The sequence below is a fragment of the Lutra lutra genome, chromosome 5, assembly GCF_902655055.1.
Source record: "Lutra lutra chromosome 5, mLutLut1.2, whole genome shotgun sequence".
In the NCBI taxonomy this organism is placed as follows: domain Eukaryota; kingdom Metazoa; phylum Chordata; class Mammalia; order Carnivora; family Mustelidae; genus Lutra; species Lutra lutra.
In genome coordinates this window covers 706222-773101 of record NC_062282.1, presented here as the reverse complement: position 1 = coordinate 773101, position 66880 = coordinate 706222, and the positions used below count along the sequence as shown (strand labels likewise).

The following is a 66880-nucleotide window of genomic DNA, read 5'->3' as shown; positions in this document are numbered from 1 at the left end:
GCCCTTTCTGTCTGGCCGGCAGAGCGGCCCTCTGCTTGGGGAGCCCTGGCGCGTCCCGCCGCGCTGCTTGAGCCGCTTCTGGGCAGCGCCGCGCACGTGGCCCTGGGGCGGAGCACTGGCCTTGCCCGCGGCACCTGAGCTCGGGGCGCGTCCCTGCGGCAGGGGTGTCGCTGACCTCACGCACCAACTTGCTCAGCCCGCGTCGCGTTCCCTCTTCCCTCAGGATTTTCGGAGAAAGACGCGGATGAAGTCAAGGGCATTTTCGTCGACACCAACTTGTACTTCCTAGCTCTGACCTTCTTCGTCGCAGCGTTTCATGTGAGCGGTCACGGGGCTAGTGGCTCTGCGGGCGCCGTCGGCCTCAGGCCAGGCTCTGTGCGGCCTGCGGGCCCGAGAGGTGGAGGCTGCCCTGCCCTCAAACCCCACCCCAGGGGGCGGGTGTCTGGACCTGGGTCCCTGACCCCTTGAAGGACTTGGGTTTTGTCTGCTGGTCTTGGAGCCATTTTGGGAAGAAAGGAACCCAAAGTCTGTGAGGTTCGCGGAGGACTCCACGATACGAATGCTCTGTTACGTCGTCTTGGCGCCGTGATTTTAACGTCCGAGGACTAATCCTTGCACAGAATCCCTCTTCACGCAAGGAGCCTCCCAGCTGGTAGAGGGGAGCTGACCCCCATGCGCCGGCAGTGCTGGACCGGAGAGCAGGCAGGGCGGGGGTGGGCGAGGCCAGAGCCGGCCGGCATGGGAGCCCTACTGCAGCCGGTCCCAACGGCCAGGCTGCAGCTTTGCAGAACTGAGCTGGGGAGCCGTGGTCTGTCTAAGGTCAGGGTCTGTGAGCGCTCGTGTGCTTCCGAGGCGGGCAGTGCCCACCCCTGCGCTCCGGGTCAGAGCCACGGGACCCAGCGAGGGCAGTAGGGAGACGTCCCCGCGGGCGTGCAGCTCATGATTGCAGTCATACACCCCACAGTTCTGGCGGGCTGGATGGGACACAGGTCCGCGGGCTTCTGTGGCGCCTGGCATGCATCTGGCTGTGTCCTTGGGACCCGGGTCGGGTCGTACCCGTAGTCCCTGGGTGGAGGGCAGCCTGGGAGCAGGGTGAGGTGTGCATTGCCGTGCTCCTTTCTTTGCAGCTTCTGTTTGATTTCCTGGCGTTTAAAAACGACATCAGCTTCTGGAAGAAAAAGAAGAGCATGATAGGAATGTCCACCAAAGCAGGTGGGTGCTCTCGGGCTTCCGGCCGCTGCCGGGGCCCGTCCTGCGGTTGGTAAAGACGGGCGTTGAAGGCTCGTCTTGGAACGAGGTGGGGTGTGGGGTTGTCTCTGACAGCCACCAGCTGGGGACCCTGCGCCCTAGCAGTGCTGGGGGAGGGACATGTCCGGATCACACAGCGCGTCTGGTAGGCCTGTGACCTTGGGGGGCGATGGAGGCTGCACGCCGGGGCCCGCCTCAGCTGTGACAGACGCTGGGTCTCAGAGTGCGCTGGTGTGCGGCCGCGGGGCACGGACCTCAAACAGGAGACAGCTCGTTTCTCTGGCAGCAACGGCATGGCCAGGACGGGGCTCTGCTGCTGGGGGGACCCCGTGTCGTCCGTGTCTCAGATCCTTCTGTTCTCTGGTGTCCTCCGAGTGGACGGGGGCCCCCACTGAGTCCTCCTGCCCCTCTGGCCCTTCCTGGGGAGCAGAGGGCAGACAGCAGGTGCTGTGGGACCCCAGGTCCCCAGGTCATGCCCGCATCCCCCCGGTGGCGCCCCAGCGGGCGTGGCTCTGCTGCTTCAGTGAGCAGCACTGAGGAAGCAGCAGGGTGTTGTCAGTGAACACTTGACGGGGTGTGGGGTGCGTGGGGCTGACGTGGGGACTGCGGGAACCCGGGAGGCAGGGTGTGAATGGGGCAGGGCCAGCCCCTCAGCACGGCCCCCACCCCCTGCCCCCAGTGCTCTGGCGCTGCTTCAGCACGGTGGTCATCTTCCTGTTCCTGCTGGACGAGCAGACGAGCCTGCTGGTGCTGGTCCCCGCGGGCATCGGCGCTGCCATCGAGGTGAGTTGTGGGGCAGTGCTTGGTCCTGCTCTCGGCTCCGTGCTGAGCGGACACCCAGGGGTGTGGGAGGGGACTGCCCTCCAGCAGCGGGGCAGGGCGGAGCGGCCTCTGTGGGCCCCAAAAAGCACCCGCCTATGACAGCCGTCTGCCGGGTGTGTTTGACGCGTTGGGTGCAGAGCCACCAGCTTGCGCTGTGCTGGCTAGTGGAGGAGCCAAGTGTGGGACGAGGCGTCCAGGAGCGCGGTGCCCTGCGGCAGCCCTGGTGGTGTGGGGCTCAGGAGAGGGGTCCTGTGGGGTGGGCGGCTTGGGGCCAGGCCGTGAGGACGGTGATGGGGCTGGGACATGGGGTCAGCGGAGGAGGTGGTAGGCCCGTGCCGCTTCCCAGACGGCGCACGGGAGAAGAACGAGGCAGGGACTCGGCCGCTGCAGGGGAGCAGGGGTGGCAGGAGGGAAGACCGGCGCCCCGACGGGTCCTCGGTCTCGTGTCTGTCGGAAGTAGGGGACCGCCAGCCGAGAAGCCGGAGTAGGTTACGCGCTGACCACGAGTCTTGTAGATGCCTGGGTGGAGGGACCAGTGTGTGTGGAGCCGGAGTGCGTGACCTGTAGTGAGCCCGAACGGGACTGCGTGCCTTCCTGCAGGGCTCTGGCGGGAAGGGGAGGTGGCGGAGAAACGGAGTGGCGGTGTCCGCCCTCAGCCGGCGCGGCTTCAAGGACGCGCATCGTCCCTCCCCCAGAGGCCTGTTGCTAGCGCGTTTTTCTTAAGGCTCCGTGTAAGCCTGCTTGCCGGCGGGTGAGGGTCTTCACGGCTTGTGTTGTGAGCAGTGCCTGGTCCTGAGGGACGGTTACAGGCCAGGACGTTCTCCTCTGGTCTCCAGTGCCGCCCTGTCCCCGCTGTGCTCCTGTGCCCCTGCCCGCGGGCGCTGGCCCACGTGGTGGTCAGGTCAGAGATGGCGCTTGGTCCGCCCATCAGGGAGCGAGGGTGGGGACCCTCCCGTGGCCACCCGTCACCGTGTGGAGCCCAGCTCAGGAGCAGCTGTGCTGCGCTGGTCGCCCCTCAGTGGGGTGGTGAGACAGGGTGGGTCCCCCAGAGGCCGGAAATGGCAGGACTTGGGGCAGAGGCTTGGGGCCTCCAAGGGCTAACCAGGAGGAAGGTGCCGGGCAAGCAGGGGGCAGGCAGGGTGGGCGGGGATGGGGGCTCGGCCGCAGGAGGATGGCCGTGCAGAGGAGGTGGGGGTGTCTGCGTGGGCAGACGGACCTGATGGCTGGGCGTGCGGGCTGTGAGGTCCGTCGGGCTGGGCTGGAGGGGCCAAGCAGGCAGTCACGATGGCCCCTCAGCTTCCCGCGGCATATTCTGGGGACTCCTTGGTCCCAGAGCCTGAATGTCTGCTCCTCTTCTCCGTCAGCTGTGGAAGGTGAAGAAGGCCTTGAAGATGACCGTGCTCTGGCGAGGCCTGAGACCCAGATTCCAGGTGGGGCTTCTACCTTTGAGACCGCGCCGCCCCCCTCCCGCCACACACCAGTCAGCCCGCTCGCCTGGCCTAGAGCGCCTCCCACGCATCTCCTGGCGGCACTCGGGTTAGATGCCCCCCTCCGGCCAGGGATCCTTTGGGCGCGTGGCTCCAGGTAGCCCCCAGCAGATGAGTGCGTGGGAGCAGCTGGTGGAGGCCAGGGCTGCTGCAGCGTGTGGTTCCCTGGGCAGGGCTGGACCCAGGTGGACGTCCCTCCTGGGGACGGAGCGTGGACAGCACTGACAGCCTGACGGGCCTGACGGGGGCTGGGGGTTGCGGTCGGTCTGAGGGTCTTTCACGCACTTTGCTTTTGCTTCCGTGACGGACCCGTTCAGGAGAACTTGGGGTTCACAGCTCCTCAGCTCTCTGAGTCGTGAACCATCAAGGACGGGGAATTAGGCGGGAGCACGAGGTCCGTCCTGTTCCCTTGGTGAGGGGCATGCTAGTGGGCGTGCTCCTGCCACACACAGCACTCACTATGGCCCTTGGGGACCTCTTTGGGTCCTGGGTGGCTCTGGGGCACAGGGGATGGGACCAGAGCCTGGAGACATTCGGCTGGAGGTCACCACCGGGGTGCACCTGCCCATCCGTATGCGGCTGTCCCTGTGTGGCTCGGGCTTGCCTGGAGTCAGGTGACTGACGGGACCGTGTTGGGTTTTGTGACAGTTTGGCACTTACAGTGAGTCGGAGAGGAAGACGGAGGAGTATGACACTCAGGTAGGCAGCGAGGGTGGGGCTGGGGCCCACTGGAGCCCGAGGGGGACACACCTGCGGCTTAGGCTTTCTGACCTGGGGAGGGAGGCTTGGGGCTTCGCGTCCCGGGCCTGGCAGGGAACCTGTGCCGAGGTGTCCCCAGTGGTTCGTGCGGGGGCTGTGATCCCACGTTGTGTCGCTGAGAGTCTGGCGAGCCCCGCACGTGGGGATCCCTGTCCTGAGGCGGGCGGCCCCCGCACTGCTGTGGCTGTGCTTCCTGCGTGGGGACCATGGCCCGCTCTGCTTCCTTGGTGCCGTTTTGCCCTCGGCCCTGCCGGGATCCCAGTGTCGCTCCAGACTCGCAGCAGGACGAGCCCCGGGATGCGCCGCACGCAGCTCGCAGGGGGTCTCTGCATCTTCGTCTCCGGCAGCTGTTCCTTTGGCCTCTGGGGGCTGGTGGGCTGCCTTCTGCCCGCGCCCCGTCCGGCCTCGCTCCCGGTGGTGTGTTCCCGGCACCCGCCGTCCCAGCACCATGCGCGCTCGCTGCCTGAAGCCGGGGTCGCTCGCTCTTCGTGCTTGTCTTTTCCCGTCACGCGGGGGAAGCTCACGGAGGTGGCCTGTTCCCGGCAGGCCATGAAGTACTTGTCTTACCTGCTCTACCCTCTGTGCGTCGGGGGCGCCGTCTACTCCCTGCTCAACGTCAAGTACAAGAGGTAGGACGGTGCCCAGCCCCGCGCTGCTGCATGTCTGCCTGGGGGCAGCCCTCGGCTTCTGGCCCAACCCGGCCCGCCTCTGTGCCCCGCGCCCCCTGCAGTGTGGACAGGGGCAGGGCCTTGCCCAGGGGACCTTAGTCTGCAGTGAGGGCACCGAGGCCATCGTGCAGGGCCCTGGGTGTCCGTGGCCCTGGTGTCTGGGACAAGGGTGGATGCGTCCGGACAAGGGGAAGCCGGGTCAGGCAGCGTGGCCCCCGAGCGCAGACACAGCCCTGACGGCTGGACCCCAGGTGTGGTCTTTGTGCTGCTGGGAGCTCTGACGGAGAACCCCGCCAGTGTGGGTCTCTGGCCGCCACCCGGCACTTGTGTTCCAGGGGTGCCTGGAGCGGCACCGTTTCGCGCCGGGGGTTTGTGACGCGGTTTCCACAGCTGTGCTGCCGGCCGGCGGGACGGGCACGGCGGGAAGGGGCGGGGCGCGGGCTGACGGCGGGGCGCGGGCTGACGGCGCTCTTCCCCTTCCAGCTGGTACTCTTGGCTCATCAACAGCTTCGTTAACGGTGAGTCACGGGCCTCGGCCCCGCCCGTGGTGTTGAGCAGCTCCTCTTGGCTCTGCACGCGCCCATGCAGTTTGAGGTCGTGCGGGCAGGACCTTTGCTGCTGCCCGGACTCCATTTGGGGGCCCCCAGATGCCGGATATGTTTGTGGGAGCCCCACTCAGGCCACTCCAGCCGCAGAGCCCCAAGCCGTGCGTTTCCTCCGCGTGAGAACAGCTCCGGGCCACGGGGAACGGCCCTGTGTGCACCCGTTTCCCAAGGGCAGGCCCCAGAGCACAGTACACCGCCTGGCCCTTGAGCCCTGTGCCCCGGCTGGGTCCACATCTTGGGACGGGAGGGTGGGCCGGCCCTACCCGGCCCGGGCTCTCTGTGGGCAGCGGAGGGCCGGAGCCCGTCTGGCGCAGTCCCTGTGGTGGGCTCCTGCTGTGTGGGCAGGGCCTGCGGAGGGCAGCAGGAGGGGCTGCCGTTGCACACCCCGTGGCTAGGACTGTGGTTGGGCCACGGGGCATCAGCTCTCCTGCCCGGACGCCGCGCCGTTGCAGCCCACGTCTGTCTCGCAGGGGTGTACGCATTCGGCTTCCTGTTCATGCTGCCTCAGCTGTTCGTGAACTACAAGGTAAGCCTCGGCCCACGAGCGCCCCGCGCCTCCTGTGCGGCCGGCTGCTGACCTGCCGCGTCTTTCCTGTCCCCAGATGAAGTCAGTGGCGCACCTGCCCTGGAAGGCCTTCACCTACAAGGTCAGTGTCCTGCTGGGTGGCACTTCACGGTGGAGGGGGGGTCCTTTGAGCCGTGTGGGCCATGGTGGTGACTCGAGGACAGTGGTTCTCTGACCGTCCTCCCAGCCGAAGCCGTTTTCTTTAATCAAAGCCACGTTTCTTTTGGCAATACGCACCAGAGTGCAGACCCCACCTGCCCCCAGGGGCCCCATCCTCAGACGCATCCAGCTGCCGTGGGGTCGTCCTGGCAAGATGCATCCCACGCGGTGGCGCTTGGGCCATGTGGCCTCCCGAGCGTGTCGTGCAGTTTTCAGGGGAGGTGGGCTCCAGCTCTGTGGCTCCAGATGCCGGAGGACCAAAACCAGTTGTGAGGAGCAGGCACTCTGCCACGTGCCCAGCCCATGTTTGCGGGGCAGCCCTCGCAGGCCTTGCCGTCCTGCTGTCTGGGGAGACCTGGGCACCCCAGGCCACAGGGTTGGCTTCCCTGGCGTCCAGTGTCCTCCTGCACTTGCCCGTTCTCTGCCTTTGTGCTGTGGCTGGGACACCCGCAGTCTCACGTGGTGTCTGCCGAGCGGCGCTCTGCCGTCTTTGACGGGGGTGGACGGGGCCGTGCATGGGGCGGGGGTCTTCAGGAGTGACTGACGGCCGCGCTCCTTCCTTCCCCATCCGGCGTACAGGCCTTCAACACCTTCATCGACGACGTCTTTGCCTTCATCATCACCATGCCCACGTCCCACCGGCTGGCGTGCTTCAGGGACGACGTGGTGTTCCTCGTGTACCTTTACCAGCGATGGTGAGTGCGGGGGCGCCCGTGCTGCTGCCCCCCGGGGCAGGAGACCGTGTGCGCGGGGAGACCACCCTTACTTCCGGGCTGAGACGAGCTGGTCTACGTACCACCGTGTGGGTCCGGCCGGCCGTGTGTCCCATGGTATAACAGCACCTCTCCTGGACACCTGCCGCACGCGGCTGAGCACAGAGGGGGACGCCACCCTGGGCTGTGTGCCTGGCCAGGCAGGGCTGGGGCCCCTGAGGACAGTGACCCCAGCTGTCTCTGCTTCAGCTCAGCTGCCCTGGGCCCCCAATGGTCCTCGAGCACAGAGCTCCATCCTGATTGTAAAAACGCACATACGACAACAGGTGGGCACGAGGGAACCCCTGAATCTTTCTCCTGTGGCAGCGGGGCTCACTGGGTCCTCCTTGCCGGGGTCGAGCGCCTCCAGATGGCAGAGCCCAAGGGCATCTTGTCCTTGTAGGCTTTATCCCGTGGATAAGAGCAGGGTGAACGAGTTCGGGGAGTCATATGAGGAGAAGCCGTCGCGGAAGGCCCACGCCGAATGAGTCACCTCCCAGGCCATGTGGGGTCGGCCTCCGCGCGGCAGAGCTGGGTTGTCGGCTGAGTATTTGGATGCTTCTGGTGAAATTCCCGGATGTTCCATCTTCTGCATTGCCAAAACACGAACGTTTCCCGTCACCTCCCAAGTCGTTTCATGTTGTCATGGAGAGGGGCCCCGGCGGGGACACCCGCCCTGCACCAGGCTCTGACCGTGGGCAGCACAGCGCCGGGGCCGGGGGCAGCGCGTGGGGCCTGCGAGCACTCCAGTGGCTCTTCAGATCCACTCCTTAGAGACTGGGATCAAATGGCTTTTTTTCTTTTGGTTTAAAATTGACTATTTTAAAAGCTTAATGTACGTATGTTTCTATTTTAAAATAAATTTCTCTGGCTGTAACGTTTTCTGGGCCTGGGATGATGGGGTGGGGGGCATCTAAGTGGCTTCACTCCTGTTCTCGGAAACGTGCGTGCGGTGGGGGTTCACGTGGCAAATTTAAAGGCTTCCTCTTGAGCTCTCACATCACAAACCTTTCTACGTACCTGGTGTTGAATTTGTCACATGGCCACCACTGGCCTGACAGATGGCGTTTTTTAAGGAATGCCCCAGGTCAGGGCGGATGAGCGGAGTGGCGTGACAGGGCAGGAAGCGAAGGCAGGCGCGTGCTCTGTGCGGTTACCCTTGAGGCTCTGCCCTCGCAACGGGTACACACGGCTACTGTTACCGTTTGGGGCTGTGCCCAGCATCTGCCGTGGGGCTGGCTTCGAATTCCAACTTTCGCTGTGGACTCGGGTCCTGCTGTGTCCACACCGGCGATGCTGAGCTCCTCCCAGGGCAGAAGGTGGAGCTGAATGCTGTCTGCAGGAGGCCCAGGCTCGGGAGCACACGGGCCTCCCACCTGTCCCCACTCACACTGACTGCGCTGTCGCCGCAGTCCGTTCACAGTGGAAACCGCAGTGTGTGCCTCTCGGGAGTCTGCAGCTCCTAGCCGGGTGTGTGAGCTGAGCAGGACGGGCTGTTCAAGTGACCCTCATTCATTTCCAGCCTGGGAGGGGCCCCTGCAGGTCCCGGGACGGCACCACTGACTGGCTTCCCGTACAGACACATCTCGTCCTCCGCCAGTCTCCAGCTTCCCTGTGGGCAGGTGGGTCCCACCAGATGCTCCCGGCCAGAGCCCCCACCTCTCCCAGCCTCTGGGGGGCCAGCAGCCTGGGCCTGGGGCCCCTCCCTGCATAACTGCTTCTCACTCTGCATTCTGGCCTCCTGCTGTCTGTTGGGGGCACCTTGGGGCGGGGGGGTCTGGTTCAGCCACACGGCAATGCAGAGTCGTGCCCCCAACTCGAGGCCTTCCCATAGTCACAGCTGCCAGGCCCAGGGCCCAGGGTACCTCCGTGGCTCCCCAGCCTTCTCATTCACCTTTTCTCGTCCTATGGTCCAGATGGGCTTCTGTGCCAGTGTAGACACAGCCCGACCCCTGCATGGGGAGCACCCCCATGTGAATTTTCACACAGCCCCGTGGGAGCGGAGTGGGCAGCTCCCAGCGACGGGTTCCCGCACCCCCCCGCCTCCTGGCTGGCTGCCTGCAGAGACCACCCGGCAGCCCCCAGCCTGTCCCTCCCTGCCCAGAGCCCCACACCGGACTCGTCTGGCTTCCATGGCTCGGAATTCTCTCTCCGCCCGTGGCCCTCCCTTGCCCTGCTGTGTGGCACCCCACTGTGGAAACAGCCACACCTCGGGGACTATGGGCAGATGTCAGGGTTTTGTCCAGTTTGGGGCATAAAGTCACCCAGAGCGCACGTGTGTCTTCAGTGGGCGCAGCGGTCCGCTCTCTGGGGCCCCGCTCAGGCGGAGCGCATGCGTGCCGGCGTCAGGGGAGCCGATGTCCCTGGGCTTGTTCCAGCGTCATCCCGGGTCCCCCACGTCACACCTGCCCCGACCCCCCAGGGCCCTCTGGCGTCACACCCGCCCCCCCCCCAGGGCCCCGGTGTCACACCCGCCCCCCCAGGGCCCTCTGGCGTCACACCCGCCCCCCCAGGGCCCTCTGGCGTCACACCCGCCCCCCCAGGGCCCTCTGGCGTCACACCCGCCCCCCCAGGGCCCCGGTGTCACACCCGCCCCATGCTTGTGTTGCGGTCCAGTGGGCACGCAGGGGACCTTCCTGAGGCCTGGATTTGCCCCCGACGTCTAACGGGGCTGGATATCTTCTATTCTCCCTGCCCATTTGGGCCTCCTCTGTGGATAACAGACCTGTTTTTCTCTATTTCCCCTGTAGTCCTGTCTCTAGTAGCAGCTGTGTTGGGCTCCCTGGCTGAGGGGACGGACCACGCCGGTGGGCGGGGAGCCTGTCCTGTGTGCTGTTCTTGAGAACATTCCCGACGTGGCCTCGGGCGCAGCTGGGCCCCAGCATCGTTGCCGGGACTTTCACTTCTGCTGCCAGAATTCCTGTCGCTATCGTGGAGCTACTCGAAGTTCCATTGTTTCGCTTAAAGAACTGGTGCATTCGGCTTAAACCTCCCCCTAGCATCCTCTGGTTCTCAGGGCCTCTTGGCCGCATCCCCAGGGCGGCCCGTGGGCGCGCCTGCAGCCTCTAGGCAGAAGTGCGACCTGCCAAGGCGGCTTCTGGAAATCAGCGTTTGTTCCGTCCCAGAGGCCAGAGGCTCAGGGTGAGGGTGCCAGGGCCTGGCTCCTACCGAGGCTGAGGCGGCCACTGCTGTCCTCACGTGACCTCCTCCCTGAGCTCGCATCCCCAGATCCCCCGTTGACAAGGATACAGTCTTGTTGGCTCCAGACCCACCATAAAGACCTCACCTGGGCTCGGCCCTCCGCAGAGACATCGTTTCCAAAAAGCCCCCACCCGCCAGCCCTGGAGGTCCGGGGAAAATGCTTCTAGTGCCTAACAACTGCTTAAATAGTTACTTGTAATTCCTTTCTTCTTTTTTTTAATAAAAAGATTTTATTTCTTTATTTGTCAGAGAGAGCGTGTGCGCCCAGGCAGAGGGAGAGTGGGCTCCTCACTGAGCAGGGAGCCTGATGCGGGACTCGATCCCAGGACCCCAGGATCATGACTGGAGCTGGAGGCAGGCAGTTCTCCAACTGAGCCGCCCAGGGGCCCCTGTAATTCCTTTTCTTCTTGCTCCATCGGCGTTTGTCAGCTTCAGCATCTTTGGTCTTTTCAGAAACTGCTCAGCTCTGCTCATTCTCTATGTGTTGTTTTCTCCTTCACTGACTTCCGCTCAGGTCTGTCATTCCTTGTTTTTTTTACACACAGTGCATCTATTTTGATATCCTCTTTCCTACTTTGGAGGCGGTTACGTGGCTCGTTAACTTTTTAACCTCTCTTGTTTTTCAAACAAGACTTTAAAGTTCTGTTTTAGGAGTTTCTCCTTCTGGACGAGGAGATGCAGCAGGGTTTACTCTCTGGTCCAAAAGGATGACAACTGGACACAATGTGTGAAATGACCATCGTGAAGATGCTGAGGACCAGGCACGGAGGGAGGCGCACGCTGGACCCCGGGTGTCCCAGCGACGGGATGGGGCTGGGCCTCTGGGGAGCAGAGGGGCCGGCTCCTGAGAGGAGGGAGCTGGGCAGGGAGAAGCCTGGAGAGCAGCACCAGGTCCCCAGTATCCCACTGGTTGCCGATCAGTGCCTGTGCGTCAGGAGGCAATACCCATTCAAGTGGGAGCCACCAGAAAGGATCTGAAGGGACAACCCTGCACGCGAAGAGTGGTCATACCCGTTGTAGTCAGCCAGAGAGGAAGCCCCACTGTTCCGGGGCCAGCTCAACAGTTGGGGAAAAACTCAGTCACAGACCAAGCACTGTTGGTCCCCCCAACAAAGCTTAAAGACAAGATTCGAAAGGAGCAAGTTTCCAAGACTTCTGTTCCCCGGTGAGCAGCTAAGATCCCCTTCACCCAAGAAGGTGAAAATTCACAGCGTCTGCATCCGATTACAGATCTACAAGGGAGCAAGAAAACACAGTCCTCAACGGAGACACTGGCGAGCTGGGGCCTAGCCCGTGGGAAACAGGACAAGGATGCAGAAGCAGTTGTCAACGCAACTCCAGGTCCTAGCAGCTGGAGGGGAGGCTACAATGTGGGGGTGGGGGGAGCACTGGGAGATCTGATCTTGCAGAATAAGAGAGTAACAGTAACAAGTGTAAGACAGCGGTGTATGAATGAAACTGTGTATGAATGTGTATGAATGAAACTGAGGGAAACAAGGAAACATTCAGGACCCGCAGGGGCCCAGGATGGGGGGGGTGCAGGGCCGGGGAGGCCTTTGAAGAAATGTCTGGTGACTTGTCAGGTTTGCTTAAAATAGATATAAAACCACAGATTTGAGGACTACTTCAGGTAGCGGGAGATCAGCTAGATAGCTTATCTAAAGATTGCAAACACCTACAAATCCAACGGGAGATCGAAGAGAAGAAGAACAGCAACTCTAGAAACAGAAAATCAACCACTTTCTGAAAGGTAGGACGGGCAGAGAAGTGAATCCAAAGCGACGGGAAGATAGACCGCGGGGGGAGGGGCCGGCTCCCGGCAAGCAGCGGAGCAACGGAGCACGAAATCGGGACTTTTAAAAGTCTGTTCCGCTGAGGGACATCGCTCCAGAGGCTTAACTGGGGTGAAGCCCAGGCGGGGTCAGCGCGGCCTCAGGTCCCGCAGGGTCGCAGAAGGATCGGGGGTGTCTCAGTGTCGCAGAGCTTACCGGTATTAGAACGGGGAAGCCGGCTGCAGAGACAGAGCCGAGGAGTGACTCTCAGCTCGGGGTTGCCTTGAACCGGTCGCAGGCTCGGTCAGCTCGGAGCGCGGCTGGAGGCCAGGGTGACGGGAGTCGTTGGGCGCTGTTCTCTGAGGGCGCACTGAGGAGAGGGGCCCCGGGCTCTCGGCTCCTCCGGGCCGGAGACCGGGAGGCCACCATCTTCATTCCCGTCCTCCGGACTCTACGGAAAGCGCTCAGGGAACAAAAGCTCCCGAAAGCAAACCCGAGCGGATGACTCAGCGCGGCCCCAGGTAAGGGCGGTGCAACTCCGCCTGGGGCAAAGACGCTTGAGAATGACTACAACAGGCCCCTCCCCCAGAAGATCAACGGGAAACCCAGCCAGGACCAAGTTCACCTACCAAGGAGTGCAGTTTCAATACCAAGGAGAGCGGCGGAATTCCAGAGGAGAAGAAAGCAAAGCACGGAACTCGTGGCTTTCTCCCCATGATTCCTTAGCCTTGCAGTTAATTTAATTTTTTTTTCTCTTTTTCAATTTTTTTTCTCTTCTTCTGCCAAAATTTTTTAAACTTTTACACTTTTCTTTTTTAACGTTTTTTAACTAGTTTATCTAATATATATATATATTTTCCTTTTTATATTTTTTTCTTTATTGGTTTTCTTTTTTAAATTGTTTCTCTTCTTTTTTTTTTCTTCTGAACCCCTTTTTATCCCCTTTCTCCCCCCTCACGATTTGGGATCTCTTCTGATTTGGCTAAAGCATATTTTTCTGGGGTTGTTGCCACCCTTTTAGTATTTTACTTGCTCCTTCATAAACTCTTATCTGGACAAAATGACAAGGCGGAAAAATTCACCACAAAAAAAAAGAACAAGAGGCAGTACCAAAGGCCAGGAACCCAATCAATACAGACATTGGTAATATGTCAGATCTAGAGTTCAGAATGATGATTCTCAAGGTTCTAGCTGGGCTCAAAAAAGGCATGGAAGATATTACAGAAACCCTCTTGGGAGATATAAAAGCCCTTTCTGGAGAAATAAAAGAACTAAAATCTAACCAAGTTGAAATCAAAAAAGCTATTAATGAGGTGCAATCAAAAATGGAGGCTCTCACTGCTAGGATAAATGAGGCAGAAGAAAGAATTAGCGATATAGAAGACCAAATGACAGAGAATAAAGAAGCTGAGCAAAAGAGGGACAAACAGCTACTGGACCACGAGGGGAGAATTCGAGAGATAAGTGACACCATAAGACGAAACAACATTAGAATAATTGGGATTCCAGAAGACAAGGAAACAGGGGAGCAGAAGGTATATTGGAGAGAATTATTGGAGAGAATTTCCCCAATATGGCAGAGGGAACAAGCATCAAAATCCAGGAGGTTCAGAGAAACCCCCTCAAAATCACCTAATAGTCACCTAATAGTAAAATGTACAAGTCTTAGTGACAAAATTCTGAAAGCAGCCCGGGAAAAGAAGTCTGTAACGTACAATGGTAAAAATATTAGATTGGCAGCAGACTTATCCACAGAGACCTGGCAGGCCAGAAAGAGCTGGCATGATATATTCAGAGTACTAAATGAGAAAAACATGCAGCCAAGAATACTGTATCCAGCTAGGCTATCATTGAAAATAGAAGGAGAGATTAAAAGCTTCCAGGACAAACAAAAACTGAAAGAATTTGCAAATACCAAACCAGCTCTACAGGAAATATTGAAAGGGGTCCTCTCAGCAAAGAGAGACCCTCAAAGTAGTAGATCAGAAAGAAACAGAGACAATATACAATAACAGTCACCTTACAGGCAATACAATGGCACGAAATTCATATCTCTCAATACTTACCCTGAATGTTAATGGGCTAAATGCCCCAATCAAAAGACACAGGGTATCAGAATGGATAAAAAAACAAAACCCATCTATATGTTGCCTACAAGAAACTCATCTTAAACCTGAAGACACCTCCAGATTTAAAGTGAGGGGGTGGAAAAGAATTTACCATGCTAATGGGCATCAGAAGAAAGCAGGACTGGCATTCCTTATATCAGATCAATTAGATTTTAAGCCAAAGACTATAATAAGAGATGAGGAAGGACACTATATCATACTCAAAGGATCTGTCCAACAAGAAGATCTAACAATTTTAAATATCTATGCCCCTCACGTGGGAGCAGCCAACTATATAAACCAATTAATAACAAAATCAAAGAAACACATTGACAATAATACAATAATAGTAGGGGATTTTAACACTCCCCTCACTGAAATGGACAGATCATCCAAGCAAAAGATCAACAAGGAAATAAAGGCCTTAAATGACACACTGGACCAGATGGACATCACAGATCTATTCAGAACATTTCATCCCAAAGCAACAGAATACACATTCTTCTCTAGTGCACATGGAACATTCTCCAGAATAGATCACATTCTTGGTCCTAAATCAGGTCTCAACCGTTATCAAAAGATTGGAATCATTCCCTGCATATTTTCAGACCACAATGCTCTGAAGCTAGAACTCAATCACAAGAGGAAATTTGGAAAGAACCCAAATACATGGAGACTAAACAGCATCCTTCTAAAGAATGAATGGGTCAACCAGGAAATTAAAGAAGAATTGAAAAAATTCATGGAAACAAATGATAATGAAAACACAACAGCTCAAAATCCGTGGGACACAACAAAGGCAGTCCTGAGAGGAAAATATATAGCGGTATAAGCCTTTCTCAAGAAACAAGAAAGGTCTCAGGTACACAATCTAACCCTACACCTAAAAGAGCTGGAGAAAGAACAAGAAAGAAACCCTAAACCCAGCAGGAGAAGAGAAATCATAAAGATCAGAGCAGAAATCAATGAAATAGAAACCAAAAAAACAATAGAACAAATCAACGAAACGAAGAGCTGGTTCTTTGAAAGAATTAATAAGATTGATAAACCCCTGGCCAGACTTATCAAAAAGAAAAGAGAAAGGACCCAAATAAATAAAATCATGAATGAAAGAGGAGAGATCACAACGAACACCAAAGAAATACAGACAATTATAAGAACATACTATGAGCAACTCTACGCCAACAAATTTGACAATCTGGAAGAAATGGATGCATTCCTAGAGACATATAAACTACCACAACTGAACCAGGAAGAAATGGAAAGCCTGAACAGACCCATAACCAGTAAGGAGATTGAAACAGTCATCAAGAATTTCCAAACAAACAAAAGCCCAGGGCCAGATGGCTTCCCGGGGGAATTCTACCAAACATTTAAAGAAGAACTAATTCCTATTCTCCTGAAACTGTTCCAAAAAATAGAAATGGAAGGAAAACTTCCAAACTCATTTTATGAGGCCAGCATCACCTTGATCCCAAAACCAGACAAGGATCCCAACAAAAAAGAGAACTACAGACCAATATCCTTGATGAACACAGATGCAAAAATTCTCGCCAAAATACTAGCCAATAGGATTCAACAGTACATTAAAAGGATTATTCACCACGAGCAAGTGGGATTTATTCCAGGGCTGCAAGGTTGGTTCAACATCCGCAAATCAATCAATGTGATACAACACATTAATAAAAGAAAGAACAAGAATCATATGATACTCTCCATAGATGCTGAAATAGCATTTGACAAAGTACAGCATCCCTTCCTTATCAAAACTCTTCAAAGTGTAGGGATAGACGGCACATACCTCAATATTATCAAAGCCATCTATGAAAAACCCACCGCAAATATCATTCTCAATGGAGAAAAACTGAAAGCTTTTCCGCTAAGGTCAGGAACACGGCAGGGATGTCCGTTATCACCACTGCTATTCAACATAGTACTAGAAGTCCTAGCCTCAGCAATCAGACAACAAAAGGAAATTAAAGGCATCCAAATTGGCAAAGAAGAAGTCAAACTATCACTCTTTGCAGATGATATGATACTATATGTGGAAAACCCAAAAGACTCCACTGCAAAACTGCTAGAACTTGTACAGGAATTCAGTAAAGTGTCAGGATATAAAATCAATGCACAGAAATCAGTTGCATTTCTCTACACCAACAACAAGACAGAAGAAAGAGAAATTAAGGAGTCCATCCCATTTACAATTGCACCCAAAACTATAAGATACCTAGGAATAAACCTAACCAAAGAGACTAAGAATCTATACACAGAAAACTATAAAGTACTCATGAAAGAAATTGAGGAAGACACAAAGAAATGGAAAAATGTTCCATGCTCCTGGATTGGAAGAATAAATATTATGAAAATGTCTATGCTACCTAAAGCAATCTACACATTTAATGCAATTCCTATCAAAGTACCATCCATTTTTTTCAAAGAAATGGAACAAATAATCCTAAAATTTATATGGAACCAGAAAAGACCTCGAATAGCCAAAGGAATATTGAAAAAGAAAGCCAAAGTTGGTGGCATCACAATTCCAGACTTCAAGCTCTATTACAAAGCTGTCATCATCAAGACAGCATGGTACTGGCACAAAAACAGACCCATAGATCAATGGCACAGAATAGAGAGCCCAGAAATGGACCCTCAACTCTATGGTCAACTCATCTTCGACAAAGCAGGAAAGAATGTCCAATGGAACAAAGACAGCCTCCTCAATAAATGGTGTTGGGAAAATTGGACAGCCACATGCAGAAAAATGAAACTGGATCATCTCCTTACACCACACACGAAAATAGACTCAAAATGGATGAAGGACCTCAATGTGAGAAAGGAATCCATCAAAATCCTCGAGGAGAACACAGGCAGCAACCTCTTTGACCTCAGCTGCAGCAACATCTTCCTAGGAACATCGCCAAAGGCAAGGGAAGCAAGGGCAAAAATGAACTCTTGGGATTTTATCAAGATCAAAAGCTTTTGCACAGCAAAGGAAACAGTTAACAAAACCAAAAGACAACTGACAGAATGGGAGAAGATATTTGCAAATGACATATCAGATAAAGGGCTAGTGTCCAAAATCTATAAAGAACTTAGCAAACTCAACAACCAAGGAACAATAATCCGATCAAGAAATGGGCAGAGGACATGAACAGATATTTCTGCAAAGAAGACATCCAGATGGCCAACAGACACATGAAAAAGTGCTCCATATCACTCGGCATTAGGGAAATACAAATCAAAACCACCATGAGATATCACCTCACACCAGTCAGAATGGCTAAAATTAACAAGTCAGGAAATGACAGATGCTGGCGAGGATGCGGAGAAAGGGGAACCCTCCTACACTGTTGGTGGGAATGCAAGCTGGTGCAACCACTCTGGAAAACAGCATGGAGGTTCCTCAAAATGTTGAAAATAGAACTACCCTATGACCCTGCAATTGCACTGCTGGGTATTTACCCTAAAGATACGAACATAGTGATCCGAAGGGGCACGTGCACCCGAATGTTTATAGCAGCAATGTCTACAATAGCCAAACTATGGAAAGAACCTAGATGTCCATCAACAGACGAATGGATAAAGAAGATGTGGTATATATACACAATGGAATGCTATGCAGCCATCAAAAGAAATGAAATCTTGCCATTTGCGACGACGTGGATGGAACTAGAGGGTATCATGCTTAGCGAAATAAGTCAATCAGAGAAAGACAACTATCATAGGATCTCCCTGATATGAGGGAGAGGAGATGCAACATGGGGGGTTAAGGGGGTAGGAGAAGAATAAATGTAACAAGATGGGATTGGGAGGGAGACAAACCATAAGTGACTCTTAATCTCACAAAACAAACTGAGGGTTGATGGGGGGAGGGTGGTTGGGAGGGGGGGTGGGGTTATGGACATTTGGGAGGGTATGTGCTATGGTGAGTGCTGTGAAGTGTGTAAGCCTGGCAATTCGCAGACCTGTACCCCTGGGGATAAAAATATATTATATGTTTATAAAAAATAAAACTAAAAAAAAAAACAAAAACCCACAGATTTGAGAAGTCCAACAAGAACCCAGCACAAGGAACAAGAAGAAAACCAAAAGGTGTGCAGAATCATACCGCTGATTTGCAGCAAAGAGAAAAATCTGTAAAGTAGCCAGAGAAGAACCATGCATGACACCCAAAGGAATAACAACAAAATTGATACAGGAGACTTCTCACCAGAAACAATTCAATTTGGAAGATGTCTTTAAGGGGCGCCTGGTGGCTCAGTGGGTTAAAGCCTCTGCCTTCGGCTCAGGTCATGATTGCAGGGTCTTGGGATCGAGCCCCATGTCGGGCTCCCTGCTCGAGGGGAGCCTTCTTCTCCCTCTGCCCCTCCCCCTGCCTGTGTGCTGTCTCAAATAAACAAATTAAACCTATAAAAAAATACTGAAAGGAAAAAAGGAAAAAATCTAACTGAATCCTTTCTAGAGAAAATACATTCTAGAATATAGTTTAGAGTTAAAGTTTTTACAAACATGTAAGCTGGGGGAGTCACAGCACATCTGCTCTGTAACGAGGGTTAGGAGGGGTCGTTTCAGCAACACGTGGAAATCGGACCTGTGCGTGAGAGCAAGGAGCACCAGAAACAGGAAATTTGAGGGTGAATATAGAGACTGTTTTCATAAGAATTATCCTAGATTATCCTAAAGGACAACAGGCCACTCAAAACTGGAATAATGACCATATTTTTCGGGTCCCTGAGGCGCATCTGTGGCCACAGCACAGCGTCAGGAGGGGAGGCGCGCCAGGCTGCTCTGGCAAGTTCTCACACTGGGGGTGGGGGCTGGTGTCGGCCGCAGGGTGCTGGAGACAAACACGGGTTCTATCCATCCTGCAGCGACCTCCAAAGTAAACTGTTATAGCTCTTGAGCCGATGAAGGAGACAAAACACATTAAGAAATATCTGATGCAAGAGAAGGCGGGAAGCCGTGGGCAGAGGAGCACGACAAATGAGACCGCAGAAGCTGTCCACAACGCGGGACTTCAGCTGTCGCAGCGACGATCACATGAAACGTAAATGCGGCAGACACTGGACTGACCGGGAGCGACCGCCGGCTGAGTGCCGATGCAAGGCCCAGCCAGACGCTGCACAGAAGCCGCCCCTGGAAACAGTGGGACACGGAGGGGTCACAGGAAAACGCTGAGCAAAGACTCGCCATGTGGATACTCAAAAGAAGAAAGCTGGACTGACAATGTCAGGAAAGTAGATTTCAGGAAAGGGTGTTACCAGGCAACACAGTCTTTTCATCCGGATGAAGGTAAACTAAGTCCACGAGAAGGACATAATAATCCTGAATGTTGAAGTTGTCAGACTAATCGTGAGGCAGAAGTTGTCAGACGTGCAGGAAGACGTGGAACCGCTGCCTTGCTCGGTGACTGATGGCCCGATGGCAGCAGCAGACCCGCAAGGACATGAAGACTGGGCACCGTGAGCCTCGGTGACCCGTGGGACACCCCACCCCACGGTAGAGCACACACTCTTCCCAGGAGCAAAGAGCATGTTTACTGAGAAAGACACAAAACAGGCCCAAACGAAAGGCAGTGGTTCTAGGCAGACACACCGTGTCTTCAGCCTCCGTGGGGCCAAGTGAGCAGCAGAAGCAGAAAGACCCCCGGGGGGCCGGGGGGCCTCCAGAACGCAAGAGGGAAATTAGAGACTATTTGGAACCAATCGAAGACGAAGGACAAAGGTCGTGACATTGTGGTAGTGAGAGGGAAGCCGCCCCCTTCGGTAAGCTGGAGAGCGAGTTAAACCCAGAGAAAGCAGAATATAAGAAACACCAACGAAATCAAAAAAGTCATTCAGAGAATTAACAAACCCAAACCCGGTCTTTGGGAAGATGGGTCCAGTGAGGGAGCGTGTAGCCAGGCCAGGTGGGAGAAAGGAGACCACACAGGAGCACAGATGCCACACGTGCGAACAGAATGGCCACGTCCCAGCAACTTCACACTAGTGCCATTGGCATTCGGGACAGATGCGCCAACTGCCGTTCGCGCCGGAGGAGCAGGTGCCCCGGACAGCCCTCTATTTCTGGAAAACATTGAATCCATAGTTAAAGTCTTCCCAGGAAGGAAGGACCGGATGGCGTGGTGGGTAGACTGATCTTAACACTGCAGGAGGGGAAAATAGCAACGCTGCAGAGTCTTCCAGAACCCTGCAGAGGACAGAGGGCCTCCCATCTGGTCACAGGAGGCCGGCCTGGCCCTGGCATCAAAGATGTTGCCGGGGAACAGCGGCCTTGAGGACTACGGAGCCGCCACCTCTGGCCAACCCCCACCCCGCCTCAGGCACCCTCAGCCCTGGGCCACCAGCTCCCCTCCTGGGCTGCCCTCCAGCACCTGCCCACAGGTCCTCGTGGGCCACAGACCTTCCCTCTTGAGTCTGCTCTGCAGAAATTCAGCTGTTGGAAAATTCTTCAAGGTTTGTCCAGATAAAAATGTCCCAGTGCCCCTCATTCTTCTGGGACACACATTTCCTGGGGGATCCAGCCCCACATGGCTGGTAAGGCCTCGTCTGGCTGTGGCCACACCATAGCTGGTTCTTCTGACCCTCCTGCTGGGACGCTCATGTCATCCTCCAACAACAGGGAAGTCCAGCAGCTGTCTCCCCCAGAGTGCCTCTCCCATGCTGCCCCCATCCCCCTCGCGTTGTCCTGGTCTGTCCATACCCTTCCCCCTCCTCCTGCGTTCAGTCCCCGGTCCCCAGGCTGCAGTCATGCTGCCTCCCTGTCTGTCTCTGCACAATGCTCTCTCCTCTGGAACTTTATTCTCCATATTTACTGTCAGCACTCGGAGATGTGCAGGACCCCCTGCAGGCCGGCTGGTCCTGGACTTACGCCGTCCCTGCACGTCGTCCCTCCCAGACTCTCCCGCACTCACCCTGTCCCTCCCAGACTCCTCGAGACCCACCCCATACCCCCCGGACTCACGCGTCCCTCTGTGTTGTCTGTTCTGGACCCACACCATCCCTCCCAGACCCACTGTCCCTCCCGGACTCTCGCCGTCCCTCCCACTGTCCATCCCAGATGCAGAACACAACTGGCACTCGGTCACGGACCCTCCCTGCAGCTGCAGAGTTTGCATATCTGACTCCCGGCTGTGTGCCCGCACCGTTCCTGCTCTCAGTCACGGCGCTCCGGGGTGTGTTCGGCAGTGTTTGGCTGTGGGTTCGTATTGGGTGGACGACGGGAATTCTGGAACCCGGAATGCTGGTGCCTCCTTCCGGGGGGACCTGGAGCTTATGTGCCACAGGTCTGCAGGCCTGGGGGCTGGGAGAGGCCAGATGAGGTTATGTATGACGGCCAGAGTGACAAGTCTACTCTGGGAGGTGTGAGCAGGCCCTAGTGAGCATCAGCAGGATGGGCCCTGCTCCCACGGACGCTGCCGGGAGGAGGTGGCTGGCCGGACAGGAAGCCCGGGGCGGCATCCAGGTAGCAGGTGACGGGCAGCGTCCAGCACGCAACAGAGGAGAAGAGTCCAGCACATCTGGGTGTCTGTACGGGATTGGGGCTGAGTGGCTCCTTCTGTAAGACACACAAGCCCGGGCTCCGCTGTCCTTACCTCCTTCCCCGCCTTCACTCTCGCTGATGGCCACTGGCGGAGCCGGACCCTGAGCGTCCCCAGAGACACACCCAGTCACCCCCTTGCTGCCACAGGGAGCCAGGATTCAGCCTGGGGCACGTGCTGTTCACAAAAGGAGAGATTAAGGACTTAATTCTCTAAGTAAATTCCACCTTTCTGCCTCCGAGTGGGTCAGTTTATCTCACCATTTTCTTAAATTTCGTCAAATAACGTCCGAGGATGCAGAATCCAGAGGCACACACACACAACCGGAACCCAGCCACGCGGGCCATGACGCGGGGACGTAATCCCACCTCGCAGGGATTCTGACTGTGAGCACCTTTTATCGGTTTCTATCAGGTGGCTGAGGGTACGGAAAGGACACAGAGAGCCGGGAATGGGTCAGGAAGGGTTAAATGCGGCAGCCGCGCCCGCTGGGGTAGGGGACGCGCACCCACTCTCCCGACCTGCCAGCCTCCCTGACCTGAGGGGCCGTTTCCTCAGGCCCCCACCATGGCTTGCTGCCTTTCCTCCTGACCATGCCAGTCTGGCCGGCACCAGGTCCACTCACCGGGGACACCGGCCTGGAACCTGGAGAACCTGGGTTTGCGTCCCAGCTCTGTCCCCAGTGATCGGGCTTTCAGGAAGCCCCACCCGTGAGCCTGTAAGAAAGAAGTGGCACCTGCCACCTGCTTCCCGGCTGCGCAGGGACAACGAGCTAACATGGGGAAAGTCGCCAACAAGGGCCGTCATCCCCACTGCGCTGTACCGTCACCACGAGGAACCCCAGCAGCAAGCCTGTGGGGTGCAGCAGGGGACGGCATGGGCGCCGGGCAGCCACTCTCTCATTCTGCTCCCCGAGATCTGCCCAGCGGAAGGAGGCACAGAAAATCAGGTGACGGCTGCTTTCCCCCCAGGCTGGGAGGACGGGGCAGCTGGGCCCCCAAGCTTCCTGGCCCCAGAGCACCTGGAGGATGAGGCACGGACCCCAAGGACCCCTAGGGTGTTCTCCACCCCGGCGGCTCTGAGCCGGCCGTCCTGGCGGTCCCAGGGCCTGATGGGCCAGCCGCTGCCGTCCACGTGGATGGTCCCCGCTGCCAGGGACACAGTCCGTGTCCTCTGCTCCGTCCCTGCTGTGTGTGGTCGGCTAGAATTTCGCTTGTTTGTGACTTCAGCGTTTTGAGCTCGGTGAAGTGTTTGCCCCGGGGAGGCTGCGTGAGGACGCCGCCACTGACGCCTGCGGTTGACTCGCACTCGGCCACGCAGCGTGGTCGGGGCTGTGCGGACCGGAACAGGGAAGAACGGCCACGTCAACCCTTCATAGGGAGAGTTCGTGGGGCCGCAGTGAGACCCTGGGTCTGGCAGGGCCTGGCTGTGCTGCCCCAAGCAGCTCTGGGCAGGACGGGGCGACCGCCCACCACCGTGAAGCCTCCTCCCATGACCCCGCAGCGAGCTCTGCCGCCTCCTGAGAGGAAGGTGCGCCCTGGGAGTCGGACACCATGGGCCCCGTGCCTTGCCTGGAACGGCAGTGACTAGTCTGCTGGTGGGTCGGCTGTGCCGTTTCCTTACTGGTTCATCAGGAACATTCTCTCTGCTACTGCTTTGTGAAGTGTTACTGTGAGTTGTAATTCCCACAGCGAACCTGTGTTCAGTTATCGGCAAAGACGGCGTCGGGCTCTGAGAATAGTTTCCCTCAAACAAAATAATCCTCCTACCAGCGGGACCTGGGGTGGCTTTCAGGTCCCTGGGGCGCCAGATACAGATGTCTCCCTATGCCCCCTCTTTGCTTCCAGAAAACACCCCCTAAAACCCGGGTCCCTGAACCTGCCCTCCACACCCCATCCCTTCCCTCATGTGTGGTCGGAAGGACAGGGCTTCTCCCGTGACTCTTCTACGCCCCCTAAGCTGGAACCTTCCACGGGGCCCAAGGCGGGCCCTGTGGTCACAGCTGCCCAGGCGCCCCATCGTGGCCATCTCCCGGGCAGCCTGCGGACCGCCCACACCATCAGAGAGGCGAAAGGAAGCCAGCCAGTGAGGCCAGCAAGTGCTGGCAGGGTCCCAGGGAAGCAGGAGCCCACAGAGTGCCCGTGGAACAGAGGTGGCACGCCCCCCCCCTTACAGTGTGACCCGGCCACTCTCCTGGACCTCTGTCCAGGAATAACGACAAGTTATGTGATCCGGCACAAAACCCTGTCTACGAACAGTCTGCACAGCTCCAAGGTGGGAGACTCCCAGACTACCTTCAGCAGCATGTGGTCATGTCCCCTGTGCCCCCACAGCCCAGACACTGCTTTGAGATGGAAAGCAGCAAACCACTGGCCCCATGGGAAGGACACAGAGCACAGCACCCGTCTCTGTTTGTCACATATGCTGTGTTTCCGTTTCTAGCCTCAAAAGGACAGTTTCCCTGCTGAGGAGGCTGGTGGTCAGAGGCCAGGGGACAGGGCAGGGGGGGGGCAGCACGGGGACCCTGGAGCCCGTAGTACCATTCCACATGGTGAGAGCCGTGCTGGTCACACAAATCCACATGGGCAGTGAGAGGACATCCAGCTCCGCACACACACCGGACCATGCCTAGTACCAGACTGGCTCTGGCCAAGGGTTCCCGCGTTCCGGGAGGTCACCTGCTGGGGACACCAGGAGAGGCACTCAGAGGCAGAACAAAGCAACCATTGTATTCTCTGTCATGCTGAGCATCAAGGGAAGGAGGCCACGTCCTAGTCCCAGATCCCGGGGACGCGGCCTTGGCTGGCACGAGGGACTTCGTGGCTGGGATTGGAGGAGAGTCAGAGTCAGAGAGATGCAGACAGAGGCAGATGCTGGCGTCACAGCACCTTGGACGGTGCCCCATGGTGGGCCCTTCCCAGAAGCAGGGGCCCTGGGGGCTCGGATAGTGTGGGCCCTCTGTCGGCAAGACCACGATGACGATGTCATTTCTTTCTCATGCTCCCTTTGTGGGCAGCTTCCACCTGGACAGAAGCCTGTGTGCAGCAGACCGCCCTGTGTTCACTTGGGCAGCGGCCTAGCTGGGGACACCCATTTGGAGCTGAGGCGTGTGTTCGCCTGGGAGGGTGCCCGGCCAGCAGGCCCAGCCCTGGACATGCCATCCCCTCACAAGCTCCTCCCCACACTGCCATCCAGGGCCAGCTCTCCCCCAGGGCAGCCTGCCTACGCCAGCCTGCAGCCCAGTGACCGCGGGCAGCAAGCCCTGCCCGGGCACTGACGACGGCCTCCCCAGGCTCAGGTCACTCGGGCAGGGCTGGGGCTTCCTGAGATCTGCTCTTGTCATTTCCATGGTTCCTCATGGACCGGGGAGAAGTGGTCTGTCGACATCCATCCGGCCCCCTGAACTGCCTGGGTGGCCCCCCACGCCCAGTGCACGTGCCCTTAGACGTCTCTTGGGTCAGTCCGTCCAGCCCACACGGAGGCCCACACACAGGGCGGTGGGGGACTCCTCCCGCTGCACTGAACCAGCAGCACCGCGGCATTCTTTGGCTCCCGGTGCCCAACGCGCTCAGTTTAGAAACTTCCGGGTGTCGAGTGGGAAGCCCACCCGTGGCCTCCCAGAAGTCTCAGAACGAAGCTGCTGTTGTGTTCCTTCTGAAGCCACAGCGTTTCCTTGGAACAAACTCTCACGTTTCCGACGCAATCATTTCAGACCAGCACCTGCTTTCCGGGACAGGCTAACGCACCCACGACCCCGGAGATGCAGGGTCTCCATGCGGGCTGGGACGCCCTTCCTCACCATCAACACGGTATCAACCCCACGTGTCCTTTTCTGCCTCGGTTTTCCTACTCTGCTTTTTCTAAAAACATCTGTCTTCTGAGCAGGCTTCTCCGGGGAAGCAGAGGAACTTTGTTGGAAAAGAACAGCTTGCCCCCAGCAGCGGCAAACGCACCAGTGGCAAAGTGAGAAGTCAGCGGGTCTCCGACACGGCCCTGGAGGCCGCGGACACCGTGGAACCCTCCGTGGACTCTGTGGAACCCTCCAGGGCGGGACACGGTCAGAGCCCTCCTCCACCCGCACAGCGCGGCCAGTGAGGAGGCCTGTTTAAATGCAAGGCTGTGAATAAAAGTAATTTCCTGAAAACGTTTCTTACATTGTTCAAGGTCAACACGTGCCCAGCTATGCAGTTTGCTGAGCTCGTTCTGTCACCCCGGGAGCCCCCCGAGACGCACGAGTTTGCCTAATGCTCAGCGATTGGAGCCTGAACGTGCGTGGAGGCCGCGTTGGTGTTGTCTCATTAGGAAGGCCATTCGCAACTCTCGTTCCAGCCTCACGACCAGCGCCGTCAACACTGGGTCTGGGCTGGGCGGGAAGGGGCTCCCAGGCCAAGGCAGGTCCCTCCACCTGCCCAGCCCTGCCCTCCACGGGCCACTCCGAGTGAGCCCGGAGCTGGTGTGAGGGGCCTGCTCACGGCGCCACACGGGCCCTGGGGCTCCGGTTTCTCCCCGTCTTTCATGGACCCCGGTTGGTAGGAAACGGATTTGGGTTCTGTTACTGGCGCAGACAACAGAAGCCTAAGGACCTGAAAGTGGAAAGTACAACCCAGGGTCTAGGAGACCCAGTTGACCAGAAAGAACCAGGGCCCTCCGTTGCCCCCAGGCCCACGTGGGCGGAGCGCCAGCGACCCTTCTCGGGCATCGTCGCCTATTCGCTACCCCGCTCCTTCCACCCGCACTCCCCCGCAGCCCTCGGCGCCTGGGACACGGCCCATGGGATAAAGTGACAAACCAGGGGCCCCTCTCCCAGGCGGCGCAGGGCGCACCAGGTGCCCCACGTTGGGGCTCCCCCTCGGGTACCCCAGAGCCGCGGTCGCCTCCACCCCTCCCCGCCGTGCGACCTCCCCTGCAACGGCGGCTCCCTGCACGGGATCGCGGGGCGTGGGTGGAGAGGATGCGGTCCAGCCGCCAAAGCGCGCAGGGCCTCGCCACACCTGGGCGCCAACACCCTAGAAAGCCGAGACCCCGCCCAGGCCCCGCCCCTTCCTCCCCGAAGCCCCGCCTCCTCGTGCGGACCCCCTCTCGGGCCCGCCCCTTCCTCCCGCGGACCCGCCCCTCTCCGGCCATGCCGCGCGCGCCCCGGTGCCGCGCCGTGCGCGCTCTGCTGCGGAGCCGTTACCGGGAGGTGCTGCCCCTGGCCTCCTTCCTGCGGCGCCTGGGGCCCCAGGGCCGGCGGCTGGTGCGGCGCGGGGACCCGGCGGCCTTCCGCGCGCTGGTGGCCCAGTGCCTGGTGTGCGTGCCCTGGGACGCGCGGCCACCCCCCGTCGCCCCGTCCTTCCGCCAGGTGGGCTGCCCCGGGAACCCGGCTCGGGCCTGCCGGTGTGGGAGGGGGAGGGCCGCGCGCTCGGGCCCCCGGGCGCCTCGGTCCCCAGCCCTTCAGGACCCCACCCCCACCCCCCGCAGGTGTCCTGCCTGAAGGAGCTGGTGGCCCGGGTGGTGCAGAGGCTGTGCGAGCGCGGCGCCAGGAACGTGCTGGCTTTCGGCTTCGCCCTGCTAGACGGGGCCCGCGGCGGGCCGCCCCTGGCCTTCACCACCAGCGTGCGCAGCTACCTGCCCAACACCGTGACGGAAACTCTGCGCGGCAGCGGCGCGTGGGGGCTGCTGCTGCGCCGCGTGGGCGACGATGTGCTCGCCCACCTGCTCACGTGCTGCGCGCTCTACGTGCTGGTGGCCCCGAGCTGCGCCTACCAGGTGTGTGGGCCTCCGCTCTACGACCTCTGCGTCCCCGCCGCCGTGTCTCGGCCCCTCGGGCCCCCCGGCCACGGTCCTGGGACCTGGAAGGACCTCCGACCCACGCGCCAGGCCTGGAAGTCTGGCGCAAGGCGGCGGCGGCGGGGCAGATCCGGGAGCAGTCCCCCTCTAGCCAAGAGGCCCAGGCGCGGCGTGACCCCGGAGCCCGAGCAGGGGACCCAGAGGCCGTCTGCCCAGGCCCACCTGGGCAGGGCGCATGGGCCGGGTGACAACAAACCTCACGGAGTGACACCTGTCAGGGTCGCTGCAGAAGCTGCCTCTTGGGAGGGAGGGCCCCTTGGGACTCGTCTCAGCTCCGCTGCGGCACAGCCATCTCAGGGACCCCAGGGAGTACCCCATCAGCCAGCGCACCCCGAAACCAAGCACTTCCTCTACTGCTCAGGAGGCAGGGAGCGGCTGCGCCCCTCCTTCCTGCTCAGCGCCCTGCCGCCTAGCCTGACCGGGGCCCGGAAACTCGTGGAGACCGTCTTTCTGGGCTCCACGGCCCGGAGGGCAGGGGCTGCCCACAGGACGCGCCGCCTTCCCGCACGCTACTGGCGGATGCGGCCTCTGTTCCAGGAGCTGCTTGGGAACCACGCGCGGTGCCCTTACCGCGCGCTCCTCAGGACGCACTGCCCGCTTCGGGCGGAGGCCCCTGGAGCCGCGTCTAGCAAGCAGGCCCGCGGAGGAGGGGGCGTCTGCCCTTTGGAGAGGCCGGTGGCAGCCCCCGAGGAGAACGCGGACCCTCGGCGCCTGGTCCAGCTTCTCCGGCAGCACAGCAGCCCCTGGCAGGTGTACGCTTTCCTGCGGGCCTGCCTGCGCCGGCTGGTGCCCCCCGCGCTCTGGGGCTCCAGGCACAACCAGCGCCGCTTCTTGAGGAACGTGAAGAAGTTCATCTCTCTGGGCAAGCACGCCAAGCTCTCGCCCCAGGAGCTGACGTGGAAGATGAAAGTGCAGGACTGCGCCTGGCTGCGGGGGAGCCCAGGTGAGCAGCAGAGGCCGCAGGTGCCTGGTTGGACCTACAGGACCAGGTCCCTCCCTCCACCTCTGACCCCTCCTGCCTGCTTTACATGGACTGAGGCAGGCACTGGGGACACGCAGGCCCTGGGGACACGCGCGGGGAGCAGATGTGGGGATGCAGGTCCAGCCGCCGGCCAAGGTCCCTGGTGGGGAGTGGCAACAAGGAGAGACCCTGGGGTTTTGCCATTTGATCTACTCCCCAAGCTTGCAAGACATCTGAGACTCCTAGATGAGAAGATTGGCGAGCCCTCTCAGAACCAGGGTCACCACCTGGGGTATCTATCTCAGTCTCCCACGGTAGAGCTTAAAGTGCACCCGCCTCATCTCCAAAGATCGTGATTGTGATGGTCTCCAAGGGTACACCCTTTCTGGTTCCCCAAGAGGCTCTGAGCAACTTTCCAATAACTTGGGCTTGTAAGTTTTGTGTTTTAATTGTGGGAAAACAGCACGCCGCCTGAGATGCACCCTCCTAACGAATGGTTTAGTCTACAAGACACGTTGCAAAGCGTAAGGGCCGTGTTGCACAGCACATTTCTAGAACTTTCGCACTGGTCATGCCTGTGTGCTCATAACCAGCCACTCCCTTCCCGGCGCGGCGTGGTTGACCCTCCAAGGTGCCCGGCACAGCACCGGTGCTCTCAGGCTGCCGCTCACTTGGTGGAAGCGTTGAGTTCCGAGGCCCCGTCCCCAGCTTCATACGAGGTCTTCCATGCCCCGCGTACCGCACACAGGAAGGACCTGGTGCTTTCCCAGGTGACGGGCCCAGCCCCTGGACCTCCCTGTGTCCTTGCACACTCGAGCTGTGGCCCTGGCGGCCTGTTCCTTCCTGCGGCTGTGGCCACGCACATTGCACACAAGGCTGAATAAATGAGATCAAGGCTCTGTAAGCATGGCCCTCGGGTCATCTTTTCCACCCTCCCCCGTGCAGACCGTCATCTGGGCAGGGCTCGGTCTCTGTCAAGCCAACCTCGACCAGCGTCCTGCTTGCCACTCTGCCCTCTTATTCCTGTCCCCATCCCCAGAGGCCAGACTGCTGGGCTTTCCCCATCTGCTGCCCAGTGTCACTAGACATCACAGAATGGATTCCTGATGGAACCTGGGGAGGTGCCCCCCGCCCCCCCAGCCTGTCCCCCCCCCCGGCCCATATTAGGCTGGTGGCAGCCCTTGTTCCCTGACCCCAGGCACAGGTGGTCTTGTGTGGGCTGTGCTCTGTCATCCCGTCCCGTGGACTTACGCGCACCCCACGATAGTCTGAACGGTGGCCTTGACCTTCGGAGTGGAATCTGGTGTCTCTGTAGGGTCCTCACTGGGGCTTTCTGGGCCACGGTTGGGTTTTAGAGCCGTGTCCCTGCCCCCCCGCCCTGCCATCAGGTTCGCCGGCGTGCCTCTCTGAGCGCCTGGCCAGTGATCGGCCGTGCTCCCTTCCTGGCTGTGTCTTAGCTGTGCCCCACCTTCTGTTTGCTGCCCGTGTCCAGTTTCAGTCGCTTCTGAGAAGTTTCCATTTCTTGTTCGATGTCGTCTTTGGTCAGTGAGCTGCTGAGCTCTGTGTGATCTTTTCTGTTGATTCGTGACTTGGCTGTGTGGCGGCCTGTCTGCGGGATCTGGGCTGCTCAAGGTGGGCAGACGTGCATGTCCCTCGTGTGTCTGCAGGCCTGCGGGTGGCTGTTGCATTCACACCACCCGAGATCCCCCGTCCCTGTGCCGAGGGCGAGATGCTAGGGGCAGTGCTGTCTTCATCTGGGGCGGGTTTGTCCGTTGCTCCCTGTTCCGATGGTATCTGTCAGGTTGTACCAGGTGTGAGCATTCCAGAAGGTTCACGTCCCTGGGGCTGTCAGTGCCCATTACGTTAACATCTGTCCTGATGCCCCCGAGCGGCGTGCCAGCTCTCTCCTGGCGGGTGTCGGCGTCCAGCCTTCCTGGAGCCTCACGGTTTGGGCCTTGCTGGTCAGCAGCTGCTATTTTGGCTTTCGTCCAGTCTGGCAATCTTTGCCACTAACCTGGAGAATCTGACTTCTTTCCTCTGACTCTAGACGTGCCCGATGCCCCCTCATCTTTCTTCCCAGTTTGTCTGCCTTTCCTGTGCCCTTCGTCCCTGTTTGCAGGGAACCATGTGCCTCTCCCACTCCACCCTCCTTCCTGGTTTGCCCCGGTGGCGGCTGGGAGCTGCGAGCTCTGCTGTCCTCTCGGGGTTCCTCGTCCTGAGCAGCACGAGGGCCTGATGTGATCTCCCACTTAGTTATGCCCCCGGTTAGAGGTCGTGCTATGTTCTGGTCAGTGGTCATTGAACTCTGTCCCTGCCCTTGTGTCCCTGCCCCCTCTCACTGTTCTGTCCTCTCCCCCAGACCAGATTCTGGGTGCCCTTCCTACCAAGTGCACAGAATAGAGTACAGAGGACAGTTTGGGTCCATGGTGCGTGTCCCCGGCCCCATGGAGTGACTTCCCATTCCCGTGGTGTATGTCTACGGTCCTGTGTAAGTTCTCGCAGCTCTCTGGTGCCCGTTCCCAGCTGCACAGCGTCTGGCGGCCCTTACCCCTGTGTGGTTTGGCCTGGGAAGCCCCGGGTACATCTGGACCCTGCTGCCCAGCGGTGATGCTGCTGAATGGCCAGGTCCCCCCAGGGAGAGTGTGTCTCTGCTTCTCCATCCTGCTCGTAAGCCAGGACGGATGACGAAGCCCCTCTCTGTCTAGTAGAAATGTGATGTGACTGCCTGCGTCATTGAAACTCCAGTAGCCACTTTATAAAGTAGCAAAGGAAACGTGAAACCAGTAATGTCTTATTCCGCCACACATCCAAGGTGTTCTCCCGTCCCGCAGTCAGCAGACATGTGGTAATGGCGTGTGTCCCCCTCGGGCCAAGGATCGTGTTCCCTGAGCCTCAGTCCCTGCCTGCCCGTTTCGAGCAGCCAGTGTGGCTGCGATGGGCAGAGTGGACACTGCAGTCTGTGCCTTTCCCATTCCAGGGGCTCGCAGTGTGCCGGCCGCCGAGCACCGCCGCAGAGAAGGGGTCCTGGCCAGGCTCCTGTGCTGGTTGATGGGCACCTACGTGGTTGAGCTGCTCAGGTCATTTTTCTACGTCACGGAAACCACGTTTCAGAAGAACCGGCTCTTCTTCTACCGGAAGAGCGTCTGGAGCCCGTTACAGACCCTGGGAGTCAGGTGTCTCTGCCAGTGCCGCGCGCTCACGATTGTCTCTGTGTGCGCACATGACAGCCCCGTGTCCTGCCGCCCCCCCGTCATGTGTGCAGATGACAGCCCCGTGTCCCGCCCCCCTGTGTGTGCAGATGACAGCCCCGTGTCCCGCCCCCCTGTGTGTGCAGATGACAGCCCCGTGTCCCGCCCCCCTGTGTGTGCAGATGACAGCCCCGTGTCCCGCCCCCCTGTGTGTGCAGATGACAGCCCCGTGTCCCGCCCCCCTGTGTGTGCAGATGACAGACCCATGTCCCGTCCTCCCCGTGCGTGCAGATGACAGCCCCGTGTCCTGTCCCCCTCCGTGTGCAGATGACAGCCCCAGCATCCTTCCCCCCTGTGTGTGCAGATGACAGTCCCCTGTCCTGCTCCCCTGTGTTTGCAGATGACAACTCCCTTTCTTGTCCCCCACATGCACAGATGACAGCCCTGTGTCCCGCCCCACCACATTTGCAGATGACAGCTCCCTGTCCTGCTCCCCGTGTGCGCAGATGACAGCCCCGTGTCTCACCCCCCTGTGTGTGCAGATGACAGCCCCGTGTCCCGCCCCCCTGTGTGTGCAGATGACAGCCCCGTGTCCCGACCCCCCAGCTGGCTCCATGCCTCCGGGTACCCCTCACCGGGGGTCCCACCCTGGGCACAGACTCCTGGGGCCCCCTTCATTCACCTGAGATGTCAGAGTCTGGGCCACCTGGGGTCTGGGCTCTTGAAAGGGGAGAAGGTTGTACTGAATGGAAACAACCTCACAGGCAGGTCGTTGGCTTGACCTGGTACGTGGGTCAAATGCTCTTCGAATTCACACAGAATGAGCGGGATGGTCTTGGCCGTGGTGGCGTGCAGACAGGATCTGGCACAGAGGCGTGCTTCAGGCAGGGGCCCCCGAGGCAGAACCTTCCAGCTTGCCTTGCCGGAGTGGCTGCTCGGCTCGTCTGCAGGGCTGTGTCATGTCCGTCTGAAGGAGTGTGTTGGCCACACGCTGGCTCAGGATCCCGTCAGGGACGGTCTGCCAGTCTGAAGGACAAGCCCTGGCCAGGAGGCTGTGTCCTCACAGGGCTTGGCAAGGCCCCAAAGTGGCGAGATTGGGGTTCCTGGGCTGCATTGCACACTTGGGCCAAGCCCGAGCCCTGAGTCAGGACATCTCCACTGAGGGAGCTGGGCTGTGTCCTTCGGCACCTGGGAGAGGGTCGGGCAGCCTCTGTTGTGGGTTCAATGTAACAGTGTGGCCTGTGTAATGATTCAAATATCTTGTGGCTCCTGAGAGTCCTTGTAGGGACTGTGGAAACTGTCCCTCTGCCTGGCGGGCATCGGAGGCCCCATGGGGGGTTGGGCTCGCATACCCCGCTTCCTTGCTGGGGCCGGCCTGTGGGCGGTGGTGGGGGAGAGGCTGCAGGGGGCCGGCAGGCCCACGGACAGATGGTTCCATTCCTCTGGGGGGCTGCACCGGTCACCCCCTCGCCCATCCTTGTCCAAGGGTCCCGGCTGCTCCCGCCTGGGCCTCCCAGGGCTCTGTCTGGAGGGAACCTGGTGTCCGGCACCCACTGTGGAAGGGGGCTCCTCCAGCTGGCTGGCCTCGGTGTCCTGGGTGACTGGCGTCTGGCGCTGGCGCTTCAGGAGCCCGGCTGCTCTCGGGCAGGCCCCCCCGCCCTGCGCTTCCTGTGCGCCCGCCCAGCCGCGGCCCACGAGGCTCTGTGTTTCAGACAGCACCGCACCAGCGTGCGCCTCCGAGAGCTGTCCGCCGCAGAGGTCCGAAGACAGCACGAAGCCAGGGCGACTCTCCTGACGTCCAGACTCCGCTTCCTCCCCAAGCCCGGTGGGCTGCGGCCGATCGTGAACATGGACTATGTGGCGGGAGCCAGAACCTTGTGCCGAGACAAGAAGGTCAGCGCTGCTGTTTTGTCTCTAAGTCAGGAGCCCTGGAGCCCCGGCTCGGTGTGCAGGTAGACAGGAGGCCAGGAGGAGCTCTGTGGTGGTCAGGCTGCATTGATGGGAAGTGCGCCCACGGTTAGACAAGGGGCTTGTAGGAAGGCCAGGCCTACAGGATGCTAGGCAGACCCCGGGGACCCACAGGTTCTTGTGACACAAGCTGGCCACGCCGAGCCCCTGGCTTCTGGGATCCTGCTGCTGCAGGGGACTCGGTACTCCCCGTGAGCCAACGACAGAGAGAACTGGGTCGTTCATCTGCCACTAGCCTGCTGGTGTTCCAGTGACCCACACGACCTCCCCTCCGTGCCTAGCACACCCACCCCTACCGCAGGATCTAACCCCCGTGCCTTACACCCCTTCCCATGGGTCTCACCCCCGTGTCTAGCACCCCCTGGCGGGATCTCACCCCCCTGCCTAGCATACCCCTCCCCGGCTGTGGGATCTCACCCCTGTGCCTAACACCCCCCCCCCAGCGGGATCTCACTCCGGTGCCTTACACCCCTCCCCACAGTTCTCACCCCTGTGTCTAGCACCCCTTGGCGGGATCTTACCCCTGTGCCTAGCACACCCCTACCCCGCAGGTGTCACCCCCGTGCCTGGCATACTTCGTGGTCCCTGCCAATGGCATCTCTCACCAGAGCTCTGACCCTTTCTCAGTGGTTCCACAGAGTGGGGGTGATTTTGTCGCTGTGTGTCCCTGGATGAGAAAGCAAAGCTGCTGATGTTGACTGGGGACCTGGTTGGGTCTGTGCGTGAAGGGGCGCTCCTCCATGCTGGGGTGCAGGGTCCCTGCCTCATGTGGCGGGGGGCTCGGTGGGAGGAGAAGAGAGACGCCTGCAGCTGCAGTTTCCACGGTTCCCAGACCCTGTAGCGGATCCCTAGGGAGAAGCCAGGGTTTGAGGATGTGTGGGGCGATCGGTCCTCTGGCCCTTCTGGAGTCGAGTCTGGGGGATGCTGGGTGGGCTAGGGGAGGCACAGAGGCAGGGTGCTGGGCCTGGGGGGCCCAGCAGGCCGGGGCAGGGAGGTCTGACATGGCCCCTGTGTGATGGGCGTCTTCTGGGCGTGCTGCCCCTGCTCCGGGCCGGCTCCACAGATCCAGCATCTCACCTCGCAAGTGAAGACGCTGTTCAGCGTGCTGAACTACGAGCGGGCCCGGCGCCCCAGACTCCTGGGGGCCTCCGTGCTGGGCATGGACGACATCCACAGGGCCTGGCACGACTTTGTGCTGCGTGTGCGGGCCCGGGATCCAGCGCCCCGCCTGTACTTCGTCAAGGTGGGTGCCCGGTTCCGTCCCGAGCCCATGCCTGAGTGAGCCAGCTGGGCACGTCCGGTCTGCAGGAACGGTCCTCCCGACCAGCTGACCGTGTGTCATGGGCTGTGGCTGGCCTTCGTTCCCTGAGTTTGCACTAATGGGGCATCCTCTGGGGAAGCCCCATCACATTTCCGGCTGCTGAGTCTGGGGGCCGTAGAACGGGTGTGTGCCACGGGAACGGGAGACAGTGGGGGGCCAGGGTGTCTCGGTCCTCCCGCATCCGAGGGGCCCCCAGGTGCAGCACATAAACAGCACATCCGTCCCGCACAGGTGGACGTGACGGGGGCGTATGATGCCCTACCCCAGGACAGGCTGGCCGAGGTCGTCGCCAACGTGCTCAGGCCTCATGAAAACACCTACTGCTTGCGTCGCTACGCCGTGGTCCGGAGAACCGCCCAGGGGCACGTCCGCAGGTCCTTCAAGAGACATGTAAGAGCCACGGGGCGTGTGCTCCATGACGAGGGTGTCGTGTGGACGTGTCTGTGCCGTGGGTCTGCCCACCCTCTACCCAGCCCCAGAAGTTGTCCCACGCTCTCGCTGCTGTTACGTCCGAGTCTTCTCATCCTGTGGGCCGCTGCCTCCTGGTGTCCCTTTACAGAAGCAGGGCCCCTGGGATGCCAGCTGCGGCGGGGCTGATGTCCCTGCAGACAGCCTGTGGGAGCCCAGGCCTGGCCCGAGGTCATGCCGAGGGCAGAGTGAGCCCCATGGGCCAGCGCTGCGGGAGAGGAGAGCACCGCGTGGATACCTGGGCCTCACTCACTGTCCCTGCCCACACAGCAGAGCTGAGGGTCTGGGGGTGCCCCTCCCCCCTTCCCCGGGCCTGGGAAAGGACAAGTGGCCTGGTCAGCATGTGGCAGTTCTCCGCCAACCGTCAGAGCAGCCAGGCCTGCGGAGCAGCACTTGATGTGGGCACGCAGAAGGCCGCCAAGGGGAAGGCGCCGACCTGGGAAGTCTGGGGAGAGCCCCCGTGAGCACCTGCGGCGTGAGGCTGAGTGTGGTTTGCAAATCCTGAGCCTGTGAGGAATGGGGGGTTTACACGCGTGGCGCAGGTGGCAGCCACCACGGGGTTGAGACACAGAACATCACAGGTGCCCACCAGGCCCCCTGCCCCTCTCCAGGGTGCCCCCTGCTCTGACATCAGCCATGTGGACTCATGGACCTGTCTCGAAGTCCATGAATGTGACGGGTGGAACGTGCCCTTCCTGTCTGGTTCCCTCTGCTCCAAGGCGAGCCCGAACACGGGTGGCGGTCCTTCACTTTCCAGTCATGGGCGGAGTTGTGTGGCCCCGACGCTGCCTGGCGGGGCTCTGCCTCCTGCTGGGTGGGCATCGGGGGCGCCCAGGGTGGGGCAGGCGTTCCCCCGACGGGTGGTCCGTGGGCGAGAGCGCTCGTTGTTGTTGCGGTGTTGCTGAGGCGGAGCCGTGCCGGGTCGGCCGACTGACCACGTTGCCACGTGTGCGGCCGAGCCGGCTGAGCCCGCGGCCATGGAATCAGGACGGCCGCACTATGCCGGGGCCAGCATCCCCACGACGTGCCTGCCCAGCGCCCTGCGGAAGCCACTTGGGTGTCCCCGTGTGTGAGAGGCCCACGAGGTCAGCTCCTGTTTGCGGCGAGTCGCGAGCCGCTTGTCATGGACTTCTGGGGGTTCTTCCCGTGTCTGGTGCCAGCCCTTGGTCCGAGGCTGCTGAGGCACCCCAGGTGCCTTCTCTGTCTGTCTCTGCCCTTTTGGTCACAAGCGGGATGTTTGGATGAGCAGAAGTGTTTCACGTCGGTGGAGCCGGGTTGGCAGGGGCGGGTGGCTGACGCCGGTCCTTTCTGCTCCGCTGTCTGTGTCTCGCGGTGGCGATGCCGTCGGGCGTTTCCGTGGGCGCAGCTCCTGTGCTCAGCGCTCCGTGCACCAGGGCTGGTTTCCGGGACGCCTGCGGGGGCTTGTTCACGGCTTCTGTCCGCGTGTCTCCCGCGCAGGGTTTCCGGCCGGCTCGCGCTGAGCGCCTGTTCCGCCCGTTCCTCGGGCTCTTGGGCCCGCCGACCCTGCCCTCAGCTCCCGGTGCCCGGGGTGGGTTTCTCAGACTCGGTCTCTCTGCGTCATCTTTCCTTTCTCCTTGTTTCGCTGTGTTGTTCGTTGTCTGTCTTGATGGATTTTTGAATCCCGGCCTCTCGGTAGCAGCCTCGTCCTCAGGCAGGTTCCCGGCACCTCCGCTGTGGTCTCCCTCGTGGTCACTCCCGCCGCTGCTGTCTGTGAGGGGCCAGCCTTGAACGAAGCCCGTGAACCATAGGTTTCGCAGAATCCTGGTTTTCTCTGCGGAGGAGACTGACTCCCCCGACAGTGAGGGAGCGGAGAGCGCTTTGCTCTGATGCTGCTGGCCGCTGGCCCCCCTCCCCCCTCCCCGCCGTGGCCCCTGTGCTCACCAGAGCGCGCCCAGGTCCCCGCCGCGGCCTCTCACTGCTTCAGCGGCCCTTCCCAGCAGCCCCCAGTGCTCCCAGTGCCCGGAGGCAGTGGGACTAGGGAAGAAATGGCAGCTTGGCTCCTTTCTCTGCCCCAGACCCGCTCCTCCGTCCTGGTTGCTTGGGTGGCCGGGACCCCCACTGCCTCCTGCTTGGGTTCCACCTCCCACGGTGAAGGTTCAGACGTCAGGGAGGGGTCTTGGGAAGGCAGGACCCCCCCCCCCCCCAAAGAGAAAGACAGGGGACTGACCAGGTGGATGGTTCCCGAGCTCCGCAGTCCAGACCTGCTCCCAGCGCTGTGGCCTACTGTTCCCAGATGGCACCTGCTCGTCCCCGGCGCTGACGAGGTCTCCTGTGACGTGGCCTCCGCCCGCCTGGCCGGGGTGCGCAGCTGTCTCACCCATTCCTCTTTGCCGGCAGGTGTCCACCTTCACAGACCTCCCGCCGTACATGAGACAGTTTGTGGAGCGTTTGCAGGAGACGAGCTCGCTCAGGGACTCCGTGGTTATCGAGCAGGTGGGCGAGGCGGCCGCGGCGCATGCCGGGGCGGGGCGTGGACACGGCGGCGGCCCCCGGTTGCGGCTGGAGGGGCCCCGGGGCAGCCTCTTAGGGATCTACGCCGCCAGGTTGTCTGCTGCGGTCCAGCAGCAGTCCTCCTCGTGGTGAGCTCGAGACCTCCTCTCCCTCGGTTTTGATCTTGAGGCTGAACGACAACACGCCCCAAGGGGAGGACGAGTTGGATTCACCCTGTGTCCCCACCTGAACCTGACCCTCTGGGGGAAACGCCTTCCTCCTGCTTGTAAGCGGGCGCTGCTCCTGAGGGCCCTCGGGGACAGCTCAGCCCCGTGGCTCTGTGGCCTTTAGCAGAACCAGGGATGGGGATGAGCCGGTCCGGCCACCGAGGCTCGGAGACATGTAGACCTGTGCTCGCTGGCTGCCGGGTTCCTGCCTGCCGCTGCGGGACACACACTGCAACGTGCCCTCTGGGCCGGCACCCACAGGCTCGAGCCCGGCCAGAGTCACAGACTGCCTGCCGTGGCCGTCCCGCCCACCCACACGTCCATCTGTTCCTGCAGAGCTACTCTCTGAACGAAGCCAGCAGCGGCCTTTTCCACCTTTTCCTGAGCTTGGTGTACAACCACGTCATAAGGATCGGGGGCAAGTGAGTTGGGGTCCTTGCCACCTTCCTGCTGTCACCTGCAGACCCTGTGGCCACGGGGCTCCTGGGGTTTGGGAAGTCCTTTGGCATTTAAATGCCACAGATAATTTTTTTATTTTATAGAAACAAAAGCAGACTTTCCTGGGTGAGTGCCCACGGGGGACCCCAGTGTGGGGTGAGAGCGCTGGTCGTGAGGGTTCAGACTCACTGCCAAGGTCATTAGAGGTCGGCTGGAGGTGTGGGCACCTTCCCAGGGAACATTCCCGGTGCTCTGGGAATCAGAAGCTTTTTAGTTAGAGAATGTGTTGTTATTATCATGTTATGACTGATTATGGCACTTGTTACCTGTAATTACATCTGAAACGCGTCCTGAGAATCACTGCTGATGGGTGTACTGCTGGCCGGCCTTCCCAGAGGCCACGTGCTTGTCCACAGCACCCAGGCCGGAGGAGAACTTGCTTGAGGCACAGGTCATTGCTGTGTCCAACCCCCGGGGCTCCCTCAGAGGCGCCCCACCTGCTTCTCTGCTTGCGGGACCTTTACAGAAACAGGTCAGACCCATGTGGACAGTTGCACGAGTAAACAGACATTTGTCAGGGCTTCGTGGGGTGCACAGTGGTCTTGATCCACGTGCACTCTGCTGTGTGTGTGACGTGTGCGCACCAGTGCGTGACCAGCGCGTGTGTCTGTGCTTGTGTGGTCTCCATGCGTGTATAGTCTATGTGCGTGGCTGTGTGCGTGGCTGTGGTCTGTGTACGTGGTCTACTTGTGTGTCTCTGGTCTGTGTACATGGTTTGCACACAAGTGTGGTCTGTGTGCCTGTCTGGCTTGCGTGTGTCTGTGGTCTGTGTACATGGTCCACACGCGTGCTGGTCTGCATGTGGTGGGTCTCCACGTGTGCGTGGTTTGCATGTCTGTGGTCTGCATGCACGTGTGTCTGTAATGAGTGCGAGGCCCACGGGGCCTCCTCCTACCTGCGTCCTGTCCCCCAGGTCGTATGTCCAGTGTCAGGGGATCCCACAGGGCTCCGTCCTGTCCACCCTGCTGTGCAGCCTGTGTTACGGGGACATGGAGCGCAGGCTGTTTCCTGGCATCCAGCAGGACGGGTACGGACCCTCATGGTGCGCCTGTGTCAACTTGCTTCCACCTCCACCTTGCGTTTCGGGTCCGCTGGGTGTGGACAGGGGTCTGTGGCTCTGTGTCCAGTCACATGGGGGGTCATGAGTGGGTCTCGAGTGTAGGCTTAGAGGTGGCTTTGAGCACTGTCGGGGCCTGGGCGTGTTTCCACGGGCTATGACCTGCGGCTGTGTCCCTGCCCATGCGCCCCTGGCACTCCCACGTCCCACGAGGTCAGCCTTTGTCTCAGTCCTTTGGGGGAAGTGACTTTGCACCTGTCCTCGTGAACGGGGACCCTGCCGCAGCCCCGGCTCTCCCATGCCCTGCAGCCTGCTCCTGCGTCTGGTGGACGACTTCCTGCTCGTCACGCCCCACCTGAAGCAAGCACAGGCCTTCCTCAGGTGAGTCCCCCACACGTGTCCCGTGGCGCTCCCGATGCCTGGGGGCCTCTGACCCCTCCTGGAGCAACAGCCCCCGTCGCGAGGCGGATTTACATTTGCTGGATGCCCCGTGCAGGCTGCCGGGCGGAGGGTGGCCCTGGGGCGTGTCTGCGGGACTCGTGCTGCCTCAGAGCCTGGGGACTCCCCTGCGGCCAGGCTCGCGGTGACAGGTTTGTCCATAGACCGCCAGCAACCAGAGCAAAGCCCCCTCGGTTGCGCACCTTCTCCTCCCCTGGAAAACCACGCTTGAAAGGAAGCCCCTGGACTCCAGGGCTTGAGCAGGACGGCACTGAGGGCTCCATGTGCCCGATTTAATTCTGGCAAAATAACCAACCCCCACGTGGGCCTAGGCCTTGTAGCACCCCTGTTTAGCAAGTCCGGACAGACCGTGTCCCCCACGTGGCCTAAAGGGAGAAAGGGGAGCCCCACGAGCACAGTCACGGCCTCACTTCTTTTCCTGCGTGTGCAGCACAGCCCCTCTGCCATCTGCCCAGTGTGCTGCGCGCCCCAACTTCTAGGGGACTCCGGGGAAGCAGCCCCACTCCCCAGGGCAGCACCCACACCCGCCGCCATGCCCTTGGCTCCGGCTCCCTCTGGCTCGGCACCGTGGCCATCCCACCACATGAGTGCCCCAGCGCCCCTGGCGGTGCCCCCTCCTCCCAGGGGCTGACCTGGCCGCTCTGCTTCAGGACCCTGGTCAGGGGCGTTCCCGAGTATGGCTGCACGGCCAATTTGCAGAAGACGGCAGTGAACTTTCCCGTGGAGGACATGGCCCTGGGCAGCGCGGCGCCCCTCCAGCTGCCGGCCCACTGCCTGTTCCCCTGGTGTGGCTTGCTGCTGGACACCCAGACCCTGGAGGTGTCCTGTGACTACTCCAGGTGAGTGCGCCCGCAGAGGGGATGCAGCGTGGCATGCCCCCGTTTCTGCCTCCGTGTGGGACGGGTGGATCACAGGTCAGGGGTGCCCGGCGTCCCGCCCAGATGGGGCAACAACACATCCTCCTTGGGACTGAGCGCCCTCCGTAGGTGAGGGGTTTTCTGGGCTTTTCTTGGTAAGAAGAATTTGTGCAGGAGATGGGGGTCACCGGTGTGTTCTGCAGGGACACTGTAAATCTTGAGTTCAGAGGTCTGGGGACCTGCTGGGCACAAGCTCCCGAGGACACCCCGTAACGCACAGCACGGCCTCCCTGGGGAGCACGGCTGTGGTGCATAGGGCCTGCCATGTACGTAGCATGTGGCATCCTGTCCCGGTGAGCTTGGGCTGCCGTGAGCAATACCGCGGACCAGCAGCTCCCCTAGACTTGCTGTTCTCACTTCGTGGGGGCTGTGTGTCCAGGATCCAGGTGTGGGCAGGGTCGTTTCTCCTCATGGTCTCTGCCGTGGTCTCCCTGTGTTCTCTCGTCCATCTCTGCTCAGGCATCTCTCACGTCTCTCTTCCTCCAAGGATGTCTATCAGGGTCAGGGCCCACCTACGACCTTAGCTTTAATCAGTTCCCACATGACCCACGTGTCACGTGAGTTGGGGCTGTGATGTGGATTTGGGGACCCAGGTCATCCCCTCATGGCCAGTCTCCCCTGAACCCGAGAGCTCCCAGTGTGACCCCGGGCTTGGCGCGGACGCAGACTCGGGACGGGCATGAGTGGAGGAGCGCGCTCCCGTGTGAGCACCAAGTCCTGACTCCACGGCCTTGCGGTGGGGGGGCTTCCCTTCGCTGGTCAGCGCCGCCACCATCCTGCTTGTTCCCACGGTGCTCTTCCCGCTCTCCCAGCCTGCTCTGCGGGTCCCACCTCCCCGTGTGGACCCACGTCTCTGCTTCTGTGTGTGAAGCCCAGCCCCCTTTTCCCGCTCTGTCTGCCCCCATCTTGGTTGGTCTCTCCTCATCCCTGGGACGCGGCTCATTTGCCCCGGCCTCCAGCCCTCCCTTGCCATCCGGCCCTGACCAGCTCTCTGCTCCCCAAGAAGCACGGGCCATTTGGGGGTCGGGCACTGCCATGCCAGCCTGGCATCCCATTTGGCGACTTGCCAGGTGGTGACAGTGCCTGAGAGCAAGTGGGTGTCGGGGGCCGCCATGCTTGCTCAGGGCCTCTCGGTGCACACCTGCTCATGGATGCCGCCCTGAAGGCTCGGCTGCGGGGGCCAGGCAGGGGCGGGGAGATGCGAGAAGGATGAGAAGCGTCCTGGAAGGGACAGCGACAAGGCGGGCTTGTCTCGCAGACTTCCAAGCCTTCCCCAAATCCCAGCCCGGGCGAGGGCGAGGCGGCCAGAGCGGCAGGCGGGGTGCACGAGCACGAGCAAGTTTGCCGTGGTGCCACAGGGGAGCGAGGGGAAGACAGCTGGTTTTCTGAGAAGCCCCACAAGGACGCGCCGGTGCGTCTCAGCACGCCCAGGAGCAAGTTCTGGGCGGGCGCAGGAAACAAACCAGCAGAGACAGCACAGAGGGACTCAGAAGACAGGAAGGTCCTCCAATGTGGCACGGGGACGAGGAAGCAGGACGCAGCCCGCGGCCCTGAGCACCTGGGGCAGAGACGGTCACAGTGCTTCCAAGTGCGAGTGGCCTCGCCGAGTGTGGGCTGTGGGGTCCGCTGCTACTTCAGATGTGTCCTTTCAGCGCAGACAAGGGACCTGCCCCTGTCACCCAGCAGCACGGTGCAGGATTCAAACCCGGGCCTGGCAACAGCGCCTCCCTCGTGGCCCCGAGCTCTGCAGAGGTCAGACACGGAGGCTTGCAGCAAGGTCACGATGGACGCGGTCATGGAGGAGAGGGGGCAGCGCGTGGAGGCGCTTCCGCCAGGCTCTGCCCACCGCCAGAGAAGCTCCTGTCCTAGGCGCCCACTACCTCGGTGGTGCTCCCGTCGGGCCCGGGCACATGGGCACGTCTCTGAGGGCAAACACCAGTGAGTTCTCTGGAAAGCAGTAATTTGGTATTAAAGTCCTTGAAACATCCGTACCTTTTGCCCATAAGTGCACTTCCAGAAATCTGTCCTCCAGAAGCAAAAGTCACGGACGTCATTGGAGATTTGCTCGGCTGCGCAGTGAGAGTCACTGAGCTAAGGTAGCGTGGTGGCGGCGGCGGCTAACCTCTCCCCGGAGAAGCCCTTGTACAGCTGAGACCGCGGTGGACACGCTCAGTGAGACGGAAGATGACCCTGGAGCTTCGGTGCTCGAAACCAGCTCTGAGGACAGCCTCCCCCCGCGCAGACTACACAGGGCACCCGGGCACCTCCGCGGCTGGCTGCAGGAATGCCCCGTGGTTGGGCCTCCGTGTTGTGGTGTGAGCGGGCGACTTTCCTCCCACTCCCTGTGCGCACGCGCGAGCCTCGCCCTCGGGGTCAGGCCTCCCGGGGGACGCCATCCTCCTGCGAGAAGTCCTCCAGGCAGCCGAAAGGCACAGGGCTGTGGCCTCAAGGGACCCGGGAAGCCGCGCAGGGAGGCGTGTGTTCGCACGTGACAGACACGTGTACTTGAGTCGCGTGGATTTTACTGGCTCTGCGCCATGGGCTGCTAAGGGCGAACACGCTTGGGACCCAGACCATGGCCCAGTGCGTGCGGTGCGGGGGTGAGGGGCCCCGCCCATCTGCGACCCCATGGCCCAGGCCTCCCCCAAGGGCGGCACTGGGCATGGGCGGACACTACCGTGTGCAGGGCAGTCACTGTGCACCGGACAGTGTGGGCAGGCGGGCCTCGAGGAGGTCACACAGCTCAGCGCGGGCCACTCTGTTCCGCAGTTACGCCCGCACGTCCATCCGCTCGAGCCTGACCTTCAGCCAGGGCACCCGGCCCGGGAGGAGCCTGCGGTACAAGCTGTTCACGCTCCTGCGGCTCAAGTGCTGCGCCCTGTTCCTGGACCTGCAGGTACGCGTGCCTGGCGCGGGGCTCGTGTGCGTGTGCGCGCGTGTGTGTGTGCGCATGTGTGTGCAAGCCTGTATCTGGGTACCCAGGTGCAGATGTCTTCAGCCCCCACCGCGGCCCCTCGTTCTGGGCAGTGGGCGTTCCGGATGCTGGGGCCTCTCCCCGCGGTGGGCGTTCTGGGCGTCAGGCCCCTCCCCATGGTGGGCGTCCAAGGCCTTGGGGCCCAGGCTTGAGGACCGCTCAGCCCTCACCTCCCCATCCCTGCCTGCGGGTCCTTCCCTCCAGCAGTCCCGCCCCCACTGCCCACGGCCTGGCTTTGACCTGGTGATAAAACGCTAGACCCACATCTAAATTCCAGACGTGGTCGCAGCGTCTTTCTGTCTTTGTGACCAGGTGAACTGCGTCCGCACGGTTTATGCAAACGTTTACAAGATATTCCTGCTGCAGGCCTACAGGTGGGTTCCCCGGCCGCACGGCCACACCACAGGACCGTCGCAGCCCCGGCACTCCCTCAGCCTGGCAGTGCGCCCTGCCCCCTGGTGTCCCAGGATTGAAGGATGCGGTATATGCCGGGTTTTCACTGCAGACTTGCGGTTTCGTGTGTGTGTGTGTGTGTGTGTGTGTGTGTGCACCTCGCATGGTTGGAGGCGTCTGTCCTGTCACCAGGCAGGAGTGGGCGGCCGGTGTGGCCTGGGTGTCCCCACTCTTGTGCACTGAGCAGGACCCTTGCAGGGGCCTGGGGCACGAGGCAGATGCAGGCAGCCCGCGTGCAGAGGTGAAGGCAGACACCGCAGGGCTCAGGTCCCGGAGAGCAGATGATTAGGCAGGGGCAGGGGAGGGTCCACAGCCCTCTGATGTCCCCACAGAAAGGGTTGTGGCCCACAAACAGCCCAGCTGTCATTCCTGTCCCTCTAACAGGAACATCTCAGGCCCCGTGTGCTTCTGGAACATTCCTGGCCCCTGGGTGGCTCCAGGTCATCTTGCTGAGAACTGGGGCGTGGCTGGGCAGTTGTGGGGCCCTGCCCTTCTCATGCCTTCCTATAGCTCTTTGGGGGATACTGCATCCTTGGGCCATGTTGACGCAGGTGTCCCGGTGGCTGCCGTGCCTCAGACACAAAGCCAGGCTTTGGTCTGGTTTGCAAGGGAGACCTGCCCCTAGCTGCTCAGGGAGCCGCTAACTTCCAGCCATAGTCAGGACAGATGGACACAGGAGCCGGGGGGCGGACAAGGGGCCGGGCATCGTGTTGAGCCTGGGCGAGTCTGTGTGACCTAGAGGCGTGCACTGTTGTTTCCAGGTCTCTGGTCTCCCGCCTCAGCGGGTTATCGTGCGTGTGAAGTCAGGTGCTGGGCGAGCAAAGCACAAGCCCGTTACTCCAGAAGGGGCCCAGGTGGTCAGCGAGAGCAGGAGCCACCTGGGGGGGCTTGTCCTGTGGCCCCGGGCACGTGCAGACACATAGGGACACGTGTACACGTAGACACACCTGCACACGCGCATAGGGGCACACACGCACAGAGACACTTGCACATGCACACAGGCACGAGCACGCACGCGAAGAGACGTGTACACACATGCACGCCCGCGTCCCAGCCCCAGGGCTCTCCTGCCACAAAGCGTCCCTTCGTCAGGTTCCACGCGTGTGTGCTCCAGTTTCCGTTTGACCAGCCGGTGAGGAAGAACCCCGCCTTCTTCCTCCGCATCATCTCAGACACCGCGTCACGCTGCTACTCCCTCCTGAAAGCCAGGAACACAGGTGTGCGCGGAGGGCCGGGGTTACTGGGTGTGGCTGACGGGTTTTGTGGGGTCGCCTGTGGCGCTGGCAGTGTGCGGATGCTCCCCGGCACACTTATGGCATGGCGCGGCTGCGGGCTCTGGGAGCTCACCTGTCGGGCCTGGGGGTGTCAGCACCCCCTGTTCCCGCTTTGGTGCTCTCGACCTTGTGCATAGATCCAGGCCCACAGTGGAGAGGAGGCGAGGCCCCAGCCAGTCTGCAGCCTGGCCTTCCTCCAGGCATCCCGAGGACCATCCCTGCCCCGCTCTGCTTCATCCCAGAAGCAGCTGGCCGGTCTGTAGCTCAGGCTGCGCCGTGTCCCTCGGGCCTGTTTTACTTCGTTTGGTGCGGGTTGCTTTTGAGAACAGGACCAAAGCGCCCAGAGTCAGGGTTCCCTGGGGCCTGTTTTGGGGCTGACCTTGAATTGACGTTGCCCGTTTGACCCCCAGCCTCTGCCCCTGCTCCCAGGCTCGTGGACGGGGCTGCAGGGACCCTAGGCAGCATCGGGCACCTCGGAGCACATGGTCTTCCGGGCGTGGCCTTAGCCTGTCTGTCTATGTCACGTCCCCCCGCACCCCCCCCAACCCCCGCGCAGGGATGTCCCTGGGGGCCAAGGGCGCCTCTGGCCTGTTTCCTTCTGAGGCTGCGCGGTGGCTCTGCCTCCAGGCCTTCTTGCTCAAGCTGGCTCGTCACAGTGGCACCTACCGGTGTCTCTTGGGGGCACTCCGGGCAGGTAAGTGGGAGGCGCCCCGTCCTGCTGTGTGTGTACGTGAGCAACGTCGTCCACGTCTGCATGGCGGTGGGTGGGTCCAGGAGCCCTGGTGGTGGGATGCAGGTGCCCTGGGTCGCAGGCTCTCACCCTGGGGCCTGGCATGCCCCACTGCTCACTCAACCTCCCCACACCTTGACCCCGGTTTGGGGAGAGGCCAAGGCCTCATCACTCCCTCCAGCCCCACTGGCCTGGCTGTCGTCTACACTCGTAACCTGTGTCCCTGGGCCTCTGCCCTAGCTGCCCCAACATGGGCAGGGGGAGCCCCAGCAGCAAGTCTGTCCTGCACACCCCAGCCCACCCGGCCCCCAGAGCTTGGCCTGCACAGGGATGGACCACACCTGCCCGACCTTGGCCTTGCAGGGCATTCTCATGTCGCTTGTCCCCTTCCAGCCCAAGGGCACCTGTGCCGACAGCTCCCGAGGGCGACCTTGGCCGCCTTGGAGGCAGCGGCTGACCCCAGCCTGACTGCAGACTTCAACACCATCTTGGACTGACCACCTGTCCGCGCAGCCCAGAGTGACCTCCAAGACCCCTGAGCCCGGGCCTTGTGACTTCATGTGCTGAGAGCTGCCGGCTCGCCTTCAGGTCTGGACCTTTTCTCCCCTGAGACCCTGACACTTGAGCTGCCGGCCGGCGCCCCCGTAGAGGCCTGCCCCCACGTCCTTGGGGAGGAGAGCCCACCCGGCACCTCTCCCCATCCAGGTGGTTTCCTTGTGTTCTTCGGGCACAGACCACCAGGAGGGGGCAGGCGGGAGCACTGGGCTGACGAACCGGGCCTGTGTGGACCTTTGTCACCCTGCCCCACCCCTGGCTGGGGACTCCTCCAGTCTGCACACGTCCCTGAGGGCGCCTGGTGGTGGGTGTGGTTCTTTACCGCTGCCTGTCCGGCCCCCAGGCCCATACTGTCTGTGCCCCCAGCCGTCCCCGCACGGCGTCCAAAGTCTGTGCCTGCTCAGCTTTGCCCAGAAGCCAAGGGCCCAGTCAGCTGTTCTGGACTGGACCCACCCCACCCATCCTAGTGACCTTGCCCTGCCCCCCCACGGCCTCCTGGAGCCTGAGTGTCTGGCCCACTGCGCCCGCCACCACCCCCACTTCCGACTCCTCTCCTCCAGCTCTTGCTCCACACACGGTGGCCCTGTGTCATCTTGGTGGTGTTCCTCTGTGTGGCCTCCTCCCCCCAGACCTGCCACTCCCGGTTACTCCTGGGAGCCACGGAGGGAACACGCCAAGCTTTTGCTCTTAGAGGCTTCCATTTTCCACGTTTGTATTAAACACAGCCTGCGTGGGCATCTGTCCTGTTTTCCATAATTACAGACACCTGTGCCTGTGTCCACACATCATGCGAGGGGTCCTTGGCCTGGTGGGGTTCCCAGGGGTCTTCCTGGGGCAGGTGCAGCCAGACCGTGAGTCAGAAGGACCCCGCCCAGCACCCGCCCTGTCTACGGCGAACTCTGGCCTTACTGTGGACCCTGGGAGGGGTTGGGCAGCCAGGGCCTGAAGCCCAGAACACTGGGTCTCCTAGTGAGCACGTTTCTCTGGCTTCTCTGTGTCCGGGGCTCTCCTGGCGGCTTCCTTGGAATGGGCAGTAGGGGCACAACATGAGGGTTTGGGAGGTAGATGGTAGCCCACTGCCCTGCGTCCAGCCCTGGCCGCTCGCCCAGGCTGCCGGTCTCCCGCTCCCGTGCCCCGGACCTGTGCAGGTGATTGTGCCTGTGTGTCTCCTTCATCACCTCAGCCCAGAGGCTGTGTTCGTATCCGGACACATCAACCAGCAGGGCTCGGGCCAGGGAACAGGTGTCGTGGGGACAGGCTCTGCAGGAGGGGCTGTTCGAGCCGGCAGGAGTGGGGCTCCTGCTCATGCACCGGGGAGCCCCCCAGGCTGAGGGACAGCGAGGGCCTGCAGGAAGGTGCCAGGTTTGGGGGTGGTGCTTTGCTCAGGGTCCCAGATCACGGCTCTGGCGGGGGCCTAGGTGGAGGATCTTGGGGGTAGTGAGCGGCCCCACAGGTTGTGGCAAGAGAGGGTCAGCCTGATAGGGCAGCAGCAGGGTGACCCAGACAGAACTTTCTGGGAAAGGCAGGCATTCATGGGTGACCTGGGCAGTGAGGTGGGTGTCAGCCCGAGCTGTCCCGTGGGCTTGAACTGCACAGGTGTTCCTCCACCCCAAACAGATTTCTGCTTCAGCAGATCTGGGGAAGAGCCCAGGATTTGTGCCTTAGGGAGTTTTGGGTGACGCTGGTGCTGTTGCTGGGGGGACCACCCGCCAAGAGCCCCCTCAGGGAGGACGGGCTGTCCTGAGCAATGGTGACCACAAGCTCAGGGTTGGGAGTTTGGACGTGGGTAGGAGGCAGAGTTGGGGGGGGATGTGACCAGGGCCACCAGGGAAGTGGCCAGAGGTCATGGAGGGTCAGAAGGCCCACATGGGGGGTGGGCCAGAGCCACACCTAATCGCCCCCATGAGGTGGCCCTGGGCAGAATGTGTTGTGCGTGGAGCCACGGGCTTTCTTAGGACAAGCTGAGCCCTGCCCTGGCTTGGTCTTGGTGGAGGATGAGCCCACGTGTGGGAGACACTCGTGTACCCATCCAGACCATTCAGGGGGTGGGGGCTGTGAAGAAAGGGCCGCTCCAGGGAGCTGGCTGACTGCCTTGTCCTTTGTGATGGCAGGAAGGCTTCCTTCCGGGATGTCCCTGATGGGCCACATGACGTGTGGCCATCGAGTGTGCCATCAGATGGGGTGCTGCTGCTGCAGCCCGGGATTCTGGAGCTGGGGCCCTGCCACGGCAGGCTTTGTGAACGTTGCCTTGTTTACTGCCGCTGCCGTGCACAGCGTCCCAGGGGCTGTGCGGACGCATTTATGGAGGACCCAAGTCCATGCAGCGGTCGTAAATGCAGCGGGCGGAAAATGCAGTGGAGATGAGCCGAGCGGAACCGGGCCCCACCCAGCGTGCACGCCAACCTGGCTGCGGTGGTGCCTCCGCTGTCAGAAGCAGGAGAGCTGACCTGCTCTGCTGGGGCGGATGGAGCCCGCGGGGACACTGCTGGGACCCCACACCACGCTCCCGAGCTGACCTGCCACTGTCCCCCACCTGCTCCCAGGCCCCAGGGGCCCATTTCTGGCATTCCAGTCACGGACCAGACCCTAGAGGTCAGCCGTCCGTCTGTCCCCAGTTTGAGTCTCGTTTCTCGGGTACAGACGTCCCGTCAGCATCTTACTCGGGATTGCTGATGTGTTAAAGCCCCGAGAAGACTGGTGCTTGGTCGGGCTCAACTCACTGAGAACCCTTTCTGGTTCATCTCCTTAAAATCCGTATGTGCATGGCTAAACCTCCTCCAGGTGAGGAGTGAAAATGAGATTTTTAAGACAAAGAAAAAGACCCTAGTTTCCCGGTGTTCCCTGGGTCTGCGCTGCGCATTAGAAGGCTCGCTGACTGATGTGTTCTGTGGCGTGCAGGCAGCGCGTGCAGCTCAGGAAGAGTGGCTTGAGAGAAAGTGTAGCCAGTGCCCCCAGGACCTCACCTGCCATCCCCTGGGTGTGTGCGTGCACCTGGACACCTTGCTCACCTGTGAGGACTCCGTGAAGGGCTCACCAAACCTGGGTGGGCCCAGAATCCCCCAGGCACCGTGGGAAGTGGAACAATGACGCCCCAAAGGTGCCCCTGCCCTGACCACAGAGCCTGGGAGTGCTCCCTGATGTGGCACAGGGGGATTGTGGGTGCAGTGGGGTTAGGCAGCCAATCAGTTGACCTCAGGACGGGGAGATCATCCTGAATTATCCAGGCGCACTCAGGGAAACCCCAACATGAGGAGACAGTGTTGGAAAGACATGGCGAGGACTCACCAGCCTTGCTGGGTTTTTGATGGAGGAAGGGGCCACAAGCCAAGGGTCATCGCACGGCTCACCCTACCCACGGGGCTCGGGGGCACACTTCGGGGGGTGTTCTTGGGCTTGCTTCATCTTAATACTCAGCTCCTCTGAGAGGGACATTGGAGCAGGAGCTTCTGTTTCCCGGGGTCTGGGCGGCCTAGACAAGGGCAGCCCCAGCAAGCACGTCTGGACCATGCTCATGGCGGCGTTTCAGCACCCTGGACAGTTTCAGCACCCTGGACAGCGTCTCGCTGCTCTGCATTACCGGGTTCCGCGTCTTCCCGGGGTTTGATCCCAGCAGCACGAAGGGCGCACACGGGCTGCGGCAAGTCGGGAGCAAGCCTGTGTGTCGGGGCCAGCACCTGAGACCTGATCCCTGCTTCACGGACGAGAGAGAATCAGCCTTTTTGTACTTTCTTGACCCACATTTGAGTCTCTGAGAAAATTTTTAAAGAACAAAGAGTGGTGTTTCTCAACAATAAGGTCAGGAGAGCGTTCAGCACCTGCCTGTGCTCGTGCAGGGAGGACCCGTCCTGGGGCAGGAGGAGCCATGCCGTGGGCGCTGTGAGGGTTCCCCACACACGGGAGGCCTGGGTCTCGACACAGACCCGGGCCCCAGCTTCCTGAGAGGGTCCATATAGATCCCAACAGACCACCCATGTCCCAAGTGGTCTTGGCACAGAAAGGGGCTGCCCTTCCCGTCCACCGCGGGAACAGCCTCCACACGCCCTGCTGCAGAGCTGTGACCTGCGCCTCCTCGGGCCGCTTTGTCAGCCCCTTGGCCTCGGGGTCCGCCTGCCCTTCGGCCCTTACGTGGACTCGCTGGGCACAGTGTGCGGCCCCACAGATAGCTCCGTGTGTCACCCCAGAGGGCAGGGCCCCAGGGGCTAGAGGGACAGTGTGGACTGTGGTCACAGAGCTGGGCTGTGCCATGAGCAGGGTTGGCGGAACGCAGTGGGGTTGGGAAGCAGCAGCCACAGGTCAGGGTCTGGGCAAGTGTGTAATGGGGTCCAGCTCTCTGCCAGCAGGAGGCCCATAGGCCGGTCCCCCCTGCCACCCCCAGCCCGACCCTCAGCTGGCCCCTCCGTCCTGTGGCTTCGGACACCCATCCTGCCAGGTGTCCTGCTTCTGTCTGCGCTTGGCGAGCTGCTGGACAAGTGCCACAGCCGGGACCCACAGTGTGGGCAGGAAGCACAGGAGGACACAGGTGGCCTGCACCCAGCCCGGGTACGACTTCTCCTGCCGTGACGGGAACCGTGCCTGTGGGGACACGAGACCATAGGTGAGACTCTGGGGAAGGGGCAGGTGAGGCTGACCCTCGGCCACAGGACTGAGTGGTGTCGGTCGCCTCATCCGGCCTCTTCCTGACATGAAACAGGCTCACTCAGTCTGGGGTGGGGGTGGGGGGCGGTGGCAGCAAGGACCCGGGGACCCAAACATTCAGGTTTGGGGCTGAGCCTCTCATGGGGATGAGACCCCGGCCTGAGATCTGGGGCCATCTGTGGAGCGCCCCCAGCGGCCTTGGGGCCGCGCTGGACCCCGTGTCCCACTCCCGCTTCCGTAAGAGATGGTGACATCGTCCACACAACGTGAGGCGCCTCTTCTGAGGTCACCATGAGGCACGAGTGTGGGAATCTGACAGGACAATTGTCATGAAAATTCTTGGAAACCATGGTGCCATCCCTCCCTCGCCTACCGCTGGCGACGTGGGGCCACATGTATAAGGAGGGCTTGGAACAAATGATTTCTGTGCTCCCGAGAAGGGACAGCTCAGTGAGGTTTGGAGGGACGCGATGGGTGGCAGGTCGGCGGGGTCCCTGCAGCTCAGGGTGCAGCCCAGGGGACAGGGAAGGGCTGGCAGCAGACTGTCCTGTGCTCCCTTTCTTCGGAGCACACTCAGCGGCAGCCCGATGACACACACACCTTCCCTCGACTCAGACCAGGAGCAGGTGCGCACGGGCGGCCCCATAGCGCCTGAGCAGCGCGTCTCAAGGCCTCGTCCCTGGCTGCGCTGCCCTGGGGACCTGGAGGCTGCTCAGTCCTCCTGCCACTGAGCCTTGCCTAAGTCCCTGCCAGGGTCGGCTCTGATGCCCCCAGGGGACCCTGGACATCTGGCGGCCCATGAAGTCACTTAGGATGATATCTGGGCCCTGGACAGCACCAGAGAAGGGCCAGGGCAGGCCCAAAGTGGCTCCCAGCGCCCTCCAGAGGACCTACGTATTGGGGATCCCAGGCCCTGTAGCTCAGCGGTGTCCAGGCCAGGACAGCAATGTAGGCCACGAAGATGGTCAGCAGCAGCAGCGGGCTGATGACCTTCCAGGTCACCCGCCAGTAGAGACCAGGCCGCCTCCCAGTCATGCAGGCTATGTCATCGCTGAACCTGTCACAGAGACACTGGGCTTGAGCTCACCCACCGACCTGCTCTGCCACAGCCTTCAGCCAGTGTCACTGAGCTAGGGCGCACAGGGGCTGTCCCCAGCACTCTGTTGCCCCCACGCCTTTCCCAAGTCATTATGTGGAAAGGTCATCCTGCTGGGACAGAGGGTTGGGCAGGGAAGCTCCTGGGGTCTCTCAGTCTCTGCTAGGGTCTGGGGGTAGAGGAGACCAGGACACGCAGTGGCCACAGCAGCCACCCTGGGCCCCGGTGTCAGCTATGCCCACTATGCCCAGGAGCCGGCAGGAACTCACAGCCCTTCCCTCAGCTCTTCTCCTAAGCATCTCTGTCTGACGCCCCGTGGCTGGTTGTGCCCAGGGCTCACTGTTTCTGTCCTTACTGCTGGGCGAGTCCCCACTGGACGGCTGCATCTTACTCCTCCCTCTCCAGGGCACAAGCCCGTGGCCCCAATGCCACAGAGCAGCATCCGGGGCTGCCCAGGACCCCCTAGGGGACAGGGAAAGGGGTCACGACTTTTAGGACCGCCTGAGCAGGGGCACAGGAGTAGCAGGTGTGAGAAGTGAGACTGACAGGTGTGAGCGGCAGGTGTGACAGGTGTGAGCACAGGTGTGACAGGTAGGTGCAACAGGTGTGAGCACAGGTGTGACAGGGGAGGGACAGAGGGGGCAGGTGTGAGGCACTTGTGAGTTCAGGTGGGGATGGGCGGGGCACGTGCTGGGCCTCCTCAGAGGGTCAGACAGGAGGCCCCCCAGTGCCCTAGATTGCCCCATCCTTGGTCACAGGAGTCTGCCGTGCGAGGCTGGAGACGGGCCGGCCTGCCACACCCCCCCGCCCGCCGACGGTCTGGAGGCCCATGCAACGAGGTGGGGCCGGGTCCCGACAGAGCTGCTTTGGACCATGGGGACCCCCCCCCGGAGTCTGTTTGGGGAGGGGGCTCAGATGGTCCTGCCCTGTCCTGTGTGGCCCGGGCAGGCAGCTGCCAGGGTGCGGGTGCCTCGTGCACGGGCGAGGGGGGGGGGGGGAGCGCCGGGAGTGGGAGGGGCGGGGGGTGGGGGGGAGCACCAGGAGTGGGAGGGCAGCCGCAGAGGACGCATACTCACCGGGGTATCCCGTACACGTAAGCGACACCGACCACCTCGAAGAAGGCGAAGATGATGAGGTTCAGGGGAGCCGCGTAGTTGTCGAACACCTGCAGCCAGTAGCTTCCCGACTGCAGTGCGAAGCCGGTGGCCGAGAGGAAGCAGAGCAGGCAGACCAGGCCTGGAGGGACGGCGGCACCCCTGCGGCTGAGCCCACCGCCCTGCCCCAGTGCCCCCAGCGCCATGCCCACGGGCAGGAGGACACATGATGGGGGCCTGCTGTCCCGGGGGCAGCGCTGGGACTCACCCCTGCTCTGCCCCTGCCAGACCCCGGGGTCCCCCACGATGGTCCTCGTGGGATGCTGAGTGAGTGCAGAGCCATGGGGACCGGCCCTGAGGGGTGGCGAGACCAGACCTGGGCTCCTGCTGGGACGGTCACGGAGGGAGGGCATCTGGACAGCAGGTGGCAGTGGACAGACTGCAGGACATGGGGACAGGCCTACAGGGCGGGCTGGCTGTCTGCTCACCGGTCAGGACCTCCTTGGGGACAGATCTGCGCACAACTCCCATGTCCAGCAATGGTGTGATGATGCTCTCCATGTTCCCGAACATGGACGACAGGCCCAAGGTGAACAGCATCCCGAAGAAGAGCACGGCCCAGCCGGGGGCACCCGGCATGTGGAGGACGGCCTCCGTGAAGACGATGAAGGCCAGGCCGGTGCCTGAGGCGCTCTGCAACATGCGCACAGGGCCTTGCGCTGTGACCCCACAGGGGACCCCTCGCCCCCAGCCCCGGGGCAAGGTGGTGGCCCCGCCCTTTTCTGGCTACACGGCAAGCCCAGGTGTGCCTCTGAGGGAAGGAACCCATCCCCCTATCACCATGCAGCTCACGGGGGGCCGCAGGCCTGGGGTGCCAGTCTCAGGGGTATCACCCTCATATCCAGGGGTTCACGGCTGCCCCTCCTTGGGCGCAGCTGCCCGACTGGCCACAGCCCAGCTCTGCACCAGCAACACCCACTATCCTGGGTAGGCCTGGCCTCCAGCCTCCTGGGCAGGGCCCCATCGGACACACTGCGTTTGAGGCCACAGGCTTTCTGGAAGCTCAGCCCCACAGAGGCACACGGCTGGCCTGGAGGCTCTGTTCACAGCTGCCACGCCAGCCCGGGCCAGCTCTGTGGACAAGGTTTGCAGCCTTCGGGAACAAAGCTGGGCCCCGCGGGTACCTTATCCAGGAAGTCCTCCAGGTGGCAGACCTCCAGGGGGAGCCTGGCCACGCTCTCGGGCCGGGAGGCATTCAGGTGCGCGAGGACGGCGGCGTAGTCGTCCCTGGAGATGCTCTGGTCGGGGAGATCGAACGCGTTGAGGAGGCGAAGGAGGTTTCTGCAGGGACACAGGCAGGCGGGAGCGTGCTAGGCCAGGCGCGCTGCACCCGGAAACACCTGGAAGGACACCGGCACCTGGGGAGGGCCGGGCTGCACTCGCTGCAGGGACAGAGCCTGGCCTGGAGAGGACGCTCCCCCGAGGGCACAGCAGGTCAGAGTAGCGGCCCTGGATAGCCCCCCACCTGCCGCCCCCAGCGGGTGTTCCCCGGCTTCAAGGCTCACGGCTCACACAAGCCCGGGGATGTCCCCGGACTCCCTTTGCCCACTTGCTGAAATCTCGTGTAACCTCGACATGAGTACTCATGGCGCTTCTGGACCGTTCGTGGCCTTGGGAAGAGTTGCCCGGGGCCCGGGTTGGGGGCCCTCTGGTTTTCCTTGTTCGGTCACAAGCATCCCTTCCGTTGGCTTGGGCCGGGGAGCCCGTGCAGGCCTGAGTACTGGCTGCCCCAGTGAGCATGGACTTATGCACGGTGCTCGGTGGAAAGAGCTAGAAGAGCCGCCCCTGCCGTTCCCCAGTGGGGACCACGCCGTTAACCACGTGGGTCCTGTAGCCTTTCCAGAACATTCCAACGGGTGCACACGGCCCATAGGGCCCGAGCTCAGGCCTGTGCATCTGCTCCGGCTCCCCACTCACTCCCGCGAGCGTGGCCTGAGCATGGCCTGAGTGTGTTCGCACAGGTGTCACGGCTGACAGGGGGCTGCCCTGGGCACTGTGGATGCCCGGCACCATTACAGAGGGCCGAGCCTGCGCCCCCCACAGGGCCTGCTCGACCACCACTGGAGGGCTGCTTGCAAACCAAAATTGCGGGCCTTAGCCGTTCCGTGCCCGTGATGCTGACGGCCTCCTTGTCCTGTGCGTTCGTGGTGGGGCCACAGACCGAAAGCCTTCGAACAAACAGATTCTGGTGCCCCAGTGTCCCCAGGCTTGTGGCTGCGTCCCTCCAGACTCTGCCTCCTGACACGGCCTCCTCCGTGTGTGTCTGCGTGTCCCTGCCAGTCTCTCGTAAGGACACAGGTGTGGGATCGGTATGACCTCCTCTTAGCCAGCGTCGGCTGGAGACCCCACTTGCATATGGGGTCAGGCTCCAGGCTGCGGGGGGCGCGGGCCTCTGGAGCTGTTCCACCCCACCCCCGCGGGGAAGACGGTGCTTGAGTGACCCCAGAGTGGCAGCCAGTGCCTGAGGGCCGTGCTCCGTGGACACCCCGCCCTCAGAGCCAAGGGCGCCATGCTCACCTGTCCAGGCAGCGCCCGTGGTCATTGGCTGCCTTGAATCCCAAAACCGAGAACACGGCAATGGACGCATACAAGGAAGTCATGCTGTTGACCAGGGCGATGGTCACCGCGTCCTTCTCACAGTTGTTCCTGGCAGACACACACACGTGGCACATTGTGCTTAGGGCCATCCCCACATCCCCACCTAGGACCACCCCCCACACAGAGCCTACATGCCCACGACCCCCATACCTGGATCTGTCCCTGCTGGTCTCAGGATGGTCTCAGACCCCCTTCCATGGCCCCTCCCCATGGGCCCCTCCCTGCCTACTCTCCAGCTGATCCCCTCCCCTCTGACTCCTTCCCCTCAACCCCCTCCCGACCAGGCCCTGCCCTGCCTACCCCAGCTCAAGAAGGTGGTGGTCTAAAAGCCTCAGCCTCCACCCCTGTCCCCAAGGCCTGGAGACCGGGAGCTAAGGACAGTGTGGGGCCTCATGGAGCCTGGAGTGGGGTTTGCTGACATGATCTCCACACGAGCTACGTGGAGGGGGCTGAGGTGGTCCCTTGTCTGGTGCAGGCCTGGGAAGCCCCCCACGCCCCATCCCACCCCTGCACGTTGGCAGGGGAGAAGCTCTGGCCACCACATAGAACCCCGGGGGCTTGTGAGGCAGTGGGTGGTGCTTCGGGACCAAGCACCCGGGGTCCTCACCACAGGTGGCCCCATGTGGGCCCTGCATTTATCTTAAGTGACCAGGTTGCTGATGGACCCCATGTCTCTACTTCTCTGGCCTCGAGCATGACACCTGTGCTGCCTGTGCTGGCGTCAGCCCTGGTGAGACCTTGTTCCAGGGACCAACTGTCTGGGCTCTTTCCATAGAACACGCTAGTGGCTGCCATGGGGGCCCGGCGGTAGGAGCCCCGTGAGCCTGCTCTTAGCACAGGTTCACAGCAGGCCACATGGGACATTACGCCCCATGGGCTCGAGGCTCTCCTGGAGCTTCGGGACGGGATGCCCGGCCCCAGCGTCGGAGGGAGCCCACCCCGAGCCTGGTCCCTACCTGGGCGGGTTGTAACTCGCAAAAGCAATGTGTCCCCCGAAGGCCAGGGACAGGGAGAAGAAAATCTGCGTGGCCGCGTCCAGCCACACCCGCGGGTTCCGGAGAGTCCGCACCTGGGAAGGGTTGTGCGCTGACGGAACCCACCAGCCCCGGAAACCCCCCACCCCAGCTCCCTGTGAGGCGACTCCCCCGAAGGCGTGTGGGCAGCCACGGACCCCCGCCGAGAGGGCAGCTCCCTCAGCAAGCGCGGCTGCGCTGTTCTGTGATGGGCCATGGCTCCTGTCCGCGTGGGCTTGGAGTGTGGCTGACAGACTGCTCAGGGCTGAGAAATGGTTCTGAGCAGCCTGACTTGCTGTTATTCTGCTTATTCTGCTCCTCTCAGACCTGGGGGTTCTGAGGGACTCAAAGCATCCTGCAGTGGCTGGGACTCGGCACCTGGAGTCTCTGCTGCTGGGGATGGAGCCAGGCAGACCCACGTTCACAGCCAGGGCCCCCTTCCTGCTGCTGTGCAGCCCCTGGAAGCTCCCACAGAATGCTGGGGTCCTAGAGAGTGTGTGAGGGTCTAAGAGGGGTGCTGGCCCCCAGGTCCTGTGACGGCTTGCAGGGTATAGTGCGAGCAGCTTGCAAGGTCCTCGGAGGTATGGGGTGCAGGGCTCTGGGGTGGGACATCTGGGCCTCCAGATGGCTTCTTTCCTGAACCCCACCAGCAACATCCCTCAGGATCCATGTCACAAGTCAAGTCCTCCTCCTACTCCCTTCCTCTGACCCCGACCTCCTCCCTGGGACCCCATACCACCCTCGTCCTTGCCCTCACCCGCACATGGCCCTGGGCGGCCTGGCCTCTGCCTAGTGGCCATTCGCACGGCCAGGGGATGGAGCGAGCTGGACTGGGCTCTGCCTCTGACTGGTGCGTTTCCTGGAGCCTGGAACCTGGACTCAATTCAAACCAACTTACATTCGGAGTGAACAGGTAGATTAACCCTCTGACCGCCCCAGGCAGGGTGAGTCCTCGGATAAGGAAGATTGTCAGGACCAGGTAAGGAAACAGGGCTGTGAAATAAATTGCCTTTAAAAAAGACCAAATTATTAGACTTTTCAGTGGTATCCGCTCTGCAGAAAACCCGCAAGAGGCAGCTGTGTGGTAGGTGCCTCTGTGGCTGGCCCCCCATCCATCGTCTGGGATTCCAGCCCAGTAGGGGCCAAGGGCGCCATGGGGTGTGTGGGCCCCAGTCAGGCCCCAAGGGTCTGGCGCTCCTGGGGATGGTCACAAGTGGAGTCACATGCGCACTTGTGTCTGTGGGGTGGGCACTGACTGTCCCAGGCAGGCGAGCCTCCCTCTTACCCACACTGCACCTCTCCCCTCCACCCCAGTGCCCACAGCCGGCCACTTCACAGGGGCCCTGGGGCCACACACGTGCCCACACCCATCTCCCCAGCATAGGACCAGTGCCCCCTCTGCCGTCAGGTGTGGTCGGGGGTCTGCACACATGGGGTCTGCTCAGAATAAATCCACGATGACAATCTTTCCTCACTGCCGCCCCAGTCCCCGAGCACAGACTGACTGTCATCCCGGTGCCCTGCAGGGACTTCCATCTCGGGGGTCTCTGGAATTTCTGGTGGGTTGTCGGGCCTAATGGTTGCTTTGGTCTAATGCAGTAGTTCTGATCCTCCCAAGCACAAAGACGCTCACGGGACTGAGATGAGCAGGCACACGCCCATGCCTGGACCTGGGCAGAAGGGCCACAATCGTGTGTCGGAGCCACAGTTGGGGAAGGCAAGGGGCTATGTCACCCACGTTGAACAGGAGGACACGTGTAGCGTGGGACATGTCTGAGCTCCGGGAGAGGGGAGGGAAGGCAGGCGTGCAAGACGGAGGCCCAGGCCTGCACAGAAACCACGTGAGGAGCCGCTGACACGTTTCTCCCTGTCACTGATGTATGTCTCTTCAGGAGACAGTAAACCGTTTCAGACAAGCACGCCAGGACACACTGGCTGCTCGCAGACCGTCGTAGTGAAATGTGAGCCAGCGGCAGGAAAGCTGAGGAAGGCAGTGCAGCCTGAGTGAGGGTCTCCTGCCTCATCCCATGGGTGGCATCACTCCCAGAAGGACAGATGGCCAAGCCCGTTGTCCAGCCCTGAGGGGAGAACCGTTACCACTGACGAGCCAACAGACGGACAGAGCGGGGTCACAAGAAACACCCAGAAAATGGGAGCAGCCAGAGTGGAGAACCGAGGGGACAGGCAGGAAACAATCACAGGACAGCCGGCAGAACCTGCACTGATGGTCACACTAAACGTAAACGGTCTAAACAGCGAAACAAGGGCAGGGACCGCCAGAAACTCAGGATCCTCTGTGCACATCAAGAGAAACACACTTAAAACCTAGAGATCCAAACGGGTTAAAAGGAAAAGAGGGGAGAAAACCCCCCATCGGTGTCTGCACTGTGTCGCCGGGTACAGGCGCCCATCTCCAGGGAGCGCACTGGCCCTCACATCTGTGCCCTCCCAGCACAGCTTCTAAACCCGTGCTTGAACACCGAGCTGGAGGGAGCAGGCAGTGGGGTCCACCGAGGGGCCGCACCTTCCCTGTGGTTTCGATGCCTCTGATGACACACAGGTACACCACTGCCCAGGACGCAGCCAAGCAGGCCAGCAGCCTCCACTGGATGGAGCCGTTGTCACTGATGTCGGCCGTGATGTTCAGCGTCTGCCGGTACCAGAAGTAGCTCACAGTGCTGCTCGCTTGGCACTCGGCCTCGAAAGCTGGAACCAGGAGGCTCCTTTCAGGGGCTGGCCATAGGGCTCGGGCCTGGCTGTGGGCTCTGCAGGCCTCTGCCCAGGAGGACAGTCTGCGGTAACCCAGCCCAGGGCACACAGCAAGGGCCAGAGGGTGGGTATAGGGAGCTCCAGGCCCGGACTTGCCCCTGGGTTGGCCTTGTGCAGGACAGGCCAAGTTATTGTCAGCAGAGGCAGGAAGGGAAGGAGGGTTAACACAGTTTTGTGAAGCAGAGCAAAATAGCGACTTTTTCCCAGGCTGTGAGGCCGTCCTCTGCTGAAACCGTGGCTAAGGGTTGGACCAATCCAGCAGGAGCCGAGGTCGCACCCACTCAGCCTCTCACTGCCGGGCAGGCATGCACGCGGCCGGGCTGTGAACACATGGGATCCCTGGGGGCCCTGGGCCCACCCACGGTCAGGTGCGGCAGAGTAGGGAGAGCAGGGTTCCGGGTGTGCCGTCTGGGGAACCCGAGCAGGGCCCGAGTGAGGCAGGGTGCCGCCCCCCCACCCGTGCCACCTGTGCGGTTGATGTCCAGCGGGCAGGAGCTCCAGGGCAGCGGGTCCTGGAAGGAGTTGAGCAGGTACCACAGCACCCACGAGAGGACCGTGTTGTAGTACAGGCTGACCAGGAAGGACACGGTGAGGCAGCCCAGCCCTGCAGGAGGCGGTGGTTAGCGCCTCCCCCCTCCCCGGCCGCTGGGCTCCAGACACAGCACCCCACCCTGCTCCCTGTCGCCCCGAGGCCACCCGCCCCGCTGCTGGCCCACAGCTGGCTGCGTGCACCCAAGAGCAACGTGTCTTTTCCACGGCCGTGTGGCTCCATCCACAGCTGGGCCGGGGTCTGCCTCTGCATGGGCTTTCTGACGGGCCTTGCACACAGTGCTGCAGCCCCCATGCGGGGCGCGTCACAGGCTCCCTCCCTCTGTCCAGGCCTCGCCGGACACTCTCAGGCTCCCAGGACATGTGGGCTCAACACCCGTGGGGACACGTGCGTGGGCGATCTGGGAGAGCTCGCTGCTTCTCCGTGGGGCTGGGCCTGCTGCCTCCCCCTCCTGTGCCCTGAGCTCACCCCACCAGCACCCTGCACCCAGCTGCCTCCTGGGGCTTTGCGGGAACCAAAGCGGACCTCCTGGAAGAGGTGTGCTGAGAGCATGAGCAGACTGAGCTCCCGCGGGAACTCGGCCACACGCACCTCCCTACCCTCCCCACCCACACGCACCTCCCTACCGGGCCCCTCTCCGGCAGGGTCAAAGCCACTGATTGTGCACTGGAGTGACAAGCTGATGCAGGGCACCCACGGGGCCCCCAGCCCCACCCTCCCAGCAGCTCCGGGCAGGGGTCCGAGGCGGGCAGCCTACCCACTCCGCCCAGGTAGGGCGAGATGGCCGTCCACACCCCAATGCTCCCTCTCCGCAGGCGCTGGCCAATGGCCAGCTCGATGTAGAAGATGGGGATCCCCTCAAGGACCAGCGCAATGAGGTAGGGGATGAGGAAGGCCCCTGCAAAGACACCGTGGTCAGTGGAGGGTGGACGATGGCCTGGTGTGGCCTTGGGCTGGGGGAGATGGGCCTACACGTCAGGCACCTGGCCTGTGGTTATTTCCAATCCCTCAGCAGCGTCCCACCTGTGAGCCCCTGGGGGCAGTGTTGTTCTTAGAGGGACGCCCCGCACCCCGATTATGGACCCTGCTGTAATGTGGGGCTGGTCTGTGCTCCTGGCAGAATGTCGGAGAAGGAGGACATTTGAGACGGTGTCTGGAGCTCCATGCCTGCACAGAGGCTGGGACCTGTCTCTCCGTGCCTGGGCGTCCAGGCTGGGAGGTGGGCACCTGTAGCCATGGTGGCGGGAGGCTCCGTGGTCCCCAAGGGAGCACACACTGACCCCCTCTGTGGGATCCATGGGAGAGCGACAATTTTCTCCCCCAGGAGCCAGCCATGGCCGGAGCAGGAGAAAGGCCACAGGTGTGAGGAGGGAGGGGCTCGGCCTTCCCGGGAGCCCACAGCCCCGAGGGGCCCACCAGATCGCCTGGGGGCGGATGTGGGGTGCCAACTCCTGCATCCCACAGGACGGTGCATGTTCCCACACTGCTGGGGGAAGGGAGTCCCTGTGCAGTCGGGAGCTGCGTTTTCTCCCAGTTCACTGCAGCGTGTGGGTCCACTGCCTCCCCCACACACACAGGGAAGACCACGCCAGCCACTGTGCTCCCTGAGTCTCCCGGCACCAGCCCGGCACCAGCCCAGCCTCCATGAGGCCAGGCCCTCTCTGGGATTTTGCGTCTTGCTCAGAGGCTTTGATCCTGAGCCAGGGCCCCGGAGAGGACAGGTAGCCCCTCAGCCCGCATCAGCTTCTGCATAGGACGCCAGCGTTTGGGACAAACAGTGCTTGCTGGTGTCATCCATGTCGTGGCCAGACGGTAAAGAAGCATGAGAGAACAAGGTGGAATTCTGGGAGACGGCCTTGAGGGCTGCCGTAGCCCCAGGGACGAGCAGGGCACCTGCGGGCAGGGGCTTGGTGCTGGGCTGTGAATATAGCTCGGACCACTTCACGGAGCCCCTGGCAGGGAGAGAGGCCAGCCACGGGCCAGGGAGATAGGGTCCAGATGGGGGACCCCTCCCCAGGCTGCCCTCTTCCCACCCCAGCCCACCTGTGCCTCACTCTGTGGGGTCCTGCACAGGTGTGTGCACCTCCCAGCCCCCCTTGGGCCTCACGGAAACACCTGCAACATGGTAGGGACAGGGGGCCAGCTGCCCGGAGCCCAGGAGTGGGTGTCGGGGCGTCAGACAGGGTCTCTGGGTCCCAGGCGTGTGACTCGCTGCCTGGAAGGGCCCTGCAGGCTCAGGCCGGCCAGGACCCACGGACCCTGCTCTGCGGGGAGGGTCACAGCCAGCGGGCCCAGCCGGGACACCAGAAGGAGCAGTGCCGGGGAAGGGAGGGGCCTTCCTCTTGGCAGCCAAATCAGCCACGCTTCAGGGAGAAGAGAAGGGAGCGGCTCTGTGGTCACAAACGGAGACTACTGCTTGCTCGGTGCACTGTGGCCCCGTCTGAAACCCACGCGAACCACGACCTGGATAAAAACCTCTGGAGGAGACGGCCGGTCCCCGGACAACCCAGCCACGCAATTGGAGAGGCGGGACGTGGAGCCCCACTTCGGCTTCCAGGCTGGGCGGAGGGCCCGGAGACGGCTCATCACCCAAGCTGGTGACTCCATCACTGGCGCCTGCAGAATGGAACCTCCGTGAAAACCGTAGGCTGCGGGGATTGGACGGCTCCAGGCGGGGGAGCCCGGGAGGTGCTGGAGGGAGCGGGGAGCTCCGACGCCCTCACTCTGTGCGTCCCTGCCTGTGGCTGCTCTGGGCCGTGCTCTCTATAAAAACCTGGTACGGCGAGTGGACTGCTTCATGGGTTCTGTGAGCCCTTCTACAAGATTCTGACCCAAGGAGGGGTTGTCGGCGCTCCCAACTTGCCACAGGTTGGGCAGATGCCGTGGGTGACCTGGGACCCAGGTCTTGACACTGTGCTCTGCCGTGCAAGAGCACCGCGGGCCGAGCCCTTCCTCGTCCAGCCCGCGCTTGCTGCAGGTAGACCAGCAGAAACGGGTTAAGTGCGGCTAGGATTGGGAGAATCCGGCGGTGTGGGCAAAACCCTCACGCCGTGGTGTCAGACAAAGAGAGAAAAGGAGTTTCTCCCGGGCGGGAGGGCGGGCTGGTGAGATGGCAACGGGTCTGGGAGGGCCCCGTGCACAGCCAGCCCGAGCAGAGCTGGGTGAGAGATACCCAGCCCTGTCCACTGAGAAGATGTTGCGGAGAAGTTCTGTCTGATCGGGACGGAGCCTGTCACGGCTGAGGATCCGTGGAGCGATACCCCCAAGACCGCCCGGAGAGAAAACAAAGGACGGAGACCAGGGCGGGCACGTGATTGTCTCTGTGGCTGGGACGACTTGGTGATGCCAAGATGAACATTGGGCTCCAGACAATCTGGAAATGCCACGCTATGCCCATGAAACCCGGGAGTCTTCCGTGGAACCGACAGCCTGGCTGGGAAGCCTGCAGGGGACAGCGATGGCCAGTGCAGAGCCAGGGCGGGCATCCCGCTGGGCAGCTGCACGGACGGTCACCCTGGGCTCATCACGTGGCGACTCCACCAGCTCCGTGGAACCCATGGGTGCCGAGGTCACAACACAGCCGTGCAGAAATCGCGGGCCACTTACTGGGTGCCCCACGCATGTTGCCATGGACAGGGTCATGAAGGACTCCTGGGCTGGAACCTTGGGCCCTGGCAGGTGCCCTGCGCCGGCCACTTCTGGGATCCCCACCTGCAGGGTGGGTGCCGATGTGCAACCAGGAGCCACGGAGACAGGGTAGGACGCCCTGCAGGTGTGCTGAGTGTTTCCCCCAATTCTGCTACAATGTTGCCTTTTAAGTCTCATCACTAAAGAGAAGCCTACAGATCTGAGTAATCGCTGAGAAGAGAGAAAATATTCACCCTTGGGTCATGAGTTTGTGCAGAATAAAAATGCAACAGGGTTTCCGCTCATCTCTTCGTCGAGGTTATCAGCAGTGGCCCAAGTGAGGCAAAAAGGTCGTTTGTGCGGGAGGGTACTTGTTTAGGAAAAGGGGGAACTTTGAAACTTGACTATTTTATGACATTTCAGGAAGGGCTCCACACCCAGAAATAGGGTCTAAAAGAAGTATTCAGGGGCGCCTGGGTGGCTCAGTGGGTTAAAGCCTCTGCCTTCGGCTCAGGTCATGATCCCAGGATCCTGGGATCGAGCCCCGCATCGGGCTCTCTGCTCAGCAGGGAGCCTGCTTCCTCCTCTCTCTCTGCCTGCCTCTCTGCCTACTTGTGATCTCTGTCTGTCAGATAAAAAAAAAAAAAAAAAAAGTATTCAAACAGCAGGGGCCCCCTCCCCCGGCCCGTGAGTGCAGGTGGTGACGGGCTGGTCCTGGTGCCCAGTGCCCGGGTCATAGCCCTCAGGCCACGCCACGCCAGCACACGGGTTCCGGAAGCCACGTTCGCAGGACAGTCCCTGCACGATGTAGCGCAGTGTGACGGCCAACCGGTTCCAGTCAGAGCCGCATTTACTCACCGGGAGTGACCGCCAGTGTGCAGGTCACTGCTGGGCGTCTGCATGTGCCTCTCCCGATGCACACGGCAGCTTGGAGGCCCGGGACACGACCCAAGGCACAGTGCCCACCCGGCCCCAGGCCCCCGTGGAAGCTCTGACACCTCTGGGACAGCGGCTCCCGCAGAGATGTCTCCTCTAACTTCTCATAAGCAGGAAAGCCGAATAGACCCCCAGGAAGCAGCTTCCTCATAAACCGGGGACTCCACCTCCGGCCCTGCCCCCCGCCTGCTCTGTTCCATGGTGGCTCCCGCAGACCTCCAGCCCACACTCCCCCGGCACGGCCTGACCCCTGTGCACCCAGCACGGCCGGGGTGGGGGCAAGGGGCCAGGACGACTCCCCACCAGCCACACACAGACCTTCGTTTCTGACCTGTTCCTGGTGGGAGCCAGGGGAATCGCCCCCGAAGGGAACAGCACCCCCATTTCCAGCAGGGGGCCCGGTGGATGCGGGGAGACGGCCCTAGAGGACTTCTGGAGGCCTCAGGCCTTACGCGTGCAGAGGGGAGCTTGGCAGCAAGCTGACCTGACACTGAGACCCCACGGGCCCCAAGGTCGCACCCCGGAAAAGGACAGGCCTGGCCTGGGGGCCGTTCAGAGTCCACTCCCCGGGGCTGTGGGTGACAGCCACGGACTCTTGTGCAGGGAGGGGGTGCCACGGCCTGGGAACCGATGTGGGGGGCGGCCTGGCCCATGCATACCCCACGGAGCTGCAGGAGCCTTGTGAGGAGCGGTGCTGGGGGAGCTCCCCAAGCCCCGGAAGGGGCGGCCAGGGGCCGGACCTCCACTGCACGGGCTCCCGGCGCGGGGCTCGCGGGGACGGCTCACCTCCGCCGTGGGTCTGGCACAGGTACGGGAACCTCCAGATGTTACCGAGGCCCACGGCGAAGCCAATGCAGCTCAGCAGGTACTGGCCCCTGTTGTCCCACGCCGGCCTCTTGTCCCCGTGGCCGTCCCCACGCGGCTCTGCTCCCCCAGCCCAGGCCATGCCCGCTGCTCGCTCCTGCCCTGGCTCCGTGGAACCCTCCTGGGCCTCTGTGTGTGGTCTCACGATTTAAAGGAAAACCAGTGGAGCCAGTTAATTGGTAACCGGGGCCGGGCTCCTGCTCTCACCCAGGCGGTCCCTTCCTGACCCCACACCCTCTGCCTGCGCCTCCTTTGGTGCCCGAGGCCGATGGCCAGCCCGCATCCGGTGAGGGCCTCCTGTTCCCCGTCGGGGACGTGCGGGACTCCCAAGACTGGCTCGTTTAGTTGTTTCATAAAAACCACTGACTTCCTAGTCAAACCTCTGATTCCGGGACGACTGTAGACTCACTTGTCACCGTGAGGGGTGATGCAGAGCCGTGACTGCACGAGTCCCAGGCCCCCACAGGCACCCGCCACGTGCAGGGACACAGGCTGGGGGAAGGGTGGGGCTCCCCTGATGGGGCGGGGGCAGGGGTGGGGTGGGAGGGGCTTCTTTTCTTGCCCCCAGCGGCCACGGGTGCCCTCAGGCAGCGGTGGGACAGCAAGGCACCCGTGGCCACAG

At 61.3% G+C, this 66880-nt stretch overlaps 3 protein-coding genes across 12 annotated transcripts in view; 2 read left to right on the top strand and 1 right to left on the bottom strand.

The window, feature by feature from the left end:
* The window catches only part of CLPTM1L (CLPTM1 like), a 14373-nt gene extending 6431 nt beyond the window's left edge, over positions 1 to 7942 (top strand). For both annotated transcript variants that reach the window (XM_047730052.1, XM_047730053.1), the window contains exons 7-17: positions 224 to 318; positions 1128 to 1212; positions 1928 to 2031; positions 3435 to 3500; positions 4206 to 4256; positions 4863 to 4945; positions 5468 to 5502; positions 6060 to 6115; positions 6192 to 6236; positions 6893 to 7008; positions 7469 to 7942. In XM_047730052.1, the coding sequence (XP_047586008.1) occupies positions 224 to 318; positions 1128 to 1212; positions 1928 to 2031; positions 3435 to 3500; positions 4206 to 4256; positions 4863 to 4945; positions 5468 to 5502; positions 6060 to 6115; positions 6192 to 6236; positions 6893 to 7008; positions 7469 to 7553 (821 nt within the window). In that variant the 3' untranslated portion in view covers positions 7554 to 7942. The remainder of the gene's footprint in view (positions 1 to 223; positions 319 to 1127; positions 1213 to 1927; positions 2032 to 3434; positions 3501 to 4205; positions 4257 to 4862; positions 4946 to 5467; positions 5503 to 6059; positions 6116 to 6191; positions 6237 to 6892; positions 7009 to 7468) is intronic.
* An 18863-nt stretch (positions 7943 to 26805) lies between these two features.
* On the top strand, positions 26806 to 50855 carry TERT (telomerase reverse transcriptase). 8 transcript variants are annotated; one of them, XR_007127613.1, is made up of 17 exons: positions 26806 to 27027; positions 27147 to 28458; positions 31454 to 31649; positions 33377 to 33557; positions 34696 to 34875; positions 35185 to 35343; positions 37780 to 37875; positions 38436 to 38521; positions 39511 to 39624; positions 39964 to 40035; positions 40764 to 40952; positions 43800 to 43926; positions 44317 to 44378; positions 45550 to 45674; positions 46288 to 46425; positions 46855 to 47049; positions 49128 to 50855. XR_007127613.1 is itself a non-coding variant. In XM_047730939.1 (16 exons), the coding sequence occupies exons 1-16, from the start codon at positions 26809 to 26811 to the stop codon at positions 46916 to 46918; spliced, it is 3249 nt and encodes a 1082-aa protein (XP_047586895.1). In that variant the 5' UTR covers positions 26806 to 26808; the 3' UTR covers positions 46919 to 47772. The 8 variants fall into 8 exon arrangements, 5 of the variants coding, with proteins under 5 accessions (XP_047586895.1, XP_047586894.1, XP_047586896.1 ...); XR_007127612.1 differs by lacking the exon at positions 49128 to 50855 and adding an exon at positions 47360 to 47772; XM_047730939.1 differs by lacking the exon at positions 49128 to 50855 and having other exon boundaries at positions 46359 to 46425; positions 46855 to 47772.
* A 454-nt stretch (positions 50856 to 51309) lies between these two features.
* SLC6A18 (solute carrier family 6 member 18) lies at positions 51310 to 66374 on the bottom strand. Of its 2 annotated transcripts, XM_047730949.1 has the most exons (12): positions 66181 to 66374; positions 61589 to 61729; positions 60748 to 60885; positions 60037 to 60218; positions 58411 to 58521; positions 57456 to 57568; positions 56419 to 56547; positions 55026 to 55182; positions 54330 to 54534; positions 53824 to 53983; positions 52546 to 52708; positions 51310 to 51588 (listed from the first exon to the last, which is right to left on the bottom strand). In XM_047730949.1, exons 1-12 carry the CDS (start codon positions 66338 to 66340, stop codon positions 51400 to 51402), a joined length of 1848 nt encoding a protein of 615 aa, XP_047586905.1. In that variant the 5' UTR covers positions 66341 to 66374; the 3' UTR covers positions 51310 to 51399. The 2 variants fall into 2 exon arrangements, with proteins under 2 accessions (XP_047586905.1, XP_047586906.1); XM_047730950.1 differs by lacking the exon at positions 51310 to 51588 and having other exon boundaries at positions 52574 to 52708; positions 53824 to 53933.
* Positions 66375 to 66880: the final 506 nt, after the last annotated feature.

What these genes read in the sequence shown, in the direction of transcription:
- TERT (XM_047730938.1), top strand. Translation starts at nt 26,809, where the DNA reads ATGCCGCGCGCGCCCCGGTGCCGCGCCGTGCGCGCTCTGCTGCGGAGC. An exon ending in TTACAGACCCTGGGAGTCAG is followed by an intron (nt 31,650 to 33,376) that starts GTGTCTCTGCCA and finishes TCTGTGTTTCAG; the next exon opens with ACAGCACCGCACCAGCGTGC. An exon ending in ACTCCGTGGTTATCGAGCAG is followed by an intron (nt 37,876 to 38,435) that starts GTGGGCGAGGCG and finishes CTGTTCCTGCAG; the next exon opens with AGCTACTCTCTGAACGAAGC.
- SLC6A18 (XM_047730949.1), bottom strand. Translation starts at nt 66,340, where the DNA reads ATGGCCTGGGCTGGGGGAGCAGAGCCGCGTGGGGACGGCCACGGGGAC. An exon ending in GCTGGACATCAACCGCACAG is followed by an intron (nt 60,219 to 60,747) that starts GTGGCACGGGTG and finishes TCCTGGTTCCAG; the next exon opens with CTTTCGAGGCCGAGTGCCAA. An exon ending in GGGCCTGGGATCCCCAATAC is followed by an intron (nt 51,589 to 52,545) that starts GTAGGTCCTCTG and finishes GTGTCCCCACAG; the next exon opens with GCACGGTTCCCGTCACGGCA.